Source organism: Capsicum annuum, chromosome 3, assembly GCF_002878395.1.
Source record: "Capsicum annuum cultivar UCD-10X-F1 chromosome 3, UCD10Xv1.1, whole genome shotgun sequence".
NCBI classification, from domain to species: Eukaryota; Viridiplantae; Streptophyta; class Magnoliopsida; order Solanales; family Solanaceae; genus Capsicum; species Capsicum annuum.
Genome location: NC_061113.1, coordinates 133,594,665 through 133,666,753, shown reverse-complemented (window position 1 = coordinate 133,666,753; position 72,089 = coordinate 133,594,665). Strand labels below are relative to the sequence as shown.

The window sequence follows — 72,089 nt, the reverse complement described above, 5'->3', positions numbered from 1 at the left end:
GATTGACCTTAGTACATATTCTAATTATGTTGCACTAGTCTCAAAGGTCTTAGTGATAGTATTTCAGTAGAACCTATATCCTGAATCTATTGTCGCTTGCTTATATGTCAGAGTTAATTTCGATACCTTAGGTCGTATTCTTGTAGAAATTTCCTATAATGTAACTTGAGGGTGATGTTAAGCCACCATAGGCCATCGCATGTTAGCCTTTTTGAATCTTTATTCTTTCTAGACTTTTGGGAAGGTGTGTTAGGGTAAAAATGAGAAATCTTGTTATATGACGATTACATTGATAAAGTTTCCTTGATGATGAATGATGGATATTGAGGGTATATTCTTCCTTTCTTCTCCGTTATATTATTTACTTTAGCCCTCGTGGGAGTTATTATACACTTTAGCCCTCGTAGGGCTCGTTCTTTATTAATGATAGAAATTTTCATATGGTGATGATATATATATTAAAGCTCAACGTGGCTGGAGGATACAATATTTATATTTATGACCAGTTCGAGTTTGGATATTAAATATATTTAATGGTTTAATTTCAAATATTGATAATTAATAGTTCAAGTCTGGTTATTGTTAATATTTGTCGGTTCAAGTCAGGATATTTATAGTTATTGATTTGAGTTTGGATATGCCTATTATAATATGATGATGTACTTTTCATGATTGATTATATTGGGATATGAAATTAAAGTTGATAGTTTAAATAAGTCAAAATATATTGTAAATGTCATGGGATAAGAGAAACTAATGGTAAAATGACTAGCTACTAATGATTAGTTATTTATAAGCAATGAATAGTGTATAAGGGAGGATTATGGTGGTGTTCCATATGATGGTTCAAAGTTTACTGATCAGAGTGGTATTGAGGTAGGGGCGCAGCCTATAGCTGCGGCTTCTAGAGTTGAGGCTTCTTCTAACTGGTAATTGCTCAGCCTATAGTTTCTCTGCCAGTAGTTTCTTATCCTTCTATGTCCTTTGAGGACCATAAGATGTTGGGTAGATTCTTGAGATTGGCTCCTCTAGGTTTTTTGGTGCTCCATACAAAGATGGGGATGAGTATTAGATTGTTTGTGAGGATAGGCTTTGTAATTTAGGTCTTGTGGACACTTATGGTTTGGACTACCCATATTTTTTTTTGACATATTTAATAGTCACTGGTGGAGAGGTTATTGGGATTCCAGACTAGCTAGATCTTCTACCTTTTCATGGACTTAATTTTTTCAGATATTCTTGCCAAAGTATATGTCGCACAGAACGAGAGATCAACTAAAAGATCAGTTCTCCAGATTTATATAGGTTTCTATGTCAGTTGTTGAGTATAAGGCCTATTTTCATAAGCTAAAAAGACACATGCCTTCTATTTTTGACACAGAGTATGAGAGAGTTCATTGTTTTATGAGAGGATTAAGACTCTTTATTCGTATTGCTACTCAGAGTTTAGTTTGTGCAGATTTTCCATGGTTGAGGTTTTTAATCATTCTTGAGTAATGGATGAGATGCATAATAAGGACGAATAGGGCATTGATAAGAAGGATAGACATTAGGGCTGGTTTAGGAGGAGCTATAGTAGTTCCTTATTTAAATGTAGCAGTTCTCATGGTGGGTATTCTCCGCGTCCATTCTATCAGACTCAGAGTAAACCTAATTGATCAGTTCAGGTACCTTTTTAAATTACTAATAGAGGTTAATCTATGTATGCAGGAAAGGAGATTGGTCAGGTACCCTTCCAGGTGATAGCCATGGTTAGTTGTATGCAGTAACTTCTAGACTTAAGGCTGATACAATGGATTGTATTATAGGTTAAATTACTGTGTGCCGCTAGTCAGACCTTTCTTTATTTGATAACAGATTCACTTTTTCTTATTTTCTACTCCTTATACATCATGATTGAAGTTTACTTGTGATTTATAATCTATGTCGATTTGCGTATCTACTCCTATGGGTGATTTTTTAGTAGTAGATTGAGTATTAATATTATGTTTTATGTTAGTTAGTGAAGTTAGTACTTGTTTTGATCTTATTATTCTTGATATGTTTGATTTTGATATGATTTTGGGCATGGACTAGTTATCCCACTATCATGAAGTCATGGATTATATTGCCAAGAACTCTACCTTATCTACTTCTAGCATACCCCCAATCGTATGGTAGGGAGTAGTTAGCTGCGAGCGAATGAGAATTATTTCTTATGTGTGATCTATGAGGCTTATTTCGAGGGGATGTGAGTCTTAGCTCTCTTATATTTGAGATACTAGCTTGAAGAGTCCATCACTTGACTCTATTTCTATGGTCAGTGATTTTCTTGATATGTCACTTGATAACTTGCCTGGTATTTCTCCTATTTGTGATATAAGTTCTCTATTCACCATGATCCTGGAACTTAACCTATTTCTTTAGTGCCTTATCATATGGCTCCTGCCGAGCTTAAGAAGTTGAATTATTAGATTCAACATATTCTTTGTAAGGGTAAAACCCTTAGACTGAGTATGTCTCCTTAAGGTTCTCCTTGAATATTTATAAAGAAAAAAGATGGCTCAATGCATATTTGTATCAACTATAAGAAGTTTAATAAGGTGACAATCAAGAATCGTTATCCTGTGCCTCACATTAATGATTTGTATGACCAGCTTTCTGGTGAAACTATGTTTTCTAAGATTGATTTGATGTCTTTTTACCATTAGTTTAGGATCAGGACGAGGATATGCTAAGATCACTTTTAGGACTCGTTATCGTCATTTTAAATTCTTAGTGATGTCTTTTAGGTTGACTAATGTCCCAACTACTTTCATGGATTTCATAAATCATGTGTTTAGGACGTATTTGGAATCATCCACTAAAGTGTTAATTGATGACATCCTTATGTATTCAAGGAGTAGTGATAGACATCCTTATGTATTCAAGGAGTAGTGATAATCATGCACAATATTTGAGGATCGTGCTCTAGGGTTTGAGAGATCATTTTTATTTTGCCAAGTTCTTAAAGTGTGAGTTTTCGCTTAAGTAAGTGACATTAGGCTATTTCTAATTGGGCTAAACCTATATTCTGACCGAGGTTCATAGTTTTATTGGTTTGGCCGGTTATTAAAGATGCTTTGTCGAGGGCTTTGCCAGTATTTTATCCTATATAAACTGATTTACTTGGAAGGATGTTCCTCTTTGATGATCTGAGGAGTGTCACTTAAGCTTTAGAAAGCTCTAAGATTATCTCACTTTAGCTCATGTGTTAGCTCTTCCGAATGAGGGTGAGGTATTCATAGTGTTTTGTGATGCCTATGGTCTTGGTTAAGGTTATGTTTTAATGAAGCAGATTCATCTTATTGCCTATGCTTCTAGACAACTTAACAAGAATGCTCGCTAATACCTCCATCATGATTTTGCATTGGCAGTGGTAGGTTTTGCGCTTAAGATATAGAGGCATTATCTTTATGGGGTGCATTCTGTGATTTTCATCAACTATAACAATCTTTATCTTATTATGACCAAGTGAGATCTTAATGCTCAATATAGTAGATAGCTGGAGATTCTTAAGGATTGTTATATTACCACCTAGTATCATTCTGGTACAAAAAATATAGTAAATAATGCCTTAAGTCGCAATGCAATGAGTATGGGTAATTTGGATGTCATATCTATTACTCAAAGGTCTTTGGTATAGGACATTCCGTCCTTACATAATTTGATGGTTCACCTAGATGTCTCAGATCCTCTAAGGATTTTGGATCATGTAAAGGCAAGGTCCTCACAATTTGAGCAAATATATGATTGTTATTTTGAAGATGATCAGCTTTGCTACATTTATGACCTAGAATTGAGTGGTGAATCTTAATGGCACACCATAGATTCTGAGGTTGTTTTGAGGTTTGATGGTAGAAAGTTTTTTGCATGTCAATGATTTGATTATGTTGATTTTGGATGAGTCTCGCAACTCTAGAAACTCCATACACCTTGGTACAAAAAAGATGAATAAAAATTTGAGATAACATTATTGGTGGAGCACTATGAAGAGAGATGTGGCAGACGTTTTAGCTCATTGCCTATGTTGCTACTTTGTAAAGGTTGAGCATCAACAACCAGGAGGTGAGGCTAAGAGGTTACCATTCCAGAGTAGAAAAGGAAGAATATCACTACGGACTTTGTTAGTTGGTTACCTCATACTTTGTGTGGTTAAGATGGTATTTATGTTATTATGCATCGTTTTACCAATTTAGAACATTCAATCCTATTCAGATATCTTTCAGTACTGAGAGTTAGCACATATCTATGTTTAGAAGGTATTTTGTTTACATGTTGTGCCAATATCTATCATTTTATACAATGGTTCTGTATTTCTTTGAGGTTTTGGATAGCCTTTTAAAAGGAGTTGGGAACTTAGCTTGATCCTAGTAAAATCTTTCATTGCATATTAATGTACAATTTGAACAAACTATCAAGGTACTTGAGGACATGCTCTATGATTTTGTTATGGATTTTGGAGAGCAGTGGGAGCAACATTTATCATTGGTAGAGTTCGCATACAACGACAATAATTATTTAAGTAATGAGATGGCACCTTATGAGCTTTGCAAGGTATGAGATGTCATTCCCTATATTAATAGTTTGAGATTTCAGAGGTTAGACCCTGTGGTACTAATATGCTTTAAAAGTCATTAGATAGAGTAAGGGTTATTTAAGATAGGTTGGGAGTGGGGCAGAGAAGGCAGAAGTCCTATGTAGATCGTAAGCTCCGTGCCTTGAGATTATAAGTTAGTGACCATGTATCACCCTTGATGGGTGTGATAAGGTACATGGGAAAAAGTAAGCTTAGTCCTCGATGTATTGGTGCTTTTGAGATTCTTTATGCAGTTGGTGAGGTTGCTTATGAGTTACCTTTACCTCTGGATGGAAAATTCCAGATTGTCAATGCATCCAAAATGTCGAATTTAGTGTCCTTACATAGTTCATTTGCATATATCGTAGTCCAAATTAATCTTAAGGCGTTGTTGGAAACTTGGAAACTTTTCCAAGTTTTCTAGTGCGGAACTTGTATGATCGCACAAAAGGCAATAAGATCGCCTTATTGCAATAGTGATATGGCTATTGCGATCACCCAACTCCAATTGCCATATATGGACTATGATAGCCATATCTGAGTACCTATTGTGGGTATCAGAGGCCCACTTAGACTGCATTTTGGGTTCTTCTAACTCATTTTTGAGAACTAGAAACCCTTATATAGTGTACAAACCTTAATTGAGTCTTGGATTTAGCTCGACATCTTGATTAACTTATATTTTCACGAATGTCATTGGATTAAAGTTATTAATCCTTCAATTTTAGGCTTGAATTTTTTGATTATTTGACCAATGCCCAAAACTACTTAGAGATTTATTTTATCCCAATGTTTTCATGGTTTTCACCCCTTTTTTGAGGGTTTTGATTCCATAAGCTTGATATCATGATGGGTTGATCTGAAAAACATGTTTTTCAATGAGTGGAACCCACATGGGGTTTTGGCATGGTTTTTTGCACCCGAAGCACAATGGTACAATATGAGTATCAATATTCTCATATTGATGTGTAGAATTTGTTTTTGATAGTTTGGCATCTTGAAAAGGCTTCTTGGAAGGGAAAAGCATAGGTTGTAGATAGTTGAGCATCTTCGGATTCGAGGTAGGTTAGGTTTATTCCTTGTTAGATTGAGCTATGTCATAAAATAATTGCGATATTTTGTTTGATTCGGGATGGTTTTAAGTATTGGATTATTGATAGGAAAGTCTTGGGAAAATTTGAACCATTTAGGTTATTTGGACCCATATAGCAAAATGCTAAGATTTTTCCCTTAAACCTTAATGAATTAGACCTAATGTCTCATGTTTAGCATGAGAAGGCTCTAAAATTACTCTAATTATATGGGAGGGGCCCCGTTACTCAAGCTTAGGGTAAGATAGACCTTAGTACATATTCTAATAAAGTTGCTCTAGTCTCAAAAGGCTTAGTGATAGTATTTAAGTAGAACCTTTATCCTAAATCTAGTATGGCTTGTTTATATATAAGAGTTGATTTAGATACGTTAAGCCCTATTAATGTAGAAATTACCTAAAATTATACATGAGGGGTGACTTTAACCTACCATAGGCCATGACCCTTTGTGAACCATTATTCTTGGTAGTTTTTTAGGAAGGTGTGTTAGGGAAAAAATGAGAAATTTTGTTACATGACGATTATGTTGATAAAATGTCCTTCATGATGAATGATGTATATTTGAGGTATACTGATCTTTGCTTGTCCTCTATGTTATTTACTTTATCCCTCATGGCACTTATTATATATTTTATCCCTCGTGAGGCTCTTCCTTTATTAATGATAGAAATTTTCATATGGTGATGATATATATATTGATGCTCAACAAGGCCGGAGGATATAATATTGATATTTATGTCCGGTTCGAATCTATATATTAATTATATTCACCAATTAAAGTCTAAGTATTGATAATTAATGGTTTAAGTATAGCTATTGATTATATTTGCCAGTTTAAGTCAGAATATTTATATTAACCGATTTGAGTTCAGATATCCCTATTATAATATGGTGATGCACTGCTCATGATTGATGATATCAGGATATGAAATTGAAGGTGCTAATTTGACTAAGTCAAAATATGAGGCAAATATTATAAGTGTCAAGGGATAAGTGAAATCTAATGGTAAAATAACTAACTACTAATGATGAGTTAGTTATAAATAATGACTGGTGTATAAAGAAGAATGATTTTCTTACAAAGCAGAAATTGAGGAATAATGGTGAAATGACGTTGAAGGTTAGTTATAATGTCGAATGGTTGATTTACTCTTTTTTTGGGTGTACTCTCTAGTATTACGGGATGGTGTGATTTCTTTATATGTCAAATTTTGTAAGTTATAATGTTGAATGTTGTGATTAGTTATAATGTCGAATGGTTGTTTGGTACTCATACTACTCTTGTATAACTTTTTGGTGCAGATTCTAGTACTAGTTGCTGCCATTAACTCGAGTTCATGCAGTGATGATATTTTTTAGAAAGGGTGATCTCTTAGAGGCTGAGTCTCTCATATCCCTCTATCTTATTATTTTTTAGTCTTTTGTACCAAGACTAACGTATTGTCTACTTTTAGACTATTAGGTATTATTATTAATATTTGATTCCCTTATACTGACTATATCATGTGGTGTGATTAGTATTCGTGTTATTTGTTTATCTATATTAGAACACTTTATTTATATCTTTCCATCATTTATTTTTGCCTATGTTATCCATTTTCACCGAATTTAAACAATTGTATTTACTCCGTGTTAGGGTTTATCTTACCTACTAGCAGGATTTAGTAGGTGCCATCATTCCTTATAAATTTGGCCTGACAAAATTGGTATCAGAGCCTAGGTTTTACCAATAATGTTAGTACAAGAGAAAGTGTTTAGTAGAGTACTATGGATCAGAATATTGATTTTCGTTTCCTACCTTTGGAAGTCTATGGGACAATTTTAGAAGTTCTTCACTTCTTTCACTCATAACGTACTAAGAGTCTGAGTTAGTTTTTAGAATATTCCTTTGGCTTTACTCTTTTATAGATGGATAGTACACATTAACCTCTACACAAGACGATGATCCTAAGATCGAGTCCAGGAGCCTGCTCCTATTCATAGATGGCCTACAGGTTGAAGACATCCTTATTATGTTTTCGTATCTAGGTGCCAAGATGGGCCACCATCCCCAGGCCCTATTCCTTCGCCCAAGCTCAAGATTCTTCTACAATAGCCAGTGGTGGACTAGGGACCAACTTATGTTCCACCAGGTTTTATTAACTCATCATTAATCAAATATACCTTCATTCAATTTTTGGGGATTACTATTCTGTGTGTCATATGATAGTGCACATTTTGCAGATCAGATTGGGGAGTAGCTTGTAGTTGCGGATCGCAGAGTTGATGTTCCTCTTACATTGGTAGTTATTCAACTTTTAGTTTCTCAGCCAGTGGTTGGTTAGCCTGCTATGTTTGCAGAGAAGAAAAATAAAATGGATAGATTCTTCAGATTGGCTCTGCTAGGTTTTTTAGTGCACCATACGAGTATGGGTGTGAGTTTTAATTACTTTAGAGGATAAGCTTTGTAATTTGGGCCTTGCAAATACTTGTGGTGATGAGTACCCCATATTTCTTTGTAACATCTCTTCTCATCGTTGGTGGAGAGGTTATATGGACGACAGACCAGCTAGATCTTTTTCTTTTACATATACTCACTTCTTCTAGATGTTATTGGAGAAGTATATGTTGCACAACCTTAGCGATCGACTGAGGGATCATTTCTCCATATTGGAGTATGACTCAATGACAGATGCTGAGTATGAGGCATATTTTCATAAGTTTTCAAGACATGTGACTTCTATTATTGTCACAGCATATGAGAGAGTTTGTTGTTTAGTTGGGGTACTTAGACTCCCTATTCTTAAGGCTACTCATATTTTAGTTGCTATAGTTTAGTCATTGCTGAGTTTGTGAATCATGATCGAGTAATAGAGGAGACGCATCGTGATGCCCCAAGGGGAAATGATAAGAAGGATTCACATTAAGGTAGTTTTAGTGGGAACTATAGTAGTTCTTTATTCAGAGGTAGTAGTTCTCATAATGGGTATTCACCGCATCCATCGTACCAGCCTCAGAGTCAACCCAGTCAACTAGTTCAGGTAGCTCTTTAAATTATTGATAGGGGTAAGTCTAGTGCTAGTGAATACCCTGGTCAGGGATGTGTTTAGTCTTTGAAGGATGCACCCTCTTGTTATTTGAGATATGGTGGTTACTTCAGGGTGACTATTATACATGTGGAGCTCCTTTCCATTTTTCTCTTAAGTACGCTAGTCATAGGGAGATGGTTGGTTATGCTCAGGGTGCTTCCCCTATAAGAGCAATTCATCCCTCAAGTTCAGGTGGTTGTCATGGCTACATAGATTATTATCAGTTTACTCAAGGAGGTTCTTAGAGAGCTATGATAGGAGGTCAGTCAGGTGCCCAACTAGGTGGTAGGTATGGTCAATTGTATGCAGGACCTACTAGACCCAAGGCTGAGACTTTGAATGCTATGGATAAAGGTATAATTTTTGTGTGCCACTAGTCAGCCTTTGCTTTATTTGATATGTGATCTGCTTATTCTTATATTTGTCATTATTATACATAATGATTGGAGTTTACTTGTGATTTATTATATATGCCATTGCGCATCTCTACTCCTATGGGTGATTCTTTAGTAATGGATTGAGTATTCATATCATGTGTTGTGACTATTATTGATGTTAATACTTGTAATTATCTTATTATTTTTGATATGTTTGATTTTGATATGATTTTGGGCATGGAGTGGTTATCCCACTATCATGAGGTCATGGATTATTTTTCCATGATCATTACCCTATCTATTCCTAAAATATCCTACAACGATGTTGAAGGGATTAATTATCAGCGAGCCAAAGGGTATTATTTCTTATATACGAGCTAGGAATATTATATTGAGGGGATGTAAGTCTTATCTCCCTTATATTATTTATACTAGTTTGGAGAGTCCATCGTTTGACTGTATCCCTATAGTCCATGAGTTTGCTGATGTGTTACCTACTGACCTGCCTGGTATTCCCCCTATCCATGAATTAAGTTTGTTATTCACCTCGAGCTCAAAATCTAACCTATTTCTATAGAGCCTTAACACATGGCTCCTGCCAAACTCAAAAAGCTGAACTTTCAACTTTCACATATTCTTGGTAAGGGTTTTATTAGATTGAGTGTGTCCCTTTGGAAAGCTCTTATATTATTAGGGATAAAAAAGATAGCTCCATGCGCATGTGTATCAACTACGGGCTGCATAATAAGGTGACAGTGAAGAACCATTATCCTATGCCTCGCAGCATTGATTTGTTTGACCAACTTTAGGGTGCAACCATATTTTCTAAGCTTGATTTAATGTTTGGTTAGCAATAGTTGAGAATCAAGATGAAGTTATCTTGAAAATAGCTTTTAGGAGTTGTTATGGTCATTTTGAATTCTTTGTGATGTCTTTTATGTTTACTAATGCCCCAACTGCATTCATGGATTTTATAAACCATGTGTTTTGGCCATATTTGGACTCTTTCGTGATTGTGTTAATTAATGACATCCTTGTGTATTCAAGGAGTAGTGAGGAGTATGCAAAACATTTATGGTTCATGCTCCATGCTTTGAGAGATGATTTTCATTTTTTTAAGTTCTCCAGCTAGGAGTTTCGTCTTGAGTAAGTGGCATTCGTTAGTCATGTGGTTTCTAAGGCTTGTATTATGGCTGGTCTGGCCAAGAATAAGGTGATTTATAATAAGTCTAGACCTAAATCTCTAAATGAGGTTTGTAGCTTTATTTATTTTGCCAGTTATTAGAGATGCTTTGCTTAGGGATTTATTTGTATTTCAGTCTATATGACCTGATTGAATTTGAAAGAGGTTCCTCTCCGATAATCCAATGAGTGAGACTCGAGCTTTGGAAAGCTCAAGGATTTTCTCACTTCAGCTTCTGCGTTAACTGTTCTTGTTAAGGGTGATATATTCATCGTATTTTGCAATGCCTATGGTCTTAGTTTAGGGTTTATTTTGATGCAGCAGAGTCATCTTATTGCCATTTTTCTAGAAAACCTAAGAAGAATAAGCGCAGCCACCCCACCCATGATTTGGAGTGGAAATGGTAGTTCTTGCAATAAACATTTGGTGTCACTATCTTTATGGGGTGCATTGTGAGATTTTCATTGATTTTCATACTCTTCAGTATCCTATGATGGAGCGAGAGCTTAATGCTCAATGAAGTAGATAGATAAAGTTGTTTATGGACTATGATATTTTAATCTTTTATCATCTGGGTAAGGAAAATTTCATAATAGGTGGCTTAAGTGGCAAGGTAGTGAGTATGCATAGTTTGGGTTCCATATCTATTTTTCAGAGGCCTTTGGCACAAGACATAAAATCCTTATCCAATAGGATGGTTCACCATGATGTCTTAGATCACACATGGATTTTGGCTAGTATAGAGGAAAGTTCCTCATTATTTGGGCAGATATGTGATCATCAGTTGAAGGATTATTATCTTTGCTACCTTCATGACTAGTAGTTGAGTGGTGGGTCTGAGTGACACACCATAGATTCTAAATGTGTTTTGAGATTTGATGGTCGTATTTGTGTTTTGAATGTCAATTATTTGATTAAGTTGATTTTGCATGAGTCTCACAGCTCAAGATACTCCATATACCCCGGAACAACCAAGAAGTACAGAGATTTAAGACAAAATTACTTGTTGAGCGGTATGAGGAGAGATATTTCAGACTTCGTAGCTCGTTGCCTATGTTTCTAGCTAGTAAAGGCTGAGCATCAATGACCAGGAGGTGAGACTCAAAGGTTTCCCATTCTTGAGTGGAAATAGGAGTACATAACTTTGACCTTTTTAGCAGCTTACCACATACTTTTGGTGGGTCACACATTATTTGGGTCATTATGGCTTATTTGACAAAGTAAACAGATTTCATTCTATTCAAATATCCTTTAGTGTTGAGAGGTTAGGATATATATATGTTCGAGAGATATTATGTTTTCATATTGTGCCTATATCTATAATTTTAGACCATGGTTCCATGTTCTTTTGAGGTTTTGGAGAGCCTTTTAGAAGGAGTTGTGCATTTATCTTGATGTTCATACAATCTTTTATCCTCAGATTTATGGCTCATTCCAGCAAACTATTATGGTACTTGAAGGTATGCTCCATCTTTTTGTTAATGATTTTGGAGGCTAGTTGGAACATCATTTAGAATTTGTAGATTTCACTTTCAACAATAGCTATCATTGGAATAATGATGTAGAACCTTATCAACTTTGTATGGTAGTAGATTTTGTTCTCTGATTAGATGGTTTGCGGCTGTAGAGGTTAGACCCTATGGTACTGATATGCATGAAGAATAATTAGATAGAGTCAGGGTGATTCAGGAAAGGCGGAAAGAGACTCTTAGAAGGTAGAAAGCCTATGTAGACTATAGCCTTCGTGCCTTGAGATTTGGAGTTAGTGATCATGTATTTCACCATGTATCACCCATAAAGGATGTGATAAGATTTGGGAGAAAGGGTAAGCTCAGTCCTCGATGTATTGGTGGTTTTGAGATTCTTTACACAGTAAGTGAGGTAGCTTTTGAGTTAAAGTTACCTCTGAATTTTGTTGTTATTCATCCAGTTTGGCATGTCTCTATATTGCAGTAATTTATTTTTGATCTTTCTCATATGCTTAGATGGGACTCAGTCTAGTTGGATTAGCATTTGACCTTTATTAAGGAGCCAACATTCATTTTGACTAGTGATATGATGTTGTTGTTGACTTGAGAGATTCATTTTGTTAGGGTTTAGTCGAGGAACTATCCAGTTGAGGCACCCTCCGGTAGGGGAGGCCACTAGGAAAGTCGAGAGCAAGTTATGGGCCTAGTATAGTAACCTATCTGAGACTTTATGTATATCCTCATCTTTAACTTTCGGCGATGAAAGTTCTTTTAGTAGTTGATATTTTAATGACCCAACAAGTCATATTCCATATTCCCACTTAATTTTGATGTTAGAGCTTTTCCATAGCTTCCTCAAGTAACTTATGACTTGTTAGGATAGATAGTTCATTTGGTTTTTAGAGCTAATTCCCTATTTGGAAGTCTTCGCTGGTTCCAAATAGCCACTGGGAAAAAAATTTAGTAAAACCATCTTGCATTCAACTATTGACCGCACCAACTGCTCTTGAATATCTAATATAGATTAGGTAGACATTTGATTTGTATCCCAATGCACCCAAGCTCTTTTGACCTATTTATTGGAAAGTTGAAAATTTTAAAGATTGCATGTGGGAATGACATTTGGTTGAAATGATCTCGGATGGAAAATTCCAGATTACCAACGCATTCGGTACATCAAATTTTGGTGTGGTCACATAGTTTATTAACCTATATCAGAGTCCAAACGAATCCCAAGGAATTTTTGGATACTTCAAAAATTTTTCTATGTTTTCTAGTGCTGATGGTTGTGTGATAGCACCAAAGGCATCATGATCTCCCTATTGCATTCGTAATAAGGCTATTGCGATTACCCAACTACAATTCCCATCTATGGACTATGACAGCCATATCTGAGTACCTATTATGGGTATGAAAGGCCCACTTAGGCCGCATTTTGGCCTGTTCTCACTCAGCTTTTAGTAGTAAAAACCCTAAGATATTTTTCAAACATTAAATTGAATCTTAGGTGTGACTTGACATTTTGATTAACAGATATTTTCATAAATGTCATCTGATTTAAGTTATTACTGCTTCAATTTCATGCTGGACTTTCTTGATTATTTGACCAACACCCTAAATCTCTTAGGACTTTTGTTTATCCCAAAGTTTTCTTGGTTTTAACCTATTTATGAGGGTTTTGATTTAATGATCTTGATATCATGACAGTTTGATTTTGGTAACATGTTTTTCCATGAGTGGAACCTACATAGGGTTTTGATATTAACCCGAAGCACATTGTTGCTATATAGGTATTGATAGTCTCGTATTGATATGTAGAACGTGTTTTTGATGTTGGGCATCTCCAAGAGGCATATCTGAATGGGAACATAAAAGTTTAGCGAATTACTGAGCATCTTAGTATTTGAGGTAGGTTAGGTTTATTATTTGATTGAGCTATATCATAGTATAATCTTGATAGCTTGTTAGATTGGGGTATGTTTTAGGTATTGGATTGTTGATAAGCAAGAGTTGGGATTAGTTGAACCATTCAGGTGATTTGGACCCATATAGTAAAATGCTTAGCTTTTTACCTTAAACCATAATTAATTACATGTAATGTCTCATGTTTAGCATTAGAATGCTCTAAAATTACTCTAGTTGTATGGGCGTGACCCCATCACTCAAGCTTAAGGTAAGATTGACCTTAGTACTTCTTCTAACGAATTTGCTTTAGTCTCCTAGGGCATAGTGATAGTATTTGAGTAGAACCTTTATATTGAATCGAGTGTGGCTTGCTTATATATAACTGTTGAATTAGATATCTTAAGCCTTATTCGGGAAGAAATTGACTAAAATTGAACTTTTGGAGGTGACTTTAACCCACCATAGACAATGACATGTTAGCTTTTGTGAACCATTAAGCTTGCAAGGATTTTAGGAAGGTACATTAGGGTAAAAATGAGAAATGTTGTTATATGATGATTATGTTGATAAAGTGTCCTTGATAATGAATAATGTATATTGGAGGTATACACTCCCTTTCTTCTCCTTATGTTATTTATTTTAGCAATCGTGGGGCTTATTATTTACTTTAGCCCTTGTGTGGACTTGTCCTTTATTAATGAGACAAATTTTCATATGGTGATGATATATACATATATATATATATATATAAATTTATGCTTGACAAGGCCGGAGGATATTACATTGATATTTATGACTGGTTCGAGTCAGGATATTAATTATATTGATCGGTTCAAGTCCATATATTGATAATTAATGGTTTGAGTCTAACTACTGATTATGTTTTACGATTCAATTTAGGAAATTTATATTTATCGATCTGAGTTCGGATATGCATGTTATAATATGATGATGCACTTTTCACGATTGATGATATCAGGATATGAAAGTGAAGGTGATAGTTTGACTAAGTAGAAATATAAGGCAAATATTGTTAGTGTTATGGGATAAGAGGAATCTGATGGTGAAATGACATGGCACTAATTATGAGTTAGTTATAAATGAAGACTAGTGTATAAGGGAAGATGAATTTTATAGATAGCTGAAATTGTGAAAGAATGGACAAAGGACGTTGAAGGTTAGTTATAATGTCGAATGGTTGATTTGCTCTTTTCTTGGATGTACTCTCTAGTAGTATGGGATGCTGTGATGAGTTCCTTACATTATACACCAATGGAGTATGGAAGCAAATTAAATATGATTGGTTGTGTGTGCTTGATCCTTTATGTTATGTTATTATTGTTATTTTGGTTCATGTACTAATTATGCAGAGTGATAATGGAAATTATTTATGTTCAATTTTTTACTATTACTTAGCTATGTTTATCTTGCATTATATCATGATTTAGTTCAGTCATTTGATGATTCCTACTGAGTACCTATTCTTTTGGCATTAATTCTACACTTAAATAACTTTTTGGCACAGATTCTAGTACTAGTTGTCGTCGTTGACTAGAGTTCGCGCGGTGTTGATATTTTGGAGATAAGGAAATCTCATGGATTCTGAATCGCTCATTTCCGCCTATCTTATTATTTTTTAGTCTTTTTTTTTTAGACTGATGTATTAGCTACTTTTAGATTACTAAGTTGTATTATTGATATTAGATTCTCTTGAACTGACTATACCAAGTGGTGTGATTGGTATTAGTTTTGCTTAATTATATACATTAGAACGCTGATTATTTATAACTTGTCATCAATGATTTTAGCCTATTTTAGGCATTTCCATTTAATTTAATCCATTGCATTTACTCCTATTTAGGGTCTATCTCACTTACTGGTGAGATTTAGTAGGTGCAATTATGCCTCATAAATCAGGACGTAATAAAATTGGTATTAGAGCTTTGGTTTCACTGATACTGTTAGTACAAGATCAAGTTTCTAGTAAAGTCATGTTGATTCGAACATTGATATTCGTTTCCTATCTTCAAGACTCTATGGGATATTTTTTTGAGTTCTTCACTTCTTTCACTCATATCTTGATAAGAATCTCAGTTGGTTTGTAGACTATTCCCTTTACTTTACTCTTTTACAGATGGTTATGATATGTTATACAACTATAAGTGATAAGGGTCTTGACACCGAGCCCAGGGAACCTAATCCTATTCATGGATGACCTAGAAGTTAAGGACAACCACATGATGTGTCCCCAGCTAGGGCCAATGATGGCCCCTCTGTCCTAAGCCCTATTTCTGTACCTAGGCTCGAGTTTCTTGTACCATATTCTAAGGTGGACCAACGACCAACCCAGGCTCCACTAGGTTTTTTTCACTCTTCATTACTAGAAGATACATTGACACAAATTTTGGGGATTATTGGTGGTATGTTGTACCATTATGTATAGTTTACTAATTAAAGTGGTATTAAGGCAGGGGAGCAACCTGTAGCTGTGACTCCTATAGTTGAGGTTCCTCCTACACTTGTAATTGCCCAGTCGCTAATTTCTCAGCCAGAGGTTGGTCAACCTACTATGTCTTTTGAGGAGCTGAAGATGTTTGGTAGATTTGTGTTATTAGCTCCTCTGGGTTTCTGATGCTCCATGTGAGGATGCTTAAGAGTTTTTTATTGCTTGTGAGGATATGCTTTGTAATTTGGGCCTTGTGATTATTTTTGGAGTGGACTACCACATATATTTTTTTGACATATCCACTCATCATTGGTGAAAAGGTTATGTAGATTCTAGACTAGCTAGATCTTTCCCTTGTCATGGTGTTAGTTTTGCACAAAATTCTTGGAGAAGTATATGTCGTGCAACTTTAAAGATCGACTGAGGGATTGTTTCTCTAGATTAAAGTAAAACTCCACGACAGATGCTGAGTATGATGCCCATTTACATTATTTGGAAATACATGCTACTTTAATTTTAGAAAAAGAGTATGAGAGAGTTCATTGTTTTTTTAGAGGGTTAAAACTCTTTAATCATTTAGCCACTGAGTTTTTTCTCTGTAGATTTGTTATTGCTGATGTTTGGAATCATGCTCGAGTAATGAAGGAGATACATCATGAGGCCTAAAGGGGCAATGATAAGAGGGATAGACATTAGGGCAGTTTTGGTAGGAACCATAGTAGTTCCTGATTTAGAAGTAGTAGTTCTCATGGTAGGTATTTTATTTATTCATCCTATCAGCCTCAGAGTCAACCCAATCGACCAGTTTAGGTTGCTCTTCAAATTACTGATAGAGGCTAGTCCAGCTTAGTGACCACCATGGTCAGAGTAGTGGTCAGTATTCGAAGGTTCCATCATATGTTTATTTGAAATGTGGTAGTTACAGTAGTTTAATCGAATCTATTGGTTCTGGTTTAGCTCAGGGTGGTTATTATGCGTGTGAAGCTCTTTCTCATTTTTCTCACAAGTGCCCTAGTCATAGGGCGATGGTTGTTTAAGCTCAAGGCATTTCCCCTATTAGAGGAATTTATCCCTTAGGTAGAGGTTGTTGCCATAGATGTTGAGTATTTTATCTGGTTACTTGAGGAGATTCTAGGTACGCGGGGAAAGACGTCGATCAAGTGCCCAACCAAGTTGTTGGCATGGTTAGTTGTATTCAGTACCTACTAGACCTGATGCTGAGTATTCTGATTCTATTGTTACATGTATAATTTTTACGTGCTGTTAGTCGGCCTTGCCATATTTGATCTATGATCCACTAATTCTTATATTTCTTCTCATTATTCATCATGATTGGAGATTGCTAGTGATTTATAATTAATGCCTTTGCGTATATCTACTCCCATAGGTGATTCATTAGTAGTGGATTGAGTATTCATATCATTCGTTGTGACAATTAGTGATGTTAATACTTGTCCTCATCTTATTATTCTGGATATAATGTATTTTGATGTGGTTTTTGGTATGAAATGGTTATCCCACTATCACGAGTTCATGGATTATTTGCCAAGACTATTACCTTATCAATTCCCGACATACCTTTTTATCGTGTGGCAGAGAGTAGTTAGTTGCGAGCCGATAAGGATTTTTTCTTATGTACAATATAGGAGAATCATTTCGAGAAGATGTGACTCTTATCTTGCTTATATTTTTATACTAGTTTGGAGAGTCCATCACCTGACTCTATCCATACGGTCAGTTAGTTTCCTAATGTGTTACCTACTGACCTTCTAGTATTCCCCCTATCGGTGAATTAAGTTTGCTATTTATCTCGAGCCTAGAACTCAACCTATTTATATAACGTCTTGCCATATTTCTTTTACCGAGTTTAAGGTACTGAATTATAAACTTCAGCACATTCTTTGTAAGGGTTTTGTTAGACCAGGTGTGTCCCTTTGGGGTGATCCCATATTATTTGTCAAAAAAAAGGCTCTATGCGTATGTGTATCGACTATAGGAAACTTAATACGGTAAATGTGAAGAATTATTATCCTATGCCTCACATTGATGATTTGTTTGACCAACTTAAGGGTGCAACTAGGTTTTGTAAAGTTGATTTGAGGTTTGGTTACCATAAGTTGAGAATCGGGCTGAGAAAATCCCAAAGATAGCTTTTAGGACTCATTATGGTCATTTTGAATTCTTAATGATGTTTTTTAGTTTGACTAATGCCCCAACTGTTTTCATGGATTTCATAAATCGTGTTTTTAGGCCTTATTTAGACTTATACATGATTGCGTTAATTGATGACATAGTCTAAGCATGAGTTTTAGATTGAGAAAGTGACATTCCTTAGACATGTGGTGTCTAAAGGTTGTATTACGGTACGTATGGCCATAATTAAGGCAATTTTTAATTGCAATAGACCCACATCTTTTACTGAGGTTCGTAGCTTCATTGGTTTAACCAATTATTATAGATTCTTTGTCGATGTTTTTTCTACTATTTCAGCCTCTATGACCTGATTGACTTGAAAGGAGCTTCCTCTCTAATGGTCCGAGCAGTGTGACTCGAGATTTGGAAAGCTCTAATATTTTCTCACTTTAGCTCCTTTGTTAGCTCTTCTTATTGAGTGTGAGGTATTCACCTTATTTAGAGATGCCTTTGGTCTTTGTTTAGGTTGTGTTTTAATGCAACAAAGTCATCTTATTACTTATGTTTCTAGACTGCTCAAGGAAAATGAGCGCTACAATCATACTCATGATTTGGAGTTGGTTATGGTAGTTTTTGTGCTTAACATTTTGAGGCATTATCTTTATCGAGTTCATTGTGAGATTTACATCGATTATCATAGTCTTCAGTAATTTATGACTGAGCAAGAGCTTAATGCTCAACAAAGTATATGGATGAAGTTTCTTAAGGACTATGATATTTCTATGTTCTATTATCCAGGTAAGGCAAATATGGTAGTCTATGCCATATGTCATGAGACAGTGTATTTGGGGATTTTGTCTTGCATATGTGTTTCTCATAAGCCTTTGGCATAGGACATTCAGTCTTTAGTTAATTTGACGGTTCACCTTGATATCTTAGATCCTACAAGGATTTTGGCCAGTGTAGAGGTGAGGTCCTCCCTATTTTAGCAGATATACGATTACCAATTTGAGGATGATCAGGTTTGCTACATTCGTGAGTAGGAGTTGAGTGGTGAGTCAGGGTGGAACACCATAGATTCTGAGGATGTTTTCAGGTTTAACAACCGTATTTGTATTATGCATATAAATTATTTGATTAAGTTGATTCTGCATGAGTATCAAATTCTAGATACTCCATAAACCCCCGTACAGCCAAGATGTACCGTGTATTCCTCCATGTAAAACCCATGAAAGGTGTGACAATGTTTGGGAGGAAGGGTAAGCTCAATCCTAGATATATTGGTGCTTTTGAGATCTTTCGCAAAGTTGGTTAGGTAGCTTATGAGTTAGCTTTACCTCCAAATTTTGTTGCTATTCATCCAATTTGGCATGCCTCTATGTTATAGCGATGTATTATTGATCCATTTCATGTTTTTAGATGGGACTCAGTCTAATTGGATGAGTATTTGACCTTTATTAAGGAGGCAATGCTCATTTTGGCTAGTGATATGAGGCAGTTGCACACTAGAGAGATTTCATAGTTAGGGTTCAGTAGATGGACCGCCCAGTGGAGAAGGCGACTTAGGAGGACGAGAGTGAGATACGGGCCCAGTATCCTCACCTATTAGAGACTTCAGGTATATCCTCATTTTTAACATTCAGGGATGAATGTTCTTTTAGTAGTAGATATTCCAATGACCCTTTAGGTCATTTTCCATATTTCCACATATTTCTCAATGTTAAAGCTTTTTCATAGCTTTCCCAAGTGATTTATTACTTGTTGGGCCAGATAGTTCATTTAGTTCTAGAGCCAATTCCCTATTTGGAAGTCTTGTATGATCCAAAATGGCCATCGGGCAAAAACATAAGTAAAGCTATCTCGGATGCAAATTTTAACTAGGCCAGCAGATGTACAATATTGATTTTAGGCTAGGTAGACCTTTGGTTTGGGTCCCAATGTATCCGAGCTTATTTTTTTACCTATTGATTGGAAAGTTGAAAATTTTGAAGTTTGGGCATGGGACCGACAGTTGGTTAAAATAGCCTCGGATAGAAAATTCTAGATTCCAATGCATTGGGAACGTCGAATTTAGTGTTGTTATGTAGTTCATTTGCATATATCAGAGTCCAAATGAATCCCAAGGAATTGTTGGTGCTAATGCCTGTGTGATCGTATAAAATGCATCATGATCACCCTATTGCAATCGCCATAAGGCTATTGCGATCACCTAACTGCAATTACAATCTATGGACTATGATATCCATATCTTAGTACATATTATAGGTATGAAAGTCCTACTTAGGCTGCATTTGGGCACTTGTCACTCATCTTTGAGACTTAGAAACCCTAACATAGTGTGTGAACCATAAATTGAGATTTGGGTATGACATGACATCTTGATTAATATATATTTTCATGATTTTCATTGGATTTATGGTATGAATCCTTCAATTTCATGCTTGAATTTCTTGATTATTTGACCATAACCCCAAATCACTTTAAGCTTTATTTTAGCCAAAAGTTTTCTTGGTTTTAACTTATGTTTTAGGGTTTCCATTATCTTTGTATCATGATAGGTTGATCTCAAAAACCCCTTTTTCCATAAGTGGAACCCACATGGGGTTTTGGAATGATTTTAGGGTCCCAATCACAATAATGCAATATGGGTATTGATATTGTCGTATTGATGTGTAGAATGTGTTTTTGATAGTTTGAAATCTTCAAGAGTCTTCTTCGATGAGTAGAGCGAAGGTTTAGTTGATCGTTGAGCATCTGCGGATTTGAGGTAGGTCAGGTTTATTCCTTATTAGATTTATCTATGACATAGTATAATTGATAATATGATGATAATCTTGGTAAAGAAGACTCCTCGGTGATCCCAAAATCAACTGAGTCATATGAGGAAGAAGAAGGCAAAATAACAGAAATGGCACTAGAGTCAAAATAAGAATCAAGGAAAATCTCTTATGATGACTCCAGTTCATTTCGAGGTAAAGATTCTATGGAGGAGGATACTCCAAAATTAGAAGTTGGACCTCCTTTAAGCAACTTTTCAACTTTGTGCCTCAAAGATATGATGAGAATACATCTACGTAAGAAAATGGTTGATTGTGAGAAGAAGAAGTACAATCCCTATATCTTTGAATTTGACACTCTAGAGGAGCACATGGAAGCCCTAGCGAAGAAATTCTACATCAATGCCCACCGAGTGGCCGATTGATGTTCTCACCTTTGGCCAAAGAACCAAATGGAAAAATAGATGTAAAATTGAGTAAAAGGTTCAAGTCTTCAAAAAGGAGAGATTGTAGCTCGCTTGCCACTTCCTCATCCCTTTCAAGCCTCATCTTCGAATATTAGGATCTTCTGTCCCTCTGTCACTCATTGCATATTGAATGATAGTTGGGACAGAGATTCAACTCTTCTAAGTAGAGACACAAAAGGAAATGGAAGGGGCGTCTTGATAATACATTAAACTAAGCGCTCGATGGGAGGCAACCCATCACGCTATGAAAAGTGGCAAATATCCTTTTTATTTATGCATGATACAGTAGATTTTATGAGTAATTTTGCTCATGCATAATCCATGAAATGTTGGTACTTAGAGGAATATTATTCAAAGTGAAAAAGAAACATGTGAAAATGGCATATTGGATTAAATAGTGGAGTGCAGGTGACCTAAAATCTGGTCTTAGTTATTGCGACCGCGGTCCATGCCACTGCGATTACGGAGGACGCATTCCAGCGATTATGGGACTAGGACCATGATCACAGTCAAATCAGTTTAAATGACCATTCGAATGCCATATTCTCTCATGCATCTCTTTAAATTTCTCTCATAATTATCTCAAATTTTGACTTGGTGTTGAATATTCAAATGTCAAGTCATCCCAATTGCATCATCAAACTTGGTATGTTGTCTCTCTTTCTTTACTCTTAATGTATTTAAATACTTAGAACGTATAGTTAGGGAGAAGCCTGAAATATCATTTTCAATGCTAAATACATGCTTGATTGTAATTATTTTTATGTTTATCTGTGGTTGTTGGTGTACACAATAATAAGGAAGTCTTGAGTACCCAAATTTAAATTTTAAATGGTGTAAATGATCGTGTATACCATGTGTTCGATTTAATACCCCAATGAGTTAAATTTAAATTATTTCAACTTTGGGGCTATAATCATATATGCTAGGCTTAATTTTTTTTCTTATAACATTGACATGCCTAGTTGAAACAAAAAATTTGAATTAAAATTTTGTTTGAAGAACTGTACAAAATTTGTTGACTAAGATCATAGGCACTGCAATTGCAGTCCCTATGACCGCAATCACGGTCACTGCTTTGCGATTGCCATACCTGAGGGCAGTGTCTACAGAAACACAAAATTCTTCACACTCAATGTTGACCTAATGTCTTCCATAACAATGCCGCATGAGATTATGTGTTTGATCTACTATGTTTTTTGTATGATAATGCTAGTGTTGGTCTAAGTTGCATTACTAATAGGTTTTACACGTCAAAGATGGAAAATTTTGACGACACCAGGTTCAAGGCTGCACCATGCGAACACCTCTACTATGGGGATGTCCATAAGACTAAGTTACTTCCCGAAAGTAGTATTAGCCTTGACAGCGTAGAGGAGAAGCTCCCAGAATTCCATGCTCATCAAACTACGACCCGGTGGACGTACTTTGCCCCAGATCCTTGCTATGCAAATAAGCACTAGCTATGTGAGTTCTATGCGAATCTCAGCATATTTTCTCTCACAAACCCAGCAATGATGATTCAGGGTAAGCAGTTAAACTTTGGAGCGGATGTATGCGGACATGGAGAAGTTCCAGGAAAAATTATGTGAGCTAGGGACCTTAATAGTAAACATTTTATATCTTGGAAAAGCAATTCCCTGGGCCATCACCAAGAGAGATCTTTTGAGGAACGATTTCACGGAAAATTCTAGGCATTGGCTGAACATCATATGCAGCCGAGTATCGCCATTATAATACCCCGAGATTCCCAACCGATAGTAGAACTATGCTTAAAGCAAATGAGAAATAAATTCTACTGATTTGGTAGTTTATGACCAAGTTTGATGTATATTAATGCTTTAAATACGTCCTATCTATTAGACGAATCAAAACATCCCTTACCGGTTGAATTCTTGAGATGGATTTTGGTATAGTCAACTTCAAACGTGCATATCTTTTGTTATACTAAGAATTTTTTAGCTCATGAAACACCAAAAAATAGATAATTTAATTAGCTTTCCAACGATACCAATTTCTCCCAAATCCAATATCGGAGAAAAAAGTTATACTCATTTTACTCCAACTTGTCATCCTAGCAACTAAGTGACGGCATGAGCTGATGGCTCATCACAGATCTGACGGCTTATCAGCCCATGTCGTCAAACATAGATAGGAACCCATCAATTTCAGCTCCCAAATGATTACATGGGCTGATAGGCTATCACAGATCAGACGGCTTATCAGCCTTGGTCATCAACTTAAAATTTCAGCAATTGGAATGGGATTTTGTAGGGGTATTTTAGTCTTTTCCCTCACACTAAACCTTACCGCCATGACATAAAACACCAAAAACATGTACTTAGATATTGTGATTTAGTTTCGAAAGCTCTTAACCCTCTTTGTACCCAAGAAAAAACTTAGGGTTTCTTCTCAATTAACTTCAAGACCCCATCACACTCTCGACAAGGTAATCAAGAATTAAGATTCCCATTCTTGAACCTTCAATGAAAGTAATTCTCTTACAAGACTCAAGATTTTGAGGTATATCTAATGTTGATTCTTGGGTTCCGTCCACCCAAGAAGTTCAAGAATTCTTTTCAAAGTTATAAAGTTTATTTTTATGAGATTTAATGATATATGTGTATTAAAGTTCATGATTATGTGTTATTTAGTGTTAATTCACAATTTAGATTACAAAGTTCAAAGCTTTGATCCTAGTATGTGATAATTATGAGATGTTCATGATAAAACCCCTTCAAGTTGAATGTTTTTGATGTATTCATGATAATTAGGTATAGAATTTGTTGAATAACTAAAGCATGCTCCCTATATGTTTGATAAAATGCTTATGTGAATGAATTAAAGCCATTATAGCATGTTGACTAGAAATCCCTAATTATGTTTAAGTTTATGCATGCCAAGTGTTTTAAGAAAAGCCTTAGAGCATGAGTTGTGAAATGTTAGCATGAAATCCCCTCATTATGTGCTTTTAATGCATGATAAGTGTTTGTTGTAAGACCTTGTTGAATGAAATATGAGCCATTAGCATGTCTCCCTAGATTCTCACATGTTTATGATTCCCAAGTTCTTGAAGATATGCTTTAATGATTATAATGGTGAATGCAAGTCCATGGTCAAGATTATTCAAGAATGGTTAGGTTTTACTTTTATGTTATCGAGTCCTGGGGGTATTCATACCTAACAAATTAGCTCTTGTCAAGAGCCAGTGTTAGTTTTCTCAATAATCTCAGTCAAGCCATGATCCTTAAAGCTTAGTCAGTTATAGAATTCAGTACTTTCAGACTGTTATAGAACTTAAGAAATCTTAGTATTCTAAGTATTATTTGCATTCCAACTTCAGTTCAGTACTCAACTCAAAACTTAGTAGTATTCAATAATTTAGTTCAGATATCAGAAACTTTCCAGTAAATAATTTAGAACTTAATATCTTCCTGTCAGATAATAAGATACAGAAGTATTACGTAAGATAACGGAATCAAGTAAGCACAGTTAGATCAGTCATGTAAGATAAATCAATAATAGATTCAGCTCAATTCAGTATAGTTTAAGAATCAGTCTAGCATCTTTCAGTTGGGAGTAGGAACTAGCACTGAGCGAGTGCAGGGATGACCTCTTCACTATTAGATAGGCAGAGTCACTAGTAATATTCCATAAACTTCAGAACTATGTAGCCAGCTCAGGACCAGGATTCACCTGTTAGACTAAGGCTTGACTATCATATTGCCTTAGGCTTGACTTCCTGTTCAGGGTCACCCATTAAAAAGGCTTGACTATACCAGAGGTCTTTACACGTGGAACAATATTGACACCCTGCCTACTGGGGTTACAGGTTTGATGCCACTATATCAGATTCGGTGCATGTCGGTTAAATGAGAACTCCCATAGTTGTTGTTTCAGTATCAGTCTTTAGAGCGGAACTCAAAAATCAGGACTGTTAGATACAGTCACCCAACTCACTAAGGAACTTAGATGGTTTCATAGATTCATAGACCACTCGCTAGATTGGCCTGGTCCATATAAAGTTAATCAGAATCAGTACTAATAGATCCAGAGATCACCCATCAGATAGGCTTAATTTCAAACTCAGTCTATCATTTCTATTATTCAAAGATTCAGAGACATTCCACTAGATTGGTATGATATCAAATACAATCATTCTTTATCATTATTAGTAGATTCAGAGATCATCCGTTAGAAAGGTTTGATCACAGATTTAGCCAGTCGATAGTAGAAAGCTCAAAACTCAATCATTGATATGAGTAGATTTAGTTAATCAGCTTCAATATCATTAGATTCAGAGATCACTCACTAAATAGGGAATATCTCAACTTCAATACTTAGTTATCAATATCAGAAGATTCAGTTAAAGCAGACTCAGAGTTTCAGTATTCAGAGTAACGATGATTTAAGTTTTGGTTGTGCATTCACGCATATGACCTCATTCAGTACTCTTATCATTATTTAGTTGAGTTAAGTTCATGCATAATCCTTTCCTCATTTAGCGTACCAGTACCTTCAAAGTACTGACGCATATTTTTCTCTTGAGCTATGGTGTCTTACACCATAGGTTCAGAAGCAAGAGATCCATAGTACCCTTAATAGTCCAGACTCAGTTAACAGCAGTAGACGTAGTAGTGAGTCCTTTTTATTTGAGGAAGATCTTTATTTTACTATATGATTAGATTTAGTTTATTTACAGTAGACAAAGTTAGTTGGGACATGTCCCATCAGCTCATCTGTTTAGACAGTTGGAGGTTTTTCAGATAGATGTATTAGTATTTAGTTTTCAATATTGATTATTTTAGATGTTTTTAAACTTATGACATGTTTCCGCCAGTTTTTCATATTTATTTCAATATGTTATGCAGTGCTCAATTACAGTTATCAGAAAGGGTTAGCTTATGGTCCCTTAGGGTCATAAGCACTATGTGGCATTTTGGTTCCAGAAAATTGGTGTGTTACCAGCTTGGTATCAGAGCCTAAGATTCAATAGTGTCCGAGGGCTTCTGAAAGCCGCATCTAGTAGAGTATTGTGCATGGGTGTATTACGCGCCATATTTATGTACAGAAGGCTATAAGATGTTTATAGAAACAGTTTCCCTTATTTCATGTCTTAGATGATGTAGTAGAAAGGCTCTCTAAGAAACTTATGTGGATTCTCATCATGTTCCATTCATGTCAGGTTTCCCTTATTTTTTAGGTAACAGAAGTAGTGAAGCACAAAGTCCTACATATAGAGCTTTCTTAGATAGTCCTCGCAGATAGTTTTTGGATAGTGTTGTCTAAAGTTTGGTAGAGTATGTTTAATGGGATTAGTTGTATAAAATGTGAATCAGTAGGCTTGAAACAATGTATGCAAGAGTTTAAGTTTAGTAATTCAAAATTATAAGTGTTGTTAATATTAGTATAGTGGTAATCCTCACGGTAAGGGGAGAATAAAAATTTAAGAGATGTGACATTTGAAGTCTAGGATTAGTGTAGCAAGATTATTAAAAATTTGTGGATATTCATGTTATTCTTTCGAAACTAAGTATGAAGGTGTGGATGTAAGTTAAAATATATGATATTAGCAGCCCATGATAGTAGCGGATGTTATGTTGTTGTACAAGTGGCTAGTTATGTTTTAGATATTTCAGTAGGCTTGAACAGTGAAGGAAGAATTTTAGTTTATGAACTTCAAACTAAGTATTAAGGTGTAGAGGTGGTATAAGTAGCCTATAAAGGAATAGAAGTAGAAAATGTGTTAGTGAGATAAACATGTGTTGAAAGGGTTGTATGTATGAGATGATGACTGCAGAGACTAGAGAGAGTTAAGAGTTGTATCCCAGGAGATAGTATTAGTAGTTTAGATTTTAGTAAAGTGTTCACAGACTTTCAATTATGGTTTAAGGCTAACGTGGAGAGTATAGTAGAAAGAGTACAGAAGAAGTACTATTGTAAAGTATAAGTTTTAAACATGAGTTAGTATGTAGAGCCAGCAAGTCAGTTTAGCAGTAAGACAATCAGATTTGCATAGATTGTTTTCTCATCTTTTCACCTAATCATGCTATTAGAAATCTCAGGCATGTAACTATTTCGAGATAGAATATTCTAGATGTTGCGAGTATAACTCAGTTCATGCATCATGCATTAGATTCAAATCCTAGATGTTTAGTTATGAATCAGTTCATAGGTGACTTGTGCATTGCCTCAGTTTTCTCAAGTATGTCGGTGAAGTAAGTATTCTTAGAGGGGAATAGTGTCCAAAAGAGGAGATTCCCTATAACTCCCCGATGTTTTAAGTTCCTAAAACCCATTTAGTTATATGCTCAGATTCTTATTACAAGCTTTGCATCAGTTATTATTGCATAGTCAGTCATGCATTCAAGAGTTTGTTCAATCAAATATTCATGCATTAGATATGCATGTTCTATAGAAAAGTTTAGTTTATCAGTGTATTAAGTAATGCCTTCATGAGAGCAACTCAGTCAAGCAACCATGCATCAGATATGCATGTTCAATATAAGAATTCAGCTGATGAACAGATTCAGTCGTGTATCCCACGCATCATATAAGCATGTTTAGAATAAGAACTCAGAATATCATTAGTTCCAGTTTCATAGTCATGTTTTAGATGTTTTCTTCCCTTAAGTAAGCTCAGCCGATCAGCACTCTTAGCCTAACAAGCGATATTCGAGGAAGAATGCTCCCAAGGGAAAGATATTATAATACCGCAAGATTCCCAACCAATAGTAGAACCATGCTTTAAGCTCATGAGAAATAAATTCGAGTGATTTGATAGTTTTATGATCATGTTTGATGTATATTAATGCATTAAATACGTCCTAGCTATTAGACGAATCAAAACTTCCCTTACTGATTTAATTCTTCTGAAGGATTTTGGTATAGTCAACTTCAAATGAGCATATCTTTTTACAATACGAATTTTTGAGATCATGAGCCACCAACAGATAGATAATTTAATTAGCTTTCAAACGATAGCAATATATGCCAAATCTGATATCGGAGAAAAAATTTATACTCATGTTACTCCAGCATGTCAACCTGGCAACTAAGTGACGACATGAACTGACGGATTGTCATAGATCTCACGGCTTATCATCCCATGTGATTAGACTTAGATAGAAATCCATCAATAATATCTCCTAACTGACGACCAGGGATGACGGGCTATCACAGATCTGACGGCTTATCAGCCTTGGTCGTTAGCAGAAAATTTCAGCAATTGCTGTAGGGGTATTTTGGTCTTTTCCCCTATCCTAAACCTTTCCCCCATGACATAAAATGCCAAAAACATGTACTTATATATTGTGATTTAGTTTCAAAAGCTCTTAACCCTTTTTGTTCCCAAGAACAAACTTAGCGTTTCTTCTCAATTAACTTCAAGACCCTTTCACACTCTCCACAAGGTAATCAAGAATTAATATTCCAATTCCAGAACCTTCAATAAAAGTTATTCTATTTCAAGATTCAAGCTTTTGAGGTATGTTAGATGTTGATTCTTGGGTTCCTTCCACCCAAGAAGTTTAAGAATCCTTTTCAAAATTATAATGTTTATATTTTTATGAGATTTTATGATTTATGTGTGTTGAAGTTCATAATTATGTGTTGTTGAGTATTAATTCATGATTTAGATTGTAAATTTCTAAGCTTTAATCCTAGTATGTCATAATTATGTGATGTTCATGATAAAATCCTTCAAGTTGCACGTTGTTGATGTATTCATGATAATTAGGTATAGAATTTGTTGAATAACTAAAGCATGTTCCACATATGCTTGATAAAATGCTTAAATGAAGGAATTAGAGACATCAGAGCATGTTGACTAGAAATCCCCAATTGTGTGTAAGTTTATGCATGCCTAATATTTGTTGAAAAGCCTTAGTGCATTAGTTCTAAAATGTTAGCGTAAAATCCCCTAATTATGTGCTCTTCAATGGATGATAAGTTTTTGTTGTAAGACCTTGATGAATGAAATATGAGCCATTAGTAGGTATCTCTATACTATCACATGTTTGTGATTTCCAAGTGCTTGAAAAGATGCTTTAATGATTGTAATGATGAATGAAAGTCCATGGATATGATTATTCAAACATGGTTATGTTTTACTTTTATGTTATCGAGTCCTGGGGGTATTTATACCTAACAAATTAGCTGCTGTTTAGAGCCAGTATCAGTTTCTCCAATAATCTCAATCAAGCCATGATCCTTAGAACTCAGTCAGTTATAGAATTCAGTACTCTCAGACAGTTATAAAAATTAAGAAATCTCAGTAATCTAAGTATTATTAGCATTCTATCTTCAATTTAGTACTCAACTCAGATCTTTGTAGTATTCAAGAATTCAGTTCAGATCTCAATAACATTCCAGTAAACAATTTAAAACTCTGTATTATTCAGTCAGATAACAAGATTTAGAAGTATTCTGTCAGATAATAGAATCAAGTAAACTCAGTCAAATTAGTTAAGTAAGATCATTAGTAATAGATTCAGCTCAGTCTAGTACAGTTTAAGAATCAGTTTATTTTCATTCAGTTGGGAGTACGAACTAGCACAAAGCAAGTTCAGGGATGATGACTTCCCCATTAGAGAGGTAGAGTCACTAGTAATAGTCCCTGAACTCCAGAACTACATAGCCAGCACAGGATCAAGAGTCACCAGTTAGATTAAGGATTGACTATCATATTTCTATAGGCTTGACTTCCTATTCAGGGTCACCCATTAGGGAGGCTTGACCATAGCAGAGGTCTTTACCCATGGTAAGATATTGACACCCTTCTAGCTAGGGTTAAAGGTTGGACCCCACTACATTAGATTTGGGGCATGTCGGTTAACTTAGAACTCCAACGGTTGTAGTTTTAGTATCACTCTTCAGAGTAGACCTCAAAAATCAGAACTGTCAGATACAGTAACCCATCTCAGTAAGGAACTTATATAGTTCCATAGATTAATAGACCACCTGCTAGATAACCTGGTCTCACATAAAGCCAATCAGAATTAGTACTAATAGATCTAGAGATCACCCATCAGATTGGCCTAATCTCAAACTCAGTCCATCATTTCTATTATTAAAAGACTCTGAGATCTTCTACTAAATAGGTCTGATCTCAAATACAATCATTCTTTATCATTATTAGTAGATTCAGATATCATCTGTTAGAAAAGTTTGATCGCAAATTTAGCCAGTCGATAGTAGCAAGTTCAGAACTCAGTCATTGATACAAGTAGATTCAGTTAATCAACTTCAGTATCACAAAATTCAGAAATCACTCGCTAGAAAGGACTGATCTAAACTTTAGTACTCAGTTATCATTATCTGAAGATTCGGTTTCTCAGTATTAGTAGTGAGTTCAGATGTCAATAAAGTAGTATTCGAGTCTCAGTATTCAGAGTCATGATGACTTCAGTCATGGTTATGAATTGATTTATTTGTCTTCATTTAGTACTCTCATGATTAATCAGTTGAGTTATGTTCATGCATAATAACTTGCATTTAGCCTTACCTCGTCTAGTATACTAGTAAATTCAAAGTACTAACGTAAACTTTTATCTTTTGCTATGGTGTCTTATACCATAGGTTTAGATGTACGAGATCCAGAGTACCCTTAGTAATCCAGACATAGTCAGCAGCATTAGACGTAGCAGTGAGTCCTCTTCATTTTAGGATGATCTTTATTTTATCGTCTAATTAGATTTAGTTTATTTATAGTAGATAGGGTTAGTTGGCGACATGTTCCACCAACTCCACAGTTCAGACAGCTAGAGGCTTTTGGGATAGATGTATTAGTATTTAGTTTTCCGTATTGATTATTTTAGATGTTTTGAACCTTATGGCAAGTTTTCACCAGTTTTTCACATTTACTTTAGTATATTATGCAGTGATCAGTTATAGATTTTAGAAAGGGTTAGCTTGTGGTCCCTTGGGGTCACGAGTACAGTGTGGTATTTTAGTTCAAAAAAATCAGGGCTTTATAGCCACGCACCCATATGACCGTTAACATAGATTAGCGAGATCGAATGGTGGCTTATATCCTATAGAGTATCCCTTTTAATATGGGTGAGATTGTTGTTTCAGAGTGGTGGTACTTTAAAAATCATGGAGGTACACATTTTTTTTCTCCCCTTATTATTGAGCTTTGGAAGAGGGTAGAAGTAGAGGAGTACACTGCAAATACTTGGGTGTACCTAGGTCCATGCATCTTACTACTCAAATTCAAGCGTGAGGGTTCCCCGGGCTAGAGCAAGAAGAGGATGACAGACTTCAATAAATCAACCCAAGATGACATAAACTCATGTAAACCTTCATCAGTCAACCCCATCAATGATATATCTGGTAAGATATAGGTGCCTAGGGAGATATTGCTGAGATTTCCTCAAGGACAGGGAGCATCCTCCACTGCTTTCCATATATACGTAGCTCAATTAGATAATGAGATAATAAGAATGAGCAAAAAAATTTGGAAGCCACCATTGCCAAGTTGGAAAGGGCCTACTCAGCCTTAGCCAGAGTATACAATGACCTTAGAGACTCACATGAGAAGATGGTGAAGAGGGATAAGAAAAAAATATGTTCTTCAAGAAGTTTTGGAAGGGGCTAAAGGACATTTTCAAGTTGCTCAAGCCCAATTATCGACTACCATCACTAAAGTTTGATAGTAAAGGTGAGGCCCTTGTAGATTGGTCTACTGATGGAGATGGTGCAGAATAAGAAGGGGAGAGAAACTCATGATGGAGACTCAGGGAAACCCCTCTTGCTCCTACTTTATTGCACATGCAGTTAGGACACTACATCCATTTAAATTGTGGGTGCACCGATATTTTTATTATTTTGGTGATATATTGCTAGAAATTTTTTTCTATCATTTTAGGATGATAACTTGGATACTATTTTTATTTTGTTTTGAGATGCTATACTTTGGCACTCTGATGGTTCCGAAGTTTTATGGATTATCATGTGGTTTTTGGTATTAGTTTTTCTTGTAGTTTAATTAAATTTTAATGTGGTCATAAAATACGAGCATCGCCCTATGATAGATTGAGTGACAACATTCTTAGGGGTAAAGCGACGTGTTTGGGTTTTGAGACATAGATACAGGGGAAGTCTGAGTACCTGCAATACTGTTGATTTTGTGTTACATGGACACTATAGGCGAAGTCGGAGTAGCCATATTAGTGGATTTTCTATTTTGAGATGAAATGTGAGAATAAAACTTCAGCTGTTGATACGATTTAGTAAATTTAAGTGGTTCTAATACAAAACAAACAACCCCCTCCATCGAAAGTTTCTCAAAAATCAAAAGCATAGACATGAGCAATTTCATTACAAAAAGTTTTCTGTTTGTGTGACTCCATAAGTTTTGACTTGTAAATAATAACTGATACTCTAATTTTGTTTCTCACAAGAGGGGCAGCTGAGCCTCTTTGGCAAGTTTTTGCATTCCATGTGTGGTGAGATTTTTGTATTTATCTCTTGTATACTTGTGTTATTTAGAACTTTCCCCGTTAGTATTTCAATGCTAATGCCTATTGTATTTGGTTGGATAAATTATCTTTGGCCATATTTGTGATTTTGGAAACCACTCTAGCATAAAAAGCCAACCCCTACGATAAATATAATCCCTAGTTTCCCATTTTGAGCCTTTGGACCATTCTGTGGCAAACTCATCACAAACCTTGAACCATTTTTTCTCCCTCTATTTAACCATACCTTCCTTGAACATAAAAAATACAACTTGAGGCTAAAACCCTAAGTTGGGGGTGGTTAAGATTAATAGAAGTAAATTTGAGGCCACGATGTTGTATGTGAAATGCCTAATGTGCCTTAGTATTGAAACAAATGAATAGAAAAAGAAAGGATCAAACAAAGGAATGAATTGTGCCTTAGTATTGATTTTGCCACTTGCCGAGCAATAGGGAAATTGGAGTATAGCTTAGTTAAGGTCAAAAGGGAGTCTATTCTCGAGTATTGGTTTTTTGTTTCTTGGTTTCTCTTTGAAGTCGTATGTAACCTCGACTATTGCATCTTATGATGAGGGGAGTAGTGAAAAATAGCTTAGCCCATGTGCAATATGCTACTTGTGGTAGTAAGTAATGTTAAAGTTGTTGTCATATTTATGGGATGAAGTTTGGGCATAAATAATTATGTCTCATGGTAAGAGGTAGTGTTGCTTGGGGACAAGAAAAAGCTTTAAGTCGGGGGTGTTGATGAATGGTGACTTTATCACTCATTTGCACCTCATCATTCATGTACATTACCTTCTTTTGAACAAATAGTGATTGAATGCACTAATATCCTCACTTTGTAGGTATAAATTTGATAAGATCAAAAGATGTAGATTGGAGCTGAAAATGATCAAAAGGGAACAAGAAAGGGACGTCGAAGACTTGAAGCAGGAACTAGCCTTAGTTACTGCTGTCGTGGTCTAGTGACCATGGTCGTTGCTATCAAGAAGAAGTCAAGAAACCATATCTTCGTAAGATAATTATAGACACATAGTCATGATCGCAGCTAGACCCATACTATCATGACTTAGCAAAAGAATGCAGCCCAAAGGCAAATCTGAAAATGCATGTGGCTAATACCAATTTTTTGTCAAAAAGACTCAAACCCTAAGCCATTCATTAAAATCCCATCTTCTCCAATAGTTAGGTTTTGGTTCTTGAGTTCATATACTCCAATTTTTAAGAAGACAATAAGTTATATATTTTGTGTGAAGATACATTGGAGTAGCCTCTAAGTGGAGAATAGGTCACTTCCATTAGAGATTTGTAGGAGTCCAAAGATTGAATTAACATTCACTTAAGATTTAATAAATCATTTCATGGGCATCTCTTTGCTTATTTATCATATGCATAGTTGGATCTCTCTCTTGGGGTTATGTGTGAATAGGGATTAAAGTGTGTGTGGTTTGTTATTGCTAGCTTCTTTTTGGTAGTTCATGTTGATGGGTTTTATCATTGCTTGACCAATATAGTTGCGATTTATGCATGAAAGCCCCAAACATTCATATGGATTTAATGGGTGCAAGCTTCAAACAATAAAAAGTTTAAAGACATCTGTGAAAGAAGGGTTTCGAGTGAACATTAGGAATCCATATCATCCTTAAAAGAGGGATTTAGAGACCAAAGAAATGGTAGATAATTATGTATGTAGTTTTCTAATATATCACTATCTTAGAAATAAGTGTGGTTGTGATGTTTACTATGCCATGGTTATTATCCTAGATGTAGGGATGCCTAAATTGAGGTTTGGTCACCAATTGTTGAACACACCCATTAGGTATTCAAAAGAATCAATGGGTGAAAGTTTTGTGTATTATTTAAAGGCTAGAAAAAAAAACCTATTATCGAACCTACACACACTGGATTTACTAATATTGAAATTAATCATCTGCATCCACATGTCACTTCCCTTAGTAATACTTAATCGCAAGATTCGTGCTTAATTGTTTAAAACTTCTAATTATTTCTAGCCCTAAGTTTACACTAGAATAACCCAAAAAGAAGTATTAGTGCAAACTCTTATCTCCCCTATTCTTATATTTTTATACTATTGGGTTGAATTTAATTTGTATCTATTATTTTGAATTAACTTGATTTCCACTCGTATTGTTCCTCGTGGATTTGAACCCGACACTAAAGTTGGATACATTCAACTTGCACTTAAATTAACGTGTAAGTCAACTTTTCTAACGCATCTAGAATGTTGAATTTGGTGTGGTTACATAGTTTTGTGAAAATCAAATTTTTCATGAGTCTCAAGGCATTTTTGGAAACTTGGAGAATGTTCTAATTTCCTAGTGTTGGTGCATTATGGTTGCATAAAGGGAGACCCTGATCGCACTATGGATATTGCAATGAGCCCTATGGAGACTATAGTCCAAGAGATGGCGATATCCACATCTCTTTAAGTTGCGATTTTAGTCATTTTCTCTCTATATTTTACACCTAAAAACCCTAAAAGGGAGAGATAACTCTAAATTGAGTCTTGGGTGTGACTTGAAATCACTATCAACATATGTTTTCATGATTAACATTGGATTTTTTGTAAGAATCCTTCAATTTCTTGATTGTTTGACCAAAACCTCAAATATCTTGACGGCTTGATTTTAGCCCCAAATAAGCTTAGTTTTCATCCAATTCTTAAGAGTTATGATTCTTTGATGATGAATGAGCTTTGGGTTGATCTCAAAAATAAGTTTTCCATAAGTGGGACCCACTAAGTTTTTTTGGTATCATTATTGGACCCAAAGTACAATGGTACAATATGGGTATCGTTATGCTCATATTAATGAGTAGAATATGTTTTTGATTGCCTGGCATCTTATAGAGGAGTCTCAGGTGGAAAAAACAAAGTTTTAGCAGATTGATGAGCATTCTTCGGATATGAGGTATGTTAGGGTTATCCTTTTTTACAATGAGCTTTTTCATAGTATAATGGTGATATCTTACTAGATTGGGAGGGGTTCTAGGTTTTGGTTTGATGATTATTCAAGAATTGTGTATTTTGGGATCTTTTAGGTTATTTGGTCCCATAAAGTGAACTGCCTAGCTTGTGGTCTTGAACCTTAATGGATTAGACTTAATGTATCTACTTCACATAAGAGTTCTTAGAATTACTCTAGTTAGATGGGAGTGACCTTGTCACTCATGATTAGGGTAAGATTGGCCTTAGATTCTTATGCTAATGAAGTTGCTTTAGTTTGATTGACTTAGTGATAGTATTTGTGTAAGATCCCTACCTTGAACTTAATGGTCGCATGCTATACATCTAAGAGTTGAATTAGATACCCTAGAATAGTTTATGGTAGAAATGAACTTAGATGGTGCATAAAGGGATTTAGAAGTTGGCCTTGACCCACCTTAAGCAAATATTAAGGTAGCCCTCGTGAGACCTACAGGTGTTTATGAAATTCCCAGAGAATGCCCCTTGAGGTAATATTGAAGAACCTTGGTAGTAAGTTTATTGATCATTCCATAATGAGCTATTGTTTATGCTATTAATGAAGCCCATGACCATATTATTCACTAAGCATCACTAAGGCTACTTATTAGACCGTTGATTTACTATAGATTGGGCAAACGAAGACTTTATTAAATAGGATATAAGATGTCTTAATCCATAAAGTATAATATAGTTCATGTTTTAAATAATCTTTATATTATGCCAATGAATAGGTTACTTGTGATCCATTACTCGTGATAATGCTTAAAATTATGCTCATGGTCGAATGGACTAGATTAGTGACTTATTACTTATATATACTTATTATAATGTGCCATTGATGATGAATGAGGAAATGTAGAGGTATGCTCTTCTTTCTTCTCTTTTAATGTTTATTTAATTTAGCCCTCATAGGGCTTGTACTTTACATTAGCCCTCGTGGGGCTTGTGCTTTACTTTAGGCCTCATGTGGTTCGCACTTTATTATTGATAATAATTTGGATATTGTGATGATGTCCAGAAAAACTGAATGATATTATGATGATATGAGGATACCCAGCAAAGAAGGAGGATGTTGTGATAATTTAATTATACCCGATAAGGTCGAAGAATTTTATGATGATTTGATGATACCCAACAAGGCCGAAGAACATTATGATGATATGATGATACCTGGTATGGAAGGAGTATATTAGGCTGAAATGATTATAACTGGCAAGGAAGGATGATAATGATGATGACACGTATATACCTGGCAAGGCCGGAGGATGATTATTTCTATGAGTACATTTACCTGTTTGGGTTCGGAAAGCCCTATGTATGGAAAATATATGTTTTTTATGCTCAGGAGTAGTAAGGTAAAATTTTGGTATTAGAGATAAGGGTATTTTTTCTAGTGATAAAGGTATAACATAATGTAGTTGTTGATTTATCACGACCCAAACCATGGCCTGGCCATGACGAGCATTTCGAACCATGGAGGACCGAAACACCCCTATCTGTCTAGTAATCATGCACCTAATTCATATGATCAAAGTAATGCGGATGAAACACAATAATTCGGAAACATAGTCATAAAAATAAAAATAAACAATAATGGGGAAATAAATTCCCCCAACATCAATCAACCTCTAAATAACTGTCTGCGAAAATCTCTAACAAATGACTGATTCAAGTAACTGTATATAAACCGGGACAAGACCCCAGTAGACCCCAAAACTAAATATAAGATAAAAGGAATGCAAGACATAATACCTTCCGAAACATAGAAGGCTTACCACTTTTCTCTACAACTCTGTCTAAATGATTTACTGATTCTCTTGACCCTTAGACTGGGCCTCTGAACCTGAGAGGTTGGAGATGGGAGGGGGTCAGCACAAAAGTACTGGCACGCAGAGATATCAAAACAAAACTTAATATTTTTACAAAATATAGTTGAGAGCCATTATAAAGAAATTTCATATCAAACCATTTGAAAACACATGGGCATAATGCAATAGTTTCTCAACAACAATGAAATGCAACTGAGCTAGGTGGAATACCCAACATAATTTACACCAACTGTCAAACCTCGGTTGCCGCCGAGATTAGACTATAAGTGAGGGAGAGACACACAAGACCACGAAGCATGGTGTCTCGACCCAATGGTAGTGCCCAAGATCACTTAGCCTTGTATCCTACCTATAGTCCCAATTTGGGAATGACATAAAGTCAAGTACACAAGATCATTTAGCCTGGTACCAAATACCCGTGTCGGTAAACATGTTTTCCAGCGATGAGCCCTTACACTCAAATGCCTTCTTCAGGCATCCACCTATCTCGTGTAAAATCAACGCATTCAAACTTTATTTAATTCAATCACATATCATATTCTGTAGGGTATCGTCATACCCGACTTGCAAGTCATCAATATCACATCCACATATGCATAATCATGTAAAAACCAAGGTGCTTCATCATTTACAAGTGGTGAACAATTTTTATTTCTAATTCATGCTCTCTTTTGTTGGTCACAATATGATATGGGGTATCAAGACATTATCATAGGAATTTGTAAGCAATTTATCATTTATATTTATCAAAATTCCATGGAAAATCTCAAATCACGTATGCATGGTTTCAACCATTGAAGTATATAGGCAAACAATTCCCATTACATAAAGAAAAATGACTTAGAAATTATATTCAAAGCAAGTTATTAGAGTTCGATTGAAAACCCCCATTTAAAAGCATGCATGTTCATAAAAAAAACTACACCCATGATAGTTTAGGATAACCCCACGTACCTCTATTACTACTAATATCAGATGCTTCTCAAAGCCTAAGTTGAGAGGATTCCAAATATGCGATTGGTTCCTAAAACCCCCGGTTGAATCTCGAGTTTCTTGGGTTTTTATTTTGATACTCTAAGGAGAATCCTTGAGAACTTTTGATGAATGAAGGTGTATTTTGGTGTTCTTGGAGCTGAATTTCGTGTTTTAGGGCTAAGGGTGGAGAAGGACCATTTTGCCCCAAAAACAGAGTGTTTAAGTCACTTCAATTCATTACATAGGCGCCGCCCATTCCATCGCCTATGTTTACATAGGCGCCGCCTAGGCTATCGCCTATGATTTCCAGTGGCCATGGGCGATTGGTTAGGCGACGCATATCACTTTGAAAGGCCATAACTTCTTGCTTGGGTGTCGGATTTTAGCAAAATTGGTATTGTTGGAAATCTTACTCAAAGACCTATCATTTTACGTATAGTAGGCTCCCTAATTTGATATATACAGAGAGTTATGGTCAATGGAAACTGACACAATTTACAACGTCCACTAAAACTTAGTCAATCGAAATAGTATCAACTCGTCCTTGAGTTGAGGTACCTCTATGGTCTAAATTCAAGCTTTAATGGATTCACATACTACACAAATAATTAACATGCCATATTGGCATAGGATTTATGGCTTTGGAATTACCAATGCATCAGAATCATGGTCTATATTGTAGCACGAAATGTGGGGCATTACATTATCTCCCTCTTGGGTTCATTCGTCCTCGAATGATGGGTAGGAACATATTGAAGATTAGAGGTATGGAATAAAGAGGACACAACATGTCCTCTAATAAAGAATACACTGATCTGAAACATGATCATATGGCTAGAACTACTAATGTTCTGAATTCTTATACCGGACATGCATATCTGATGCATAGAATACACGACTAAAGCTACTCATAAGCTGAATTATCATAATGATCATGCATACCTTAAGTATGGATTTGTTACTGAGTTGTTCTCATGAACGCAGAACTAAATACACTGATAAGCTGAACTTTTTCGATTGGACATACATTTCTAATACATGAATATCTGACTGAACTAACATATGAACGTATGACTGAATACGCAATGATAATTGGTGCGGAGCTTGTAATATGCAATGACTGAATGTACTTAACCATATGCAAATACAAATACATATATATATATATTTCATGTCGGGATAAGGTACAAGGTTTTTATGCACTTTAAACCTTAACCTGGATAGTGTAGCTTAACCATCATATAATAGTACCGATAGTCTATATGGGCCCTAACTCTCACCCCTAGTTAGGCCCTAGTGCGTCTAGCCGAAAGAATCAGAGAATAATCTTATATGTATGCACACAGGGCATTTGAACCTCCCAACATTTACTAAGGTGACTTAAGAACATGATCATGTAATAATGAAATAATAATAAGTGGGTCGTAAACCTCTCTGGTCACCTTGATCCCCGCGTTCGCAAATGCGATTTCCAATGTTGGCCACTCAAACCTCCACTTTCAAGACTCATCTATGCAACCCCCATTAAAGCCCAATTAAAGCATTCATCACACAATCCAATTCGTTGAACCATATTTAACATTAAGGACACATAGTTGGTATCATCATACCAACTTCACTTACAAGGTAAGCATAAGATTACAAGTAAATTTTCATTCAACTAGGGGAAAATAACTACCGTTGTTCATTATACAAGGTAGGGGACACCAACTCCGTTTGTTCATTAAGTTAGACCATCATTTTTCAATTATCTCTTTATACCATGGAATAGTTAAAAACATGTTCAATTTTACAAATTTCCATCTTTATCATAATTAAAACAAACTTCACACTATATAGTTGGGGTCATAACCACTTCAAAAGTCACAAGTTTGGAAAAATCACAATTCCCTAGTTCATTCACCATACTCATGCACCCACAAGTTCAAAACAATATTTAAATCATGAATAATCATAATTAACTGATTGGAAAACATTGTTCAACTATAAGAATTCAAAACCCACAACCCTTGTTTTCAAAAAACAAAAATCAATGTGAACAACACATTAATACGTATGCTTTTTAAAAAACTAATAATGAGGGAAGACTCACATACCTAAAATAGTAAGATGTATGGAGAAAAATCACCCTTGAAAGCCCTAATTGATAAACATCTTGAAAACCCGAAGTGTTCTTGACCTTGAGGAATTTGAGAGTGTTGAGAAGTTACTTTGATGTGTTTATGAATTCTAATGATACCCTAAAGAGGTGACATGGATTTCAAGTTGGGTACGGGGGGAATGTCTAGTATTCCATTAACTTAAAAGCTGAAAAAAAGTGTTGCATCTTACTATAGGTCAACCCTTGACTCATAGCCACTCCTTAGAACGCGTCACCACTTCTAATATCCAAGGAAGTACCACCAAGTAACCATATGCTGCCATCCTTTTGACTCAACCACATAAATAAAAAAGGGACCCTACGACTCGTAGGGCCGAACCGTTCTAAATATAAAAGCATTTAGACTTACATTGGACACATTATGATTACACCTAACTTATCATAGCATATCTGTATGACTCTTATTTAGACACTCATACTTAGAGAAGAATGAAGCCATAAACTTACTAACATGGTTACGACTTATCCGAATGACTCATTCGGACACCCTATAACTTATAGGGTCTTGTTATAGCCAAGGAAGTTAGCTCAAAGCTCACAAAAATTCAATGACCAAAAATATAGGGTGTTTTAAGAGATGAAGTCCTATGTTAGCCAAATAGTGAATATCTTTCTTTAACTCTCACTTATCCTCATCCACATGAGTTAACATTTCCCATAGATAACCTGCTAAGAGCATCAGCAACCATATTGGCTTTACCAGGGTGGTAATGGAGACTCATGTCGTAGTAGTTTAGCAACTCAAGCAACCTTTTCATCCTAAGATTCAACACCCCATACTTAAAACCTTGCTTGTCCTTAAGCTACACCACCCTTTTCTATAAGACAATTTAATATGTATGTTATTATTCAAAAACCCAATGATGATGATGACTTCAACTTGATTACGCTCTTTGCATATGGGAAAAATGGTTTCAACTACACCCTTCAACTTAAAATATAACATTTGAAAGATGCAATAAACTTTAGGGAGCAACCATGGAACAACTACTAACACTCTAGAAATGACTCAATAGTTGACCACAATCATATTATACTTCCTTTTATCTAATTGTATGGAAGATGACAAAATTGCCCACCTAAATTTGTTCACATGCCTCCTCATAAGAAAGAAAATTTAACAAACATAGTTACCAATAATGTAACAATGAATTTTATGTGTAAACATACTCTCTCTCGAGAAATACTCCATGTTAACAAGTACCATGCCATAGGTTTGCCCCTATTTTCAATCGCCACTAAAATGACCTCACTTGGTTGTGAATTACAAAGGACTTTTTGAGCTTGTAATGTAGGTTTAGGGTAGGGTAGGATATCAACATACGACAATATGGATAAACCCTCCTTGATCTTCTACATCATACTCGTTTAACTTTTTACTATTAGGACACTTCTTTTCCTTTACTGTATTGCCTACTTTGCCTTTTTTTTGGTTTTTCCACTTTCCCTTTTCCCCCTTTTTGTGCATAAATAATGTCTTTCTTTCCTTTGTGGGGTCCCTTCTTATTTGTAATTGTTTTTATTTATTAGCTTAAGCTTGTAGCCACCTTCGTATGATTCAATAGCCCAACAATACTTTTTTTAAAATTCTACCATCCCCAAATTAAGATTTTGGCCTAAAATTTTATTCTTAAGCTCAAAGAGGGTAGGGTTGAAAACAGAAAAAATAAAAGGGTCACGGCTTGTAATGTGTTTGCCAAAAAGAAGTCCAAGGCTCAAAAAAGAAGACCAGTGGTAACTCCTATGTATTGGTATGCCTTTTAGGCTAAAGTTTTCCTCCAATGTCACAAGATGGCCTATGTTAATTTTACCAACCAAGCACAATAAAAATTTACCTTTGAAAGTCTAAAAGGGCAAGTTCGAAATGGTACATCTGCACATGAGATGTATACAAATAAGCTCACACACATCGTATGCAAATCTCTTAAAGGTTGTTTAATTGTTCTACACGCTTGAGAAAAAAATAAAGTACTAACTCTTTTCCAAAGTCACTTTTCAAAGTCATAAAAAAATGAAAAGTTTTGTTACAAATTTGTTCACGTCCACGCCCTTGAATTTTTGCAAAAAAATTTTGACAGAGGGGCTGGTTTGTTTTGCATCCTCACTATTTATATTATTCTATTCATGGAAATAACCCAAGCTATATTCTTACATTGCAAACTATAGAACAGGCGGACCACACTTATGGCTACTCAGACTTAACCAATGGATATGAATGCGATGCCAAACTATTAATGCTACAGGTACTCAAACATCCCCTGCATTTATGGCCTTGATTGCACGGGTACTCAGACTTCCCCTATATCCACGGCTAAAAACCCAATTACAATGCTTTTCGCCAACGAATGTCATCACTCAGTGAATCATATGGAAAAACTCATCAAATGGAAAGAAAATAAATTAACAAACTAAGAATATAATAAATAATTCATGCAAATGTTCGCACTATCAGGGTGCCCAATTATTATAGACTATATTCCAATAAGAACTATCCGAAAGAGTAGAAAAGTATGCATAAATATCTATAATATAGGCCAAAATGAAATGAATAAGTAGACACCCTAAATTGAAAAGGTAGCAGTATCCCCACTACATAAATATTCAAGGATAAAAGAGAGAAGGGTGCTCCCTGAAACCACATCAACGGTTGCTATCACTCTCGGACTCTGCATCATCAACATTCTTCTCAAGATTAGACGACTCAGTAAGACACTCATAGTATTCTCCACCCAAGAGAAAGAAAGTTGACCACGGGGTCTTTGTACCTTTAATAGGATTTTTAACCTTTTCCACTTTATGATAAAAAAAATGTATCCCTAATATTTTTTTCATGAGATCATCTATTCATGCACGCTTCGGAGGTCTCGGTGTGATTACGCCAAAGAGGAGTAGGCTTTTTCAAGCCTATCAATGGTAGTTTCTTGATTTTTTTGATCCTCCCTGTACTTCTCATAATCAGGCCTTGACACATAGGAATGGTGAGTGGTGGAAGGCTCTATCGTTCCTTAGGGAAAACTTGACACAATCTCCCTAATGACTGCTATACCAACTTTTCCATGCCGATCATTATCTTCTTACCTTTTCTATATGCACCCTCTCCTAGAATCTTCAAGGGGTAAAATGGGGCAGCAGGATGCACCCATGTATCACTAGCATACTCTTCAACCCCCACTCTCCTATAAAGCTAAGTAATCAAAGAGTTGAAAAAGAGATTCATACAACCTTGTTTATTAAAATGATCCATTTGACTTATCACGAGCTGACCAACATCCAATGAGATATTTTCTAGAATGCAAGCAACCATCCAAGCACGTAGATCTGAGATTGTTGTAATGTGGGTGCAGGAAAGACTCGGCTACAAATAATATGTAACCATTTTAAGCCACGGAAGTGAAATCATTCATAGAGATATTGCTTTTGATCTTGGACCAAGATGCTTCATCTCTGAAACATAGTCGTTGCGCCAACTAACTCCCCGGTTTACACCCTTTAACTTTTAACTCACCCATGTTTGCATGTTGTAGCCCATAAACATGATTGATTTTCTCCTCCCTAACTCTAACTAGTTTTTCCCGGATGTTAGTAGTCACATTGAATTTTTTTGACAAATACACTTCACCGATTTTGGTTTAAAATTCACTAACCCATTGTTCATTTGCAATGCACAAGTCTGTGGCGAAATACTACCACCCTGTTTCTTCAAGTTTGTCATGATATGTTGGTAGTTTCTCTGGCACATTCTCAAAGATAATTCCTCTTTTCTAGAGTAGCTTTATCATTTCAAGATCACTGTAGTACTGTTGAGGCACTCGGGTTCTATGAATTGGATGTGATCATACATGTCTATGTGGTAGTCCTGAAAGCACTAGGCACACATTATAACATTCAACGACATTTTTAATATGATACTATACCACATTATGCACTGAAGCTCATTAGTATGGGGTGCTTAGTGGTGCTTGGCTAAAAATCAAAAGTGCTGGATTTTTGGCATGGCAGTAAACTGGCCCCAGTTATCGCGATCATGAGCCATGGCCGCGTTTGTGTTGCCGTAATTGTGAACTGTGACCGTGGTCCTGAAACCGAAGGATGGTTTCGTGTCAGTACCTCATGTTTAAATTTCTTCCACTTTTTTAAGGGACAAGTATGTTCTTAAATATGGATTCACATGAATACCAATTGAACAATGCTTACAACTGCTTGAATGTTCCCTTTAACATCAAATATCATTATTGAAATTTAATTTGGGAAATATGTCAAACACTTTTTATGCAAAGCTTTTCTGTCTACCTTTTTCACACTTTTGTGGGTACTGAAGATTTCTCCACTGGTGTGCACACCTTACTCAAGCAGCCAACAACACACCAATACCAAGTATGAAAACATGGAAAACATAATAATCAAAACTTTAGGTCCTCTCTTACTCATGCATTCTAGGGCTTATTTTTAAGAAAAGTAAAGTATGAATTCCTGACACCTACTAGATTTATTATGTAGGAAGGATTCAAAAATACTATTGGTGAACTCACAAACTTTGTCAAAATTTTGCCCAATTAGAGAGTAGAACTTGAAAGGGAGTATGAGATACCTAGGGGGAAATTAGTGATATTAATTGGCTGAAGTGGCCGTGACCGCGTTCGTGCCTAGGGAATGTGATTGCGGTAACTGAGAGCATTTCTGCTCCCTTATTTCTCTTTGTTCAGATCTTTTCTCAATTTATACAAATTTTACCGTTGTTCAGTTTTTAGTAAAAATTACGCTCACTTCCCACTTTTCAAGCTCATCCAATGGACTCCATAGTGATACAAATGCATGATTTATTCATTTTTAAAACTAACATCTATGCTACAACCACAAAAAAGGGATACGAGCCACTTTTATGGCATATGTGGGTTGCCTCCCCCATAGAGCTTAGTTATCATCATGGCACGACATCTTCATTCTTCAATTCTCAAGAGGGGTCCTCAAACCCTTTCTCATTTATCTTTTTGCTCCCAACATCCATTACAAACACCAATTAATGCTCCGCAGTTTTCTTCTTTGTCATGGAAAACATGAAATAGACCTCATTCTTTTGCACCCTAAACTTCATTTTGTCAATTTCTAAATCAACAATGGATCTTCAGGTGGACAAAAAAGGACGACCAAGTATTATAGGTACCGCTTTGTCCATTTCACAATCAAATACCATAAAGTCTGCCAGAATAATAAACTTGACTACTTTAACAAAGACATCAAAAAAATTCACACCAGCCTTTTGATGCACCTATCTACCATTAATAGTCACATAGAGGTCAGTGTAGCTCGTACCATGGTCACATAGAGCTTTTGCAAACTCATTCATCCTATTTGTGAAAGGAATGGTGAATGCTGCGGGGACATCTTTCTTTTCCAAAACATTGATATGAATGATAGCACTACACCCTTGAGTGACCTCAATGGTTTCACATTCAATAAGCTGATTTTTGCACAATAACTTTTTCACTAACTTAGCATATCGTGGGATCTCTTGGATCACCTCAAGCAATGGAATGTTTAATGATAGATTGCTAAGTTAGGCCATGAATTTTCTTAATTTTCACCCTCGTCTTTTTTATGCAAATGTTGAGGGAATGGGGAGAAATTTGGATTGTTAGCCTTGCTTTAATTTGGATTTCTTAAATTCAACCATTTCTTTGTCACTTTTCTTGGTCTCTTTCTCATCAATGTCTTCTAGATTTTGTTGTAAAACATCTTTTGGTATATACTTACGCATTTTCTCTCTCAAACCTCCTCAAAAAGGATCATTAACTGTCTTTCCACTCCTTGTGACAATTGTTAGGACTTGAGCATCATTCTTCGGATTAGCAATCTTTTAACTAGGGATTCCACCTCTACACCTAGCATTTAATTGCATGGAGATTTACCTAACTTGGGTCTCTAATTAATTGATAGAGTCGGAGTGAGTCACCACTATTTAAATGAGTTGGGAGAAATCACCCTTCAACTCACAGGCCATTTTATCAGTACCTTCCACTCTATTTAAGATCCTTGCTAACAAATCTTTGATCTTGAATTGTTTGGGGTCAATGGCGATTGATTCCTTGGCCTTATCATAATCATGAGGGGGAACATAACGATCATAATCACACTCCCGATATCTCCAGTATCTATCTTGATCGCAATTAACCCAACCCTAGTTCCCATATTTTCTTTGATAGGCAGGGCAAGAACCCCTCGAGTAGTTTACCAAATATCAAATTACCTTTTCTGACTTCTTTCCTACTTTATCATCATCATAAGATTTTGATGCTATGGAACTTACCACTTTTTTGGGTAAACTGAGAACATGCTTTATCAAGAGCTCAAGTTGGGTCATTATTTTGCTATGTTCTTCTCTTTTTTTTCATCCCGCTTTCTTTTATCATTATCAACCAGAGAGGTAGTAGAAGAGACCTTAGGGGATTCAGTATCTAGAGTATGCCAACACCAATTTTTCTTTCACACTTCTCCTATTAATTGGAAGGCCACATGGTGGTGCATTTTTAATATAGAGACACCCACCACATTATCCACCATCATTTTGTTTAATGGATGAAGGGCCTAGTAGAAGATCTTGAGAATCATCTTCTCTGAGATCGAATGATTTGTGCATTGGGCTAACTTTCCATTAAACCTTTCCCAAGCTTCAAATAATGGCTCTCCATTTATTTATAAAAAATTTACAATCTCTTCCCGAATTTCAAGCATTTTGTATGGTGGGAAATATATATTAAGAAAAATTATGGTAAGCTCTTCCGATGATGTAATTTAGCCAGGTGGAAGTGAGCGAAGTAATAAAATTTCCTCACCTATTAGTGGGAATAAAAAAAGGCTTAGCTGAATGGATTCTTGATTAATAAGTGATATGTTTAATGGCACACACACTTCCATAAAGTTTTTCAAATGGACATTCGGCGCCTCATATATATGACCCCAATACAACCCTTTCATTTGTAACTTATGAAGCATGATGCTAGTCAAATGAAAAACTCCATTCCCATTGGTCGATGGGATATGAATTGGACTTATTTGACCGACTTTATTTAGTTGGCCCTCATCATCTAGGGGACCATCAAAGGGGCCTAAACTGCTCGTGTTATCACTAATTTCTCTGTCAACACTTTGATCACCTACAAAAGATCAAAAAACAACAAATAAAGTAAATTTCACCACCCCATGTATTCCCAAGTAAGAATCGTACCACACAAGCTAAATTTATATTTCACTCCCCAGCAACAGTGTCATTTTGATAATCCTCAACTCACTCTCATATTTGAGAGGTGAGGTGGTCATTGTCAATAACGCAACTCAAATAGGGGTCAAATCCATAAGGAGAAAATTAGAAATTTCAAGTCCTATGGGTACTCTAACTGCTAAAAGGTTACATGGAATGCTAACAAACACGACATGTAAAATAAAAATTTGGAAATTATTTGAGATTTGCTTCTAATGATTTTTTGTTAACAACGACTGAATATGACTCTTTTCACAAAAAATAAAGATTTAAGGAGATCTTGGGATTATGTCTACCTAAAAGTAAAAGTATGTGGGTTGATGATGGTTTATCTTGAAACATAGTTGTTAGCTAAAGGATAGGCTAGGTTGAATATCATTATGGTTAAGCTTTCAATAAAATCACAATGATTTCACCCATTGTGTCTTTCGACAACCTAAAAAGTGTGCAATTTGTAATCAGACAAACCTAAATCAATCATCCCTAATTCTAGGATGATGCTCTTGACATGATTTACACTCCAACTACACTTATTACTAAGATTGGCGGAGGTAGTAAACCATATGCTTAATTGTCCATGTAATGCCCCGAATCTAGTACCCAGAATGCTACACGGTGCTCATGACCCTGAAGGACCACAAGCTAACCCATGACTGATATCTGTACCTGTATACTGCATAACATACTATATAATGCAGAAACATGAATTGAAAGGCCATAAGGTTCAAAATTGAGACATAATATCTGATAAAATATTACATCTTGGTGGGGTATGAAATACCCAAAACTAACTAAAATAAACTATTTGCACATACTATAGTTTGAAAAGCCTTTAAAACATGACCGTCAAAATTAGGAGTTGATGGGAAATATCCCCAACTAACTCAAACTAATAAATTAATTAATGAGATAATGAAGAAATGGTTATGTCCTCGAAAGATGAAGACTCAATATTAACTCTGTCTGCTAAGACTAGAATGCTACTGATACTCAAGATCTTGTGTCTCTAAACCTATGGTATAAGATACCATAGAGCAAATATGTTAGTACTTTGAATGTACTGGTATGTATGTGAGGTAGGCTGAATACATAGTGTTCATATGCATGAACAATATTGACTAACTGACTAATATGAATGTGCGAATGCATGCATGAATACATAGTAACTATAACTGAGATCATGATAAAATGAATTTACTAATAGCTAACATGACTGGTAACTGTGTTGTGATGACTGATATAACTAATAGCATGAGTGACTAAATCTGACAATCCTGAATCTGATGGAACTAGCTGAGCTTCGTACTATGTCGGAGTTGACTATATCTGATAATCTTAAACTGTATAGAACTATCTGAGTTCTTTTATTGATACCGATACTGAAACTGTAGGAAGTACTTACCTAACCAAGATGCCCCTAATATGCCATTATGGTTGAGTTTGGGTCTAATTTGTAACCCCAATTTAAGAGGAGTCAATACCGCTCCATTGGTAAGGACAAACTGTTAGTAACCCTCATACAATATATAACTCTAGTGAGAATGGTGGGAACCCTCATCTACCCTCATATAGCATGCTATGATGTCTTAACATATGTTGGCTACAGAGTTCTGGAATGCAAGGATTACTTCTAAGAATCACACCCTCATATAACAGGTGAGTTCCTATCCTTGGGTTCACTCGGTGCTAATTTCTTCCCTTATATGAATAGACACTAAACATGATTAACTGAACTGACTAGACTAAGTTAACTAAGTTTCGTTGACAGATGAAATATTATTGAGGTTTGATAACTGACTTAGTTTACTGAAGTTTCTGAGTTTTCCTAAGTCATGAAACTGACTGAATTCTACTGGACATAGATTGACAGGGAGTATCTTGAGACCATCACATAGGCCCTAGGCCCTAGGCACATAGCTAATTTTTGGGTACCTGTACCCCTAGGACTCGATGGAAAGAAACTGACAAAGCATGACTTTTTTAAATACATGACCAACATCGCAATCCATAATTCATTTATTAACGCATTTCATTGAATATGTGATATGCATAATCTTTAAAATACATGAGGGTTGAATAATTTCATACTAGTTGGGGACTTTTCCTTTGCATAGGCATCTAATCAAACATATGTTAAGCATAGTATATGTAGACAATATTATAAAACAAATAAACATCATGATTAAACTCTAATTTCATCATCCAAGAGTTTAATCACAGGTTCACATGAATCTACACCTATAATAATCAATTCCACATAAAATTGATAACACAAAATAGATTAGATTTCAATTGGTCATTATCAGCATGAACAAAAGCAAACCCAACATGAAATTCATAAAGATATTCATACACTTGAACTTTGAAAAGAGATTCTTCAGCTTCATGGATGAAAGGAGTCCATGAATGAATACTATGCACACCTGGGTTGAGTTTCTTGATGTTCTTGAACATGAAGAATTTGAATCTCTTAGTTCTTTAAGAAGATTTGGATTTTGTTCTTGGGGATTAATCTTAGAGAGAAAACCCTAATTTTTTATTGTTGTAGATGCATAATGAATTTCTAAGCTTTGGTTGGATATAAATATGTATATAAACGGGTGGTGAAAGACCAAAAATACCCTTTAAAAATGCCTTTAAAATAATTGAACGGAACATTCGATGGTGGGTGCAAGGTCCATCGTTGGGTAGATGATTCGTCAGACTGACCATCGCACTAGAAGCAGAACAGAAACTTACTGTTGTGGTGGGATGGTGGGGTGCGATGGTCCATCACTGGGTCGACATTCTACCAGTCCTGACAATCGCATCTAGGCAAAATAAGGCCTCACTTTTCTTTTTCTGATGGCCTGAACGATGGTCCGTTACTAGTTCGACGGCCCGTCGGCCTAGGCCATTAATCCAGGGCAAAAGGTAGTCACACTGCCTCACTGAAATAGTCATGGGTGATGGTCCATCACTAGTATGACGATCCATTGGCTTCACCATCACACTTTGATGGTTTTACTGCCTTCTGTATTTCGGCCATAATTTTCTCTTCGAATGTCAGATTTTGATAAAATTGGTATTGATAGAAAGCTTATTCAATTTCACACATGTACAAAAGTTGATTCATCTTTCTAAGAAATATTCTAATATTATTAGGACAATTTCAAGCTAGAAAAAAGTATGGGGTATTACAATATCTCCTCCTTGAGAATAGTCATCCTCGAATAAGACTGAGTGAGGGGATAGAATATGAACTTACGTACATACTGAATACAACAGGCTAGAATATGATTTCATGTCTGACATAACTCATAACTGATTATATCATACTGAAAATGCATATTTGGTGCAAGTATAACTAATTCATCAATGCATAACTGATTGTTCTGAGCAAATAAGTTTCTCATAATGAGAGTGAATGTCTAATGCATTATTGTATGACAGAACTGATACATGAATGCATGACTGAATATTCAATTGTATTTAATACCAAGTTTGGTATGAACACTAAACATGAAGCTGAGAAAGCTTAAGTAGAAATGTTACCTTGAGCTTGATATAAGTTGGCGGAGAAAAGTTGAGGATACTTGGTAGGAATGTCTGCTTCTTATTTCGAAGTAGCTCCCCCAACGGACAGTTTTGCCAAAGAACCTTAACTAGATGGACTTTTTTGTTCCTCAATCTACGAGTCTGATAGTCTAGGATTTCAAGCGGAATCCATTCATAAAAGAGGCTGTTTTGAACATCTATGCTCTGAATAGGGACTACAACTGCTGGGTCACCTATGCACTTCTTAAGAAAAGAGACATGGAAGATTGGATGAACTGAAGCTAGATCTGAAGGAAATTTGACCTCATAAGCTACCTTGCCAAAGTGACTGAGAATCTTGAAGGGACCGACATATCAGGGACTGAGCTTTCCCTTTTTGCAAAACCTATTCACTCCCTTAATGGAAAATATCTTTAGATAGATATGATCATCAATCTTGAACTCGATATCCTTTCTATGAACATCTGCATAAGACTTCTGTATGCTCTGAGCAGCCCAGAGTCTTTCTCTGATAAACAAAATTTTCTCTAAGGCATCGGACACCAAGTCGGGACCTATAACTGAGGCCTCACTAACTTCGAACTAACCAATTGGAGATCTACATCTCCTACCATAGAGAGCTTTGAATGGAGCCATCTTAATACTGGAATGATAGCTATTATTGTATGCAAACTCAATCAAAGACAAGCGGTCATCCCAACTACCCTTGAAATAAAATGCACATGCCCTTAACATATCTTCTAAAGTATGAATGTCTTTTCTTCTTGACCATCCGTCTGAGCATGAAAAGTTGTACAAAGATGAACTTAGGTACCTAGACCCTTTTGGAATGCTTTCCAGAAATAAAAGATGAACTGGGTACCTCTATTTTAGATAAGGGATAATGGAACACCGTTAAATCTGACCAGCTCTTTGATGTAGAGTTTTGCATAATCCTCAGCTGAATAAGAGGTATGAACTAGAAGAAAATAGGCTAATTTGGTCATTCTATCTACAATTACCCAAACCGAATCATGATGATGATGAGTATGAGGTAAACTCATCATGAAGTCCATGTTCATTTCTTCCTAATTCCAAGTAGGAATACTGAACTCCTGCATGGGCCCACTAGGCTTCTATTGCTCTATCTTAACTTCCTGACATATAGAGCACTTAGCCACAAACTCTACAATATATCTCTTCATCCCACTCCACCAATAGATTTCCCGCAAATCGTGGTACATCTTTGTGGCCCCTGGATGAATAGAGTAGCGCTCAGCATGCACTTCTGGAAGAATTCGCTGCCTTAAGTCATCTACATCTGGAACATATAGAAGACCGTAATAACATGGAATACCATCTTCACCTTACGAGAAAAACTCTACTTTCTAATCTTTGACTGACTCTTTTAACTTGACAAGGCTAGGATCCCTATCTTGCTTTTCTTTCACCTTAGAAACTAGAGATGATTTAAAACTAATCTGAACCCATATATCACCTTCCTTTGTATCGACTAACCGAACGCCTAGTCTAGCAAGCTGATGGACTTCCTGTGCTAACTTCTTCTTACTGTCCTCGACATGAGCAACGCTACCTATAGACAATTTACTGAGAGTGTTGGCCACTAAGTTGGCCTTGCTCGGATTATAAAGGATACTCATGTCATAATCTTTCAAGAGCTCTAACCAGCTTCTCTGATGAAAATTAAGATCTTTCTAAGAAAAGCCATACTAAAGGATCTTATGATCTATGAGCACCGTATAGATAATGGATCCAAATCTTCTAGACTAATACTAAGACGGCTAACTAAATATCATGAGTAGGATAATTCTTCTTATAGGGTTTAATCTGTCTGGAGGTGTAGGGTATGATCTTACTATGCAGCATGAGGACACTACCCAAACCTACTCTGGATGCATCACAATACACTACGAACCTATCTGAACCATCTGGAAGAGCTAGAAATGGAGATGAGATGAGCCAAGTCTTCAACACCAGAAAACTATTCTCACATGGATCTGACCACTGAAACTTAACTTTCTTTTGAGTCAATCTATACCTAGGGGATGGAATAGAAGAAAATCCACCAACAAACCATCTATAATAGCCCACCAAATACAAAAAACTCCTGATATCTGATGGAGAGATAGGGCGAGTCCATTTTCTTACTACTTCGGTCTTTTGAGGATCTACTCTAATTCCATCACCAGAAATGACAAGGCCAAGGAATGCTACTGACCTTAGCCAAAATTTGCACTTACTGAATTTGGCAAATAGCTGATGATCTCTAAGAGTCTAAAGTACTATTCTGAGATGGTCTATATGATCTCGGTCACTATGGTAATGGACAAGAATATCATCTATGAAGACTATGGCGAATATGTCCAAGTACTGCTTAAACAAACTATTTATCAAGTCCATAAAAGTCGTTGGGCATTTATGAGACTAAAGGACATGACTAGGAATTCAAAGTGACCATACCGAGTATGGTAAGCTATTTTTTGAATGTCACCTTCTCTGACTATGGGCTGATGATAACCGAATCTGAGGTCTATATTGGAGAAATAGCTAGCACCCTAAAGTTTGTAAAACAAGTCATCGATTCTGGGTAGAGGATTCTTGTTCTTGACCATGACCTTATTATGTTGATAGTTGTCTATACACGTTTCGAGAGAACAATTTTTCTTGAGTACAAATAATACTGGAGCGCCCCATGAGGACATACTGGGTCTGCTAAATCCCTTATCTAAGAGATTATTTAACTGCTTTTTCAATTCCCTGAGTTCTGCTGGTGTCATTCTGTATGGTAGAATAGATATTGGATAAGTATCAGGAAGAATATCAATGCTGAAGTCTATTTCCCTTTAAGGAGGGATTCCTGGAATATCTTCAGGAAAGACATCTAAATATTCATTTATGAATGGGACTGATTCAAGACTGGGAGTTTCAAAACTAGTGTCCTTAACACGAACAAAATGATAGGAACATCCCTCAGATATCATTTTCCATTCCCAAAGGTAGGAAACAAGCTGACCTGTGAAAGCGGATACACTACCCTTCCACTCGAGGATAGGTTCATTAGGAAACTAAAACTGGACTATTATATTTCTGCAGTCGATTGTGGCATAGCAATAATAAAGACAATCCATGCTGAGAATGACATCAAAATCAATCATCTCTAATTCTACTAAGTCTACTAAAACGAGTTTCTAAAATATCATAATCTGGCAGTTTCTGTATACCCGTCGAGCTATGGTGGTTTTACCCATAGGGGTAGTAACTGAAAAGGGCTCTACTAGAATTTTTGGACTGACTCTGAAATCCATAGCTATATAAGGAGTAACAACAGACAAAGAAGCACCTGGATCTACAAAAAGCGTAAACATGCAAATAAAAGATTTGTAACGTACTAGTAACCACATCAGGAGAATTTTTATGATTTTGCTTAGACTGGAGAGCATAGAGTTCGTTTGGGCATTTCCCACTAGTAACACTGGAGGTGACACCCTACTGATTTGGATGACCGGACTGAACTGGGGAACGGTTCTTCTAACCTTGAGGCCCTTGATAAGGATAGTCTCTGACTCTGTGGCCTGGCTTGCCACACCCAAAACAAATACCACTACCATCTCTGTATATAGCCTGATGGTGCTTACCATAAGTTTGGAAAAGAGGATAGGTGTGGGCATTGCTAACATGAACCTGAGACTTAAAGACTGGCACTCTATCTTTGTTACCATCCCTAAACTTAGGAGCTGGAGAACTAGCCGAAGAAGGAGCTGGAAATAATGACTTAGGACAAAACTGAGAACGATTTTCTCTTTCTAATTTGATCTGAGCAAAGTTGAAACTACCTGTCCTTGCTCGATTTTTCTGCTTCTCCCTCGTCTTAATGTTTCATTCCTATATCTACTGAGCATGAGTCATAACCCTTACTAGTCATGCCACTATTCAACATCACCAACGTACACTCATTGACCATACTAATCATTCACCCCATAAACAAACTTACTTATCGTGGCCCTGCTATCTGCAGCCATATGAGGGGCATATCTGGCTAATTGAGTAAACCTAAGAGAATACTCTTTTACCTTCATGTTTCCCTTCCTGAGGTTGATGAATTCTAACACCTTAGCTTCTCTCGACTATAGGGGAAAGAACCTCTCTTAGAATGTGGTGTCAAACACCTTCCACTCAATAGGCCCTGCATTATCTTTCCTTTGTGACTTTCACTACTTGTACCATGAGTGAGAAACATCTGCAACTGATATTAAACTAGTTTATCACTCTCAATAGCTGACACCTGCATAATGTCAGTAACCGTCTGAACCTGATTGATGAATTCCTGAGCATCCTCATCTTTCTTAGACCCGTGGAAGGATAGATGATTCATTCGGGTGAAGTCCTAAATCCTGGCTGCAGCTAAATTGGCCACGGGGGTTGACGAAATGATAGCTTGTCAATTATTCTGAGCAGCAACTGATTGAGCAAGAGTAGTGAATGCATCTTTGAACTCTGCATGATAAACATGTTCATCCAAGGGATTTTCTTAGACAAGCTGAGTTCTTCACTTGAGAGGCATGTTCTTAAATAAAGAGAAGAAAAGGATTACACTAAGAGATTGACTGGAGATTATCCTCACTGGCAGGACATGAATAGCGTAAGAAGGGAAAATTTTCCTAAAACGTCTTATAGCCTCTTGCACATAAATGTGGCGTGCAACACACCCACGTACAAGACTCTACTAGATGAGGCTTTAAGACTTCCTAGGACTCTATTGAACCTTAGGTTTTGATACCAAGTTTGTAATGCCCCGAATCTAGTACCTGGAATGCACACGTTGCTCATGATCCCAAAGGACCACAAGCTAACCCATGACTGATACCTGTACCTGTATACTGCATAACATACTGTATAATGTAGAAACATGAACTGAAAGAGTATAAGGTTAAAAACTGAGACATAATATTGGATAAAATATAACATCTGGGTGGGGTATAAAATACCCAAAACTAACTGAAATAAACTATATGTGCATACTGTAGTCTAAAAATCCTTTAAAACATGATTGTTTGAATAAGGAGTTCATGGGGCATGTCCTAAACTAACTTCAACTAATAAATTAATTATTGAGATAATAAAGAAATGGTCATGTCCTCAAAAAATAAGGACTCACTGCTAACTCTGGCTGTTGAGACTGGAATACTACTGATGCTCTGGAGCTCGTGTCTCTGAACCTATGGTATAAGACACCATAGCGCAAATGCATCATTTCTTTAAATGTACTGGTATGCATAAAAGGTAGGTTGATTGCATGGGGTTTATATGTATGAACAATACTGACTAACTGACTAACATGAACGTGAGAATGCATGTATAAATATATAGTAACTATAACTGAGATCGTGATAACATGAATTTTTTAATAACTAATATAACCGGTAATTGAGTTCTGATGACTAATATAACTTATTGCATGAGTGACTATATCTGACAGTCCTAAATCTGATAGAACTAGCTGAGTTCTATACTGTATCTGAGTTGATTGTATTTGACAGTCCTAAACTCTGTAGAACTATCTTAGTTCTTTTACTAATACTGATACTAAAACGCCATTATGGTTGAGTTGTGGTCCAATGGTTAAACCCATTAGAAGGGTGTCAATACCGCGCTATTGGTAATGACAATCTGTGAGTAACCATCATATAAAAGATAACTCTAGTGACAAAATTCGGAACCATCATATAACAGGTTAAGCCACCATATCTACCCTCATATAGTAGGCTATGATTTCTTAACCTATGATGGGTACATAGTTCTAGAACGCAAGGATTACTTCTAAGAATCACACCCTCATATAATGGGTGAGTTCCCATCCTTGGGTCCACTCGGTGCTAATTTTTACTCCTACCTGAATAGACACTGATCATGATTAACTAAACTGACTAGACTGAGTTAACTAAGTTTCATTGACCGACTGAATATTACTGAGGTCTGATAACTAACTAAGATTTATTGAAGTTACTAAGTTTTCCAAAGTCATGAAACAAACTGAATTCTACTGAACATAGATTGACAGAGGGTATCTTGAGAACATGACATGGGCTCTAGGCACACAACTAATTGTCCGGTACAAGTACCCTCTGGACTCAATGGAAAGAAACTGACAAAGCATTACTTTCTAGAATACATGTCCAACATCACAATACATAATTCATTTATTAAGGCATTTTATCAAACATGTGATATGCATAATCTTGTACATACATGAGGATTTCATAATATCATACTAGTTGGGCACTTTTCCTTTTCATAGGCATTTAATCAAACACATGGTGAGCATAGTATATGTAGACAACATTATACAACTAATAAACATCATGATTCGACTTTAATTGCATCATCCAATGGTTTAATCAAAGGTTCACATGAATCTATACCTATACTAATCTGTTCCACATAAAATTGATCACCTAACATGGATTCGAATTCAATTGGTCAATATCAGCTTGAACAAAAGCAAACCGAATATAAAATTGTTAAAGAAATCCATACACTTGAACTTTGAAAAGAGATTCTTGGGCTTCATTCATGAAAGGATTCCATGAATGAATACTACCCATACCTCGTTTGAGTTTCTTGATTTTCTTGAACTTGAAGAATTTTAATCTCATAGTTTTTGAAGAAGATTTGGATTTTGTTCTTGGGGATTAATCTTAGAGAGATAACCCTAATTTTTGTTAATCTAGATATATAATGAATTTTTGAGCTTTGGTCGGATATAACTAGGTGTATAAGCAGGTGGTAAAAGACCAAAATTCCCCTTTAAAAATGATTTTAAAATAACTGAACGGAACATGCAACGGTGGGTACAATGGTCCGTCGCTGGGTCGACGGTCCGTCGGACTGACCATCGCACTAAAACCAAAACTAAAACTTAGTGCCTTGGTACGATAGTGGGGTATGATGGTTCGTTGCTAGTTTGATAGGCCGTCGGTTCTGACCGTTGCTCCTAGGTAGAATAGCACCTTACTTATTCCCTTGCGACGCCCTGGGTGATGGTCCATCGCTACTCCAACGGTTTGTCGGCATCGGCGGTCGATCCAGGGCAGAAGGTAGTAACACTGCCTCACTGCGACGATCATGGGAGATGGTTCGTAACTAGTCCGACGGTCCGTCGGCCTCAATGTCGCAACTGGGTGGTTTTACTACATTCTGTATTTCAGCCATAAATTTCTCCTTTGATGTCGGATTTTGATGAAATTGGTATCGATGGTAAGCATATTCAATTTCCCAGATGGAAAAAAGTGAAAGTCTTAAAAATACCACATGTACAAAAGTGGATTCATCTGACAAAGAAAACTTCTAACATTCTTGGGACAATTTCAAGCTTGAATAAAAGTATGGGCTATTACAGTCCACCATTCCCTTGTCCCCCTATAACCCTCTTTCAAGGATATTATGGATTACCCCATGTTCATATTCATCAATTTTTCATGAATAATGAATGGTTTCTAGAGTTAGGGGTTTTCATCCATCAAACCCATTTGGAGATTTGGGGTTTTCACCCAAAAATTCCAAAACATAAATTCAAACAATGGTGGAATCCATACTCAATAACTAACAATCATGCAAACACAACAACACCCACACACACAATTACATTTTAGTTCAACATAATCTCAAGACTAATTTACTTAACTACTCATGAAGATAGTAAATAAATATATACCATACGTATTATCCAAAGCATTTATTCTTCACAAAATACTAAGAAATCAAGCCTCCAAAATTAGTTACACACTTGCCTAATTAGGGTTTCTTGCTTAAAATTTAAAATTGTCTATGAGGTAAGTAATAACCAAAGAAAGTTTTTTTTGCATATATAAGGTTTGGGATTCTTCCATACAATTTTACAAAACTGCCCTGGGTCATATTCCCACTGAACCACAATCGCGTAGCTTCGACTGCAATCACAGGTTTGCTCTGAGATCGCACTATGCTGACCATATTGACTGACCGCGACCACAACCTGAGGACTGCGGTCGCGGTAACTGAGGCTGAACTACTCCAGGTCTCCAGTTGATCTCCTTTTTCTTCCATTTGATCCCTTTCAAGCTCCAGTCCATATCTTTTCACCTTCTCAATTACATACCTGCAAAATATGGTTATTAGTGTATCTAAATTATGATGATGTCTTATCTTCTTATACAAAACATGGTAGTGTGCACAAATGTTTAATGCAAATGAGTTGTAAAATCAAACACTAATCACTATTACAAATAAATCCAAGAATTGAAGGAAAACTCAATTCACGAGCACTGTAAATGCGATTAGGGCATTAGTCAGACAAAAAGACATGACTAGGAACTCATAGTGACCATACCGCATTTGAAAATTAATCTTAGAGATATCTACAGCCCTAATTTTTAGCTGATGATAAACCAACCATAGATCAATCTTTGAGAAAAATCTAGCAGCCTGAAGCTCGTTAAACAAATCGTCAATTCGAGGAAGGGGATACTTATTCTTCATCACAACCATATTCAACTGACGGTAATCGATGCACATTCAAAGGGAACCATCCTTTATACGTAAGACAAAAATAGGAACACCCTACAGAGACACAATAGTATGGATAAAACCCTTGAGAATAAGGTCGTTGAATTGCTACATAAGCTCCTTCAACTGAGCCTGAGCTATTCTATAAGGAGGAATCGAAATAGAACGTGTGTCCAGAACCAGATAAATCACAAAGCCATCTCCCTGTCAGGAGGGATACCAGGATGATTGTAAGGAAAAACCTCAGGGAATTCATTAACCACTTGAAAGGATTGTATGGTAAAACCCTCAAAGTTAGAATCTTTAATTCACACCAAATAGTAAAGACACCCCTTGAAAATCATCTTCTGGGATCTAAGATATGATATGAATCTTCCCTTAGGCACTAGAGAAACCCCTTCCCACATATTGACCAACTCATTTGACAATATAAGAAAGACCTTATGGGTTAAAAAATCTAAGAAGCCATAACACGAGTACAACCTGTCTATCCCTAATATGACATCAAAGTCAACCATGTTTAACTATATCAGATCTACTATCTAACTCTATAAGATCTATCAGAGTTTCTATGCCACCAACAAATGAGACAAAACCACTATAGACTCTTTGGCAATAACAGCGTAACCCGCAATGGTAGAAAGAGAAAAGGGACTAGGGATACACTCAGGACTGAAACCAAAATGCATAGCCACAAATGAGGTCACATAAGAAAGAGCATATCCTAGATCCATGCAGCAATATTCATCATGAGAAAAGTGTTGTAACATACTAGTAAAAACACCAGTAGATGCCTCAAATCGTAGTTGGCAGCAAGAGCATACAAATAATTTCGGATAGGAGCCGTACCAAAAGCAGAAATAGCACCCTTTGGTGCAAGAGCTTATAAAGTGGCAACATGAATCTAATTTTCCCCTGAAGCAACCTTAAAAGTACAATACTTCTACAAATGACCAATTTTGACAACATTTAAAAGTCCTTTCCTCTATCTTCAGAAAACCCAAAGTGTGCTTGCCCACAAAATCTTCAAGGAGGATATGATAGAGTTGACTGAGCTACGCTAGCCTGAGATTGGGCACTCTATACCCTAAACCCACTGCCATGTTAAGAACTATGATCACTCGACAGTTTTGGATAAGGAGCAATAGTCATAAAGTACAAACTAGAACACCCTCACTTTTTCTTAGACTATTTTCCACCATCTCTATCACTCTGTTGCTGACCTTCATCCTGATTAGAAAATCCAAACTTCTTATTCTACCTTTCCTCTATCTCTTCCTACTTCTTCTTATCTTTCATAAATTGTAGCATATATACAACCTATTTTTAGATGGCCATATCCTTATCCAACATGGTAGCCTTACTCTATAGAAACAAATCATAGGACAACCCAAAAGTAAATTTTCTCATTCTAGCCCACATGCTAGACACTAACTCAGGAGCACATCACCAGAACTTATGGAATTTAAAGGCATACACCAGGATCCTCATTTAACCATTCTTCATATTAACAAACTTTTTTCCTTTCATCTTCCACAAATCTTGAGGGTAAAAATGGTCCAAAAAACTAGTAGAAAAATCATCCCATAGTGCGGATTTGTCATCATCTCCCTAAGATTGTTCCTATTCCCCAGAAAATTGGTACGCTATATCATTTAGTTGATAGGCAACAAATTACACACCCTCAACATCTGAAGCATGCATAAACTGGAAGATCTTATCTATCTCATATATAAAACCTTTAAGATCCTTCTCAACATTAACAATAGAAAAGTTGGAGGACTCAACCTCATAGACCGGCCAACCCTTGGGGCCTTAAAAGATGTTGTAACATAATCTACACACTTAGACTAAGAGGAAAAAAACATAGCCAACATATGAATAGATCAACAAAATTCTATGTTCGACACATCAACATGAGGAGCTCTTAGGAGGACTAGAGGGGTCTAGTGGAATTTTATAAGGGCATTCATAACTTAGACCCCTCGACTAGGTTTGTAACTCATAAGCAGGGTATGTCCCATCAATATTTTCCTTAGGTGGGACAGAAGAGTTTCCATGAGCTTTAGATCATCTGAAGGCATGATCTAAAAAGCAAACAAATGGGAAATAGAGGGAAATATTTCCTAAATGCCTCATGGCCTCTCCCTTACAAGTATTGCGTGCTATACACCTATAAAATATACTATACTAGACACGACTCTATGATAGTTAATTGACCTTGAGCATAGTCTCGAATACTACATTGACACGACTCGAGCCACGGCCTGGTCGTGATGGGTATCTCAAGTCCAACAAGGACCATAGAACACCACCAACACCACTGTAGACTACCTTACATCCATCTCAGATAAATTCTAAAAATATAACGAGATAGGAGAACTTGAAATTTAAGATATTATGATACGTACATAACCAAAACTAACCAACAACCAGACCATCATATGTCCATCGTAGTCTGTCAAAGCCTTTACCAAACATAATATTAATAAAGGGTCGGGACATACCCCAAACTATTGCAACAAACAACACCCAATACCCCATAACTAAAAAGGAAAACATAATCATGAAATGGATCCTTCCGAATATTGAGTGCTCACCACTTCAAGTCGATTCTTGATTAGTTCACAACTAATGAGAATGAAAAGTAGAAGTATGCCATATCTTGCATTGTACGGGGATAAAGGGTCAGAAGACGATTAGCGAGGTGAATCCTAACATGTTACTAAAGGATAAAGATAAAGTAATGCCATCACTTAAAACCACGTCAACAAATGCGCATAACTATATGAGAATGTATACATATACTTAATGTCCGGATAGGGAACAAGGTTTAGCATTCACTTTAATTCTACACTTGGAATGTGTAGCTCAACTGTCATAAAATAATACCCATGGTCTATATGGGCCCTAGCATGCACAAACTGGTTGTGCCCCAGTGCATGTAGCAGCACAAACCATACCTCCATATCCTATGTCCGAAGCATCTCTTATATAAACATAAGTTTGCTCATGCTCTAACAAGTTTTAATGGCATTACTCTAAAGACTGCTAAGTGTTTTAACTGTGACGGGACCACCAATAAGGTCTAACATGCTTCTCCTAAGCTTAACGACCTACTTTCAGGCTGACCAACGTCTTCACCGGAGATTAATCGGTTCCATAAAACACTTAAACAGTACCTAGAAACCCCATACTTGGATTAAAACCCCATTATAAGACAAGACATAATAACATAATTAAAGTTTAAGATACATCATACCAGATTAAAATAATATGCTTGTTTAAACATATTTGCTGCTCTGTTAGTCTCTAGACAGTCTCTTTAAATGATGAACAGTCATGTCAAAAATACTGTTAATCTATCCTCCTCAGCAACTCCGATTGCTGCTATAGAAAATGATCTTCAAAACTGGAGTATTCCAGAAGAATCCTTCAGTACTATTTATCAAATAGGAAAATTTAGTTTTTTGAAAAAACATAATATTAAGACCTCTGAGTCTACTGTTGCCATAAATAATTCTTTGGAAATTATTCAACTGTTTAATGAATTAGATATAAACCGATTTAAAAATCAGTTTAATTATCTGCATGTTGGTTTAGTACAGGTTGCTATTAAACCCCTTTTTCGTCAAGGTTTAGACATACCTGTCTGTGCCATTCTAAGAGATGCCCGTCTTTTGAACTTTGACGACTCACTCTTAGGAGTAATTCAAAGTAACCTCGCCGACGGCCCGGTTTACTTTAACTGCTACCCAAATTTCTCTGTGGATATAAATGATCCTAACATCATGGACGTTTTGACATTAAATGTTAAAACGAAGAACATGAATAGTAAGGATAATACCAGAGAAATAGCGATCATATATCGTGTATATTATCGCCTCATGGGTACTACTCTAGCCCCTAAAGCTAGTTTCACGAGCCCAAAGGGTGTCACCACCCTTATGGAAGCCAACAAAGACCGTAGTACCGTCTTTGTTCCCAAATCTCTAGTATGGGATGATATCCTTCATAGTAATGATTGGCACTTTGAGGCCATCACTCGTCCTACACGAACGTACTCTGAACGTTCTCAGATCGAACGGATCATCCAACATCCGGATGGATCTATCGACCTGAAATTTCTCGGACTTGATCCCGCTCGGCTCTCTTCTTCGCGCCGATCTATGTCTACGTGTGCCTCTTTTTCCAAACCCCCGGAGGAGCAAGAGCATAATGACAACAAAGGACCAATTCGAGGCGTTGACTACTCGGGTTCTGTCCCCAAAGTATATTACCAAACTACTAAGGTTCGCGAACCTGAAAATCTCTATGAGCCAGGGAGCCCTTCAGCCTCCGACATGGCTCCTCCCCCTCCTAAGGTCAGATCCGACCCTAGTCTCTTTGTTATCAAGACTGATAATGAAGAATATGCCCCGGATCTTCAGGCCTTAAAGATTTTATGGAATCGTCCCCAAGACGCCCTCAAAAGGAAATGGTACGGAAGTACTTATTCCGCTAAAGAACAAAAGGAGTTTGGTCGACTATGGATAGCCGACATGAAAAGACTCCGATGCGATTTGGAATTCTTCTTCTGGTTCGAAAAGACTGGAAGAATAGAAAACCAAACTGAATCCCTCAACGTTATCGTTACAAAATGGTACACCCAAAGGAACACAGTGGTAGAATCCACAACACCTCCTCTTGAAGGACTTAACATTTCCTATGCTAACGAAGTCATAAAGGCCTCTCCCTTTAAGACTAAATCTGAGCGGGGCGCAATGACGCCTCAATGTAAAGATATTGATAGGATAATTGAGCAAAACAATTATACCAATCAAGTTCTTCACACTATATCCCAGCAGATTGAGGACTCTAGGAGTACCCCTCTCTCAGTACCCTTACCTACTAAGAGCACTACGAGCTCTCAGCCTCTTACAAATCCTATCTTTAAACTCCCGGAGTTTCACAAAGATAAGTTCCCAAATTTGAACGATGATTTCAAAATATCTGAACAAATTTTGGAGAAAATCAATTCCAAACTCACCAAATTTAAGATCTCAGAAGCCTCTACCTCTAAAGACTCTTCTGATCCTAAGACTACGAATTCTCTCTCCAAATTATCTAGTGAACGATTTTCCACTAGAAAAAATTATTATCGAAAACCCTCTCCCCCAGACGTCCAGTTCGAAGAAAATCCTTTCCTATCTACATCTAGTCATGATGGGCGAGGAATAACTGAATGGAATATTGATGGTCTGGCAGAACACCAGATCTACAATAAGCTCCATGAAATTGCTGTGGCTATTACTGCCTACAAAATCAAAGGTTCCTCTGACAAAGGTGCCGCCACCATGATTGTCTCGGGTTTCACCGGTATGATTAAACACTGGTGGGATAATTACGTCTCTGAGGCAGAAAAGAACCTCATCTACAACGCCACCGTTCTTGAACAGGTGACCCGTACTGTCGATGGTCGTGAAACCGTGGTTCAAGAAGCACAAGAAGACGCTTGTGCAACTCTCGTCTACCATATAGCTAGACACTTTGTAGGAGAACCAAAACTCTTCCAGGATAGGAGCTTAGAAATCCTCAATAACCTCAGATGCAAAAACCTAGCAGATTTTCGGTGGTATAAAGACACTTTTCTTGTCAAAGTTATGGTCAGACCTGACTGCAATAACGACTTCTGGAAAGAACGATTTATCAGCGGTCTTCCTCCTCTATTTGCCGATAAGGTCCGAACCAAACTAAAGGATAGATTTGGAGGTCAAATTCCTTACAACATCCTTACCTATGGAGACTTAGTCAGCTTCATCACCACTACAGGTATAGAACTCTGCACCGACCTCAAGCTTAAGCAGCAACTTAAGCAAAACAGTAAATATGGTCTGACAACCTTTTGTCACGACTACGGGTTTACTGATCTTCATGACGGCAAAAGACATAAAAAGATGTCTTCTAAGCGTCACAAGAGACCTTATCCCAAGAAAAGGACTTCCTATAGAGAATCAAATTCTTATAAAGAGTCTCATAAACCCCGCCGAAAAACTCGACGAAAGGCAGCTGCAAAATCCAAAGATACTTGCTGGACTTGTGGCAAAACCGGTCATAGAGCCAAAGATTGTACCTCTGGTAAGAAGAAAAAGATTAATTCCCTTGATTTACCAGAAGAAACCAAAGAAAGACTCTTCTCCATTATGGAAGAGCTCTCTGAAGCCTCAGACTCTTATTCCTCTTCTGAGAGTGAATATAGCGACGAAGATTACATCAACGCCGCCTATGAGTCTGATAGCTCATCCAGCTACTGAGAGTAAATGTTGATGTAATTTCAATATGAATGAATTAACTAGAATTATGCTCAATAAGATGTTCAAACAATTAGAGTTGCGAGTTTGCGTTTGAAATCTAACTTATGTACCCAATTGCAAGAATTATTGAATTATAAGGATTACCCATGTGTTTCTCAATGTATTTAGTATTTAACCATTTACTTCTCTCAAACTTAAAGGATTCATGCATTATTCAATAACATTCTTGTGAGGGTTGATCTTGTAAAGGAATCAACCCATTAACCTAAAGGATAAACCTACGGAGTTCATGTGAATCACCTTTTTTCCCAATATCCACTTTCTGGTCAGACAAGTGGAGTTTATGGTCTCACTTCTCAAGTTTGCAACCAAGAGATGTCATTAAGATAAAGAAAGATTCATGCAATTTTGATAGATGTTAGAAGTCAAACTCATTCACAACCCCAAAATAGTTTTCTACATCAAGGATCCAATAACCCTAGTTATGGGTGTTTAGCTACTCCTCTCAATATAAGTAATCAAAGTTATATTAACGTTCATAAATAACTTCAAAAAAGTACTTACAAATGTCACAATATTATTCTTCTCAATCTTTGATGGAAAATATGAAAACTAATAATCAACTCTCAATCTCTAGATTCAAATCCCAATGAAAAGTAGTACAAACCTATCAAAAGAAGAGAAAGTATAAAACTAAAGACAAAAGATCTGGAATAAACCCTAATACTTGGTATATATATGATTCCAAACTGGGGTAAAAATTAAAAATCAGATTCTTCTTGTTTTGGTTGACGGGTCATGCTATGGTTCATCGCAAGTCCTACAGTCCGTCGCCTGCACCATCGCTGTGTGTCCAATGACTCTATGTTATTCTTCTGGGTGACGGTTAGTGCAATGGGCCATTAAAAGGTTGATGGTCCATCGCGTGGACCATTACAGGACTTCCAGTGATAATATGTTTTGTATTATTGCAACGGTTTACACCGATGGACTGTTGCAGGGCCGACGGTCCATCGCTTGCACCGTCGCATGATGGCCATAGTCTATACCTTCTTGTTTTCATCGACGCTTTAAATCATTGGATCATCACTAGGTCAACGGTCCATCGCCAAAGCCGTCGCTGCTGATTTTACTTCTGTTTTTCTAAATTGTCCAAGTTACCCTACACACTTAGTCCTTATCCTGAAATCACTAAAATACCATGTTAAATACAATAGTGGCTACTTGAAAACACACAATTATCCTAAGTAAAAGACCTAAAATGTTGTGTCAAAAGCTGGGCCTTCAATGCCCTCAACTTAAGGCAATTTCTTATCCTCATGCAACTCAACACCAGGATACATGTATGAACAACATCATGATAGGAATTTCACAGTAAAAAAAACACAATCATACAATCATTCCACTACCTATTTGGTTATACTATTTCAACACACATGGATATACTACTGGCATTAACTACTAATCAGCATATTCATAGCTACAGACACGACACCCCAAAGAAATAAATAGAACAGATATAACTCAACATGCCCTTACAGCCAAAGAAGTGCACCTCACATGATACAGTTAAATCATGGACAAAACTAAGCTCTCACTCTTAGAAATGAAGTTACCAACAAAGTGCACACCTATAAGCTTTCCCTTATCATCTAATGCTCTCATGATTGACTTTCCATGATCAAATAGGATTTGTAATGGTTTGTATTAAGGTTTTAGACTTGGTGAAGGTTATTCAGTTGGGTAAGTGACTTAAAGTCCACGAATTTCACTCTCTTCACCCTTTTTGGTAGCTACTTACCAGAATTAAGGATAATCTATTCATTCGCAGTTATTTATCGGCACTCTTGACATAACCTACTATTTTTTTCTATAAGAACACAACATCAGCAACACTCAACTTATGCTGATACAAAAGGTTGCAGTGCACAATATCTATTTAGATTGCCAACTAGCCCAGGGCCAGATGCTACCCCTCAAATTACTTTCAAGTCAACCTACTTGGATGCTAACAATCCAGTAGTAGCCACCCAAAACTTAAGTGATTTTCCTAAGTTAAAGTGCACAATGTCCACAATTCGACCAGGGCCAAAGCTAAATTCTTAACAACTTGTAGGGAGTGGATCAAACTTATTTGGACAAAAAAATACTACTACAGCTCAAAAGGGTTGATAAAGGGAACACAATATTTTTGATAAGTTAATTATTTGGATAAGTGGACTAAAAATAAAAGATGGCCTACTATCCTCTCTTATTGAGTCAAAACACACAACATCATCTGATGAACCAGGCAAGTTCTAGGTGTAACACTTATGTCCGAACTACACAAATACTCACCCACAGAGGCACAGATTTAATTTCTATCCTACTAATTCGTGGGATCCAAATCACATTGTTATGCTTTGGTTCATTACTAACTTATAATGCCATTAAAAGATTCACACATGGTTGCACAATAATTTGCCACTTGGTACGAGGAATTAATTGTACAAAAAATGAAAAACATAATTTTGCTACCATCAATTGTCATGCACATATGTACAATAAGGTGCTAAAAAGAATGGAACTTTTATTTCATCCAACCATATTACCAACAAAACATGAAAATAAAAATAGCAAAAATAAAAATGCAACAACTTAGGCATACGATTAATATCGGTAACACAGCCCCCCTATGGTACAAGAAAATCCCACCCCCATTAAAAAAAATTCGTTGTCCTCAAATTTATAAAATTTTATGTATAAAGGAGGGAAAATTAATTGTCATGCCTCTTATTCAATATAAGGCATCAGTGAAGTGCAGTGAGGCTGCTACATCCTTAACCAGAGCTATGTTAACTCCCATAGTGGTGGGAGTACTCACAATCTCTCCCACTGGAGTCAGAAGTACGACATCTCCAGCCGGATCTATAGGTTGCCTCCTAGTTGGGGCAGAACTGGTAGACACTCTAATTTCTTCAACTTCTTCTCTTTTTCTTCTTTTCTCCTCATCTCCACTTGACCTCTTTCTTGACTTTCTTATATCATACTCAAGTCTCTGCTCAGGTGACATGGATTTTTCCTCTTTCTCTTGGCGTCCTTCTTTGCATCATTCTCAGCATTATTATCTGGTTCAGCTACTTTCTTACCCTTATCCTTAATTAGGCGCCCAAATTAGTCAACCAGGCCCTCGTCCTCATTACTAGCAATATGGACTGGATCAAAAATGGTCTTCTGTGGCTGCTAATTTATCTTGTCTCCATTTACCTGGATCCGCCTAACCTCCTCTATCACTTTAGCAAAATTTGGAATGGACATTTTATCTAACTTTTTATTGATTCGCTCCTCCATGTTGTCCATTTGTTGCTGGACATTTTTCAAAGGGTGTAATATTTCCTCTATAATCTACTCAACAATGGTTGAAATATTTCCCCAATATTTCCATCTACTTTTTAATTTTTTTGACAGCCCATACAGTTTTTGCAAAGTTTCCATGGTTCAAAAAAGAATATAAGGGTGGGATAGATGCAGAGTCTTGAATCCCACCCATAGGCATCGAATCTGAACCTTTAGACATAGTAGGAGGCATATGCGTAGTAAGTGGCAATGGCATACCTGTAATACCTTCTGACGATTCAGGAACTGGCACTGACTGAGTTTTATGAGCTGGAGGTCTGCTAACTCTCATATCAAACCCTAATTCATCCCTCATCTTTTTAATGCCCTATTTGTGTAGTACTGGGACCTCATTATCAACCCCACTAATCAAAGAGACATTTCCTACTTGCATATGTCAGAGATAAGGAAAGGAAATGACAGCGCCATCTTATTTTTGTGAGAATGGAAAAACAACTCATCAAAGCTAATGTGACCAAAATCTGTGGTCAACCCTTGAATCAAAGCAGCCACAATCAGTGCTCTAGTAAGTTCCAAGCGATCATCGCCTCCAGTAGGAATGAGACTCAGTTGGACAATAGCACACCAGATTTTGGCTTAGAAACTGAGGGATTTCTTCGATATTCTCTCGTGGAGGTCGTGTAACTATAAAAGCATACCCCGTCTATCAGGATCCTCGCTAAGTAAGGCCTTTGTGTAGCCCATGTGAAAGGTGATGCTCCAACTCAGGCATTTTCCCTAGTATTTGGTAACCAGGCCCAAATATGACCCTATTCAAAGTCCACTCTAAAATGTCAATATCAACTACATGGACGGGAACTATCTCCAGCTTGTTCATGTCGGTAACTAATGCACCTGCGGGATAATTCAGTTTCAACAATGCCAAATAGTTGGCAAAAAACTCGCGAACCAAGTTAGGTTAGTAGGATCCACCGGGCTTACTTATCCAAGCTAACTCATACTTAATGAACCGCTGCTCAAGATTGGGGTACTCGTGCAGGGTTGTTGTTATGATTTGATACTCCTCAGAAATTGCTCTTTTGATTGGCAACCTATCTGTTGGTTCTAGCCCTTTGTAGAAGGTATCTCTGGCACCCACCACTTTCCATTTCATGGATTCCCATACTTGGGGATCCTTGCATCGAATTAAGTTATGGTCCTCCTATTAGGGAGCCTCCTCTTGAATGGGGTTATAAGTTTCAACCCGCATCTCAACTGGAATCGAACTGGAGCTGCTATTGCTACTCTCTTCAACCTCATATTCAAACGAGGAGGATGAAGAAACCACTTGACGAATTCATTGAGTGTTATGGGATGGTGCGTCAGACCTACCTACTTTGCCTTTACCCCGGCTTCTTGTTTGTGGAAATCTGGGAGCCATGGTACCTACAAATGCAGTATTTATCAATATACAATTTTAAACTAGAGAAAATAAATTTTTATAACTAGCGACTGTTAAAGGCGACAGTCCATCGACCCCAACCATCGAGGTCATTCTAGTTGATCTACTGCTGTAAACAATGCGATGGTCCAATCCAATGGTCCATCATATATACCGTCGACTATAAATGGAAAATGCAGCACTCATTTTAGAAATTTGTCAAACACTTTGCGTGCATCTCATATAATGGTGTTTTTTACGACATTTTGATCGATTATAAATCACCCTAACTTGCCATACTTGGTCCATGGGTTACTCAGACTTCCACCAAGATAGTATATACAAAGCTTCGATTAACTTCAACAACATAACAACAAAATTTGAAAAAGAAATTTCTTTGATGCACCAGGTTATTTTCACCTCTTTGATTTCTCATTATATTAAAAAAAAGGAAAAGAGAATTCATACTTGATTGCTCTATTGAATCACTACTTGGAACAATCGGTTAAAGATTTGATTTAGTGAAATAAACTTATGACTTGTGATGAGAAAATGATAAGGGGGAAGTAGCGTTTAGATAGAAAGGGAAAATGGTGAGTTGAGAAGTTATAAGGGAGAATGAAAAGGCATAAGTGCATTGAACAGGTGGGAGTTACTTCACCCTTCAAATTATCATTTTAAAACATTTTGGATCTGATAAGAATTTAAATTCAGCTATTTAAACTGATCTGACCCAGGACGTTAAACTAGGGCTAAGTACAACGGTTAAATCGATGGTCCG

General features: G+C 36.4%; 1 non-coding gene across 1 annotated transcript; it reads left to right on the top strand.

The window, feature by feature from the left end:
* The first annotated feature begins 47,540 nt into the window (after nt 1-47,540).
* On the top strand, nt 47,541-47,648 carry LOC124897393. The gene has a single exon (XR_007054114.1). It is a non-coding gene; the product is annotated as a small nucleolar RNA R71 (small nucleolar RNA).
* Nucleotides 47,649-72,089: the final 24,441 nt, after the last annotated feature.